The sequence below is a fragment of the Lepidochelys olivacea genome, assembly GCF_965140295.1.
Source record: "Lepidochelys olivacea isolate rLepOli2 genome assembly, chromosome: 19".
NCBI lineage: Eukaryota > Metazoa > Chordata > Testudines > Cheloniidae > Lepidochelys > Lepidochelys olivacea.
In genome coordinates this window covers 817,732-887,657 of record NC_140429.1, presented here as the reverse complement: position 1 = coordinate 887,657, position 69,926 = coordinate 817,732, and the positions used below count along the sequence as shown (strand labels likewise).

Here is a 69,926-nt window from a genome sequence, read left to right as displayed (position 1 = left end):
CAGACCAATTAACGTGAAGTCACACTGACAAATCTGCACTTTCCATAATGAACCTATTACAGAAGTATTCCCACTGCCAAATCAAAGCTCAACATTACTGTGTGTGTTATTCAGTTCCTCTTTGACGGCATGTAACCAGTATATACACAAAGTACTCTACATGGAGAACAGTAGATTCCCTGGCCACAGAGTGTGGAAAAGCCAAGGCACTAGGATCTTTGCCGTTCAGTTCAGAGGCTGCAGGGACAGATATGCAGTCAACTCTATCAAGCAATTGCCTTGAAATTCCCCTGCATCAACTGGCACTCTGCTGTTTTGAATTCCAGAGGTTCTCTCCTTTCATTGATGCAGAAACAAATCATGTAGACAACCCCTAAAAATGCCTTCTTCACAGAGGGGAGGAGGACCCCACACCCCCAAAAAAACACTCTGGCCAGCACATGGAAGGCAATGCTGAATGCCTCCCCCAACAGCAGAGGAGAACACAGCTCCTAAAATGAAAGCACACCATTCATGGGACATGATTAGCATTTTGCACATTTTCTCATTCTTGGGCTGCTCTCTCTCTTTAATGCTCTCTCTTCTATCACAGGAACTTGAACATGGCCCCTGGTTTAAAACCACCTCTTTTCATTCGCCACATTTTAATATTTTGGAATTTGTCATAAATGAAATAGGTTGAGAAGAACCGAACTGATAACACAAAGCATCCAAGAGCACTCAATGTATAGATATACTCCTTGTCACTGTCCTGTGGGTCCACATACCCATGGCATACAGAGGCACTTACCTCATTTGGGTGCTTCCGGTGAAATTCCTTGATCTGTTTTAGTCTATTATAGAATTCTGCAAACTCATTTGGCCCTGAAATGGCACTGAGCTCCTCTTTCCGTAACCTGAGGGTCAAGGAGAAACAATTAAAGTCAGATTTTGAGGGTAATAGAGGGCAGGATTAGGACTGTTTATGGCAAACAGATATTGAAACTGATGTAATTGGAGAGTTTCATTAATGATTCTCTTCATGTCTAGTTCTGGCATTCTGATTACACAAGGGTTCCCAAAAATATGGAAAAGTCGTCACCCACCCTGCAATACCAATCTCTCAACCAAAATTACATAGAGATCTCAAACTCAGACAGAGTTATGATTTTGGGGCTCTGCTCTCCTTCCGACATTCAGGTGCATCGTCCCCAATTACTGCCCTTCAAGTCTCTCAGAGTCTCCCACTCAAATGAGGGACTCAAGCCAAAAGAGACAACAACCCCTCCCCCACACCCTGTTACAGTCGACACAGGATTAAATTCAATAGCAAATCTGGAGAGTTGCTTTGACAGTATCAAGCACTGAAATATGATTTCGCTGGTGCCTTTGCTACCATCACCACACACCCTCCTTTTCAACTGTTACATGGGCTAGGTTTACACTACAGACCTTACACTGGTGCAGGTACAATGTCTCCCGTGTAGCCACTCTATGCCGAGGGGAGAGAGCTCTCCTGTCAGCATAATTAAACCACCCCCAACGACAACGGTGTGTCTGTCAGTAAAACTTATGTCGGTCAGGGTGTGTTTTTTTCACACCCCTGACTGACAAAAGTTTTTACCAACAAAAGCGCCAGTGTAGACATAGCCATGGAAGAATTTACTGCTGACGTGTGCTGAACCAGTAATACCCTTTCTTGTCCCTTATTCTACCGAAGAAGCAACACATAGCAAGTTAAATGTGATTTTTAGGAATCTTTAACTATGTTCAGGTCTTGGTATGAACTAGGAGTGAAACTCTGCGATCAGTATATTCAGTAGTTTTTGTTGGTCCCCTCTCTTAAAGTTCATTAAACCCACAAATGGGAGTGCAGATAACTCAGCCCTAACTGCATCTTATTTAATGGACCACTTCAGTGGCAATTTCTTCTCTAACATGATGCTTTGGAAAGCCTACATTTATGGCACAATTATTCTTTCCCTCCCCTTCCCACCCCCACACACTTGGGATCAAACGGTATTTCGCAGCCAAATCTTAAGCCAGCAATGGCTTTGTAACGACATGTTGCTCTACGGTACTGATAAGGTTATGTCTGGACACTCATCAGAAATGTCTCATCAAGGATTTATTTCCACCACTAGGCTTTCCTCCCAAGTTAAAATCTGGCAAGTGCAATAAAACTCCTGGAAGAAAACTTAAGTTTACCTTTGGGGGGGGCGGGGGGGGGAGAGAATCTCTACTTTGACAAGTGCCATAGCTCTAAATGCTTCACTCTCCTTATACATGGCCTTAAGAAGTGCCATTAAGTCCCTTCCATGGCTTTGTAAAGCACTGTGGGTAAGTCTATGCTGCAATTAAAAACCTGCGACTGGCCTGTGCCAGCTGACTCAGGTTTGCAGGGCTTGGGCTAAGGGGCTGTTTAATTGCTGTGTGAACATACCCTCTGTGAAGGCATTTAGCTAGCACACCTTTCAGTTTTAAAAAAGGCCAGATCAGGTCTTTTTGCAGACACTTACCCATCCTTATCATCATACAAGTCTCTCAGATTGCCACTCACTTCCATATACCTCTAAAAAACAAAAACATGTTAGTGTTATGCATGTACTTTTGCTGCAATACAGCACAACGTGCAGAGAAGTTAGGAAAAACAAACTGCTTTCTTGGAAGCTTGATAAAGCTTGCTTACATCTGAAAGGATAATCTCACAAACTTGAGTCAAACAGACCAAGAAATGAAAGAAAGCTCACTGAAGAGTAATGAAACATTATAGGGAAATTTAGCAGCTGAAATTGTTTTCAGGGAAATGCAATAACATGTTACCCAAGTCATTTCATGCTCTTCTGTGAAGTTTGCTGTTCAAAAAATTAGCTAAAATGAAAATAATTAATACTGTGATTTAAAATATTCCTAAAGGCTTTTAATGCTAAGACTGATACGTAAATCCATCCAACTCATTCTCCATGTGCCCAAGTTCTGGTAAAAGGTAATGTACATGCACGGTGGAGAATAGCCCCTATAACTTCAATGCCAGGTATCTCTGCAGAATAAATATAGGTACTAATATGAGTACACTTTTTAAATTTGCATACAGAAACAAAACTAGGCAAACTCAGCTCATGAGTTTAACCGTAAGCAATACTCCAGTAAATACTGTTATCCCACCTGTCAATTGGCTATTGCAGTGCACAAAAAAGCCATTTTCCTTTGACCTTGTACCCTGCAATCTTCATGTGCTACACACATCCAGAAATACAGTTTGTGATGTATTGCTTAAGTAATCCACAACACCACACCATCCTGGGATCCAGCCCATAAACTTTGCGGTACACAGCTGTAAGGTAAAGCGGAGGAATGATACTCACGTCCTGCATGGCTCGGGTGCGGTGATCAGAGTTAATCTGGTCACGTAACTACAAGACAGGGCAGGAAAAAGGATTAGCCGGACTTTAACTAATGCCCGATTTATTGCCTGAAGTTCAGCTGAGAACAGCCTCTGCTTCGCGGGCAGGGGTTCTCAAACGGGGGGTCGCGAGGTTATTACATGGGGGTCGTGAGCTGTCACCCTCCACCCCAAACCCGGCTTGCCTCCCGCATTTGTAATGGCGTTAAACGCACGGACAAGCGCGTTTAACGTATTGGGGGCCGCACGCAGAGGCTTGCCGAGCGCAAGGGCCGCCAGTAAAACAGTTGGAGACCCTGGGTCAGCGGGAACGACGCGGCCCCTTCGGCCAGCCTCACCCCGCACCGCGCTCGGACCGGGACGCGGCTTCCCGTGGAGCACGCCGCGCTACGGGGCCCGAGGGCCGGGGCCACGAGCCCGGAAGCCGCGCCGCGGGGGGGCCACGCCCGGTGCCCGGCAGGGGCGTCCCGTCGCTCCAGGCTCGGGCCCAGGAGAGTCACGGCCCCGCCCGCCCCGGCCCCCAACGGGCGCGCCGGGCCCTCGCCCGCCCGCCCGCGCCGCACCGTGGATTTCTTAATCAGCATCTCCTTGGCCATCACGTCCATGAGCCGCTCCCGCTCCTCGTGGTAGCGCCGCTGCTGCTCCAGGATCGTCTCCATCTTCCCCGCGCGCCCGCCTGCCGGAACCCTCCCTCCCGGGGCTCGGCCCGACCGGAAACCCGCTCTCTCGGTGCCCCCCTCACCGGAAACCCTCCCTCCCAGTGCTCCCCCCACGGCCCGACCGGAAACCCGCTCTCTCGGTGCTCCCCCTCACCGGAAACCCTCCCTCCCAGTGCTCCCCCCACGGCCCGACCGGAAACCCGCTCTCTCGGTGCCCCCCCTCACCGGAAACCCTCCCTCCCAGTGCTCCCCCTCACCGGCCCGACTGGAAACCCTCCCCACCGACCCGACCGGAAACCCTCCCTCTCGGTGCTCCCCCTCACCGGCCCGACTGGAAACCCTCCCCCACCGGAAACCCTCCGTCTCGGTGCTCCCCCTCACCGGAAACCCTCCCTCCCAGTGCTCCCCCCACGGCCCGACCGGAAACCCGCCCTCTCGGTGCCCCCCCTCACCGGAAACCCTCCCTCCCAGTGCTCCCCCTCACCGGCCCGACTGGAAACCCTCCCCACCGACCCGACCGGAAACCCTCCCTCTCGGTGCTCCCCCTCACCGGCCCGACTGGAAACCCTCCCCCACCGGAAACCCTCCGTCTCGGTGCTCCCCCTCACCGGAAACCCTCCCTCCCAGTGCTCCCCCCACGGCCCGACCGGAAACCCGGTCTCTCGGTGCTCCCCCCACCGGAAACCCTCCCCCCTCAGTGCTCCCCCCTCACGGGCCCGACCGGAAATCTCCGCTGGCACCCTGATTCCGGCGTGAGGTGGGGGGCTGGAGCCCAGGCAAGCGCCCTGTGGGCTCCCGGCGCCTGGGTGCTCGGCCCCTCCCGGGCTGACGGGTGCGGGCCGGCGCCGGGGAAGCCCATGTCAGAGCCCAACGAGAGCGGGTCCCGTCGGGGGTGAGGGGCCCGGGGCCACCTGCCGGCGCCCGGGGGCGGCGAGCGCTGCCTCGGGAGGGGCCGCGCCCCGGTTTGCGGGTCAGCCGGGGGCAGCTGCCCGGCAGCGGGTCTGTGACCGAGGCCGGCGCCGCTTCCGGGCATGCCTGTGGGCGGCTGCGCCCTCCCGCCCCGGTCCCCCGCCCCGGGGCCGCGCGGGCGCGGCGGGAGTCGGGTCACGGCGGGGGCGGGGGGCGGCCCGGGAGCCAGAGCACCGGGCGGCGGGAGTCGGGTCACGGCGGGGGGCGGCCCGGGAGCCAGAGCACCGGGCGGCGGGGGGGCGGCGGGAGTCGGGTCACGGCGGGGGCGGGCGGGGGGCGGCCCGGGAGCCAGAACACCGGGCGGCGGGGGGGCGGCGGGAGTCGGGTCACGGCGGGCGGGGGGCGGCCCGGGAGCCAGAGCGGCGGGGGGCGGCCCCGTGGGCAGGAACCGGCGCGGCGGGGCGGGGCGGGGCGGAGCAGGCGGGACGAGGCAGCTCGGGGGAGGCGGGGCCCGGGGAACCCGCGGGGCGGCCGCGTTTTGGAGGGAGGCTGGAAGGCGGGCGACGTGGCTGCGGGGCGGGTGAGGACGCTCCCAGCTGGGACCCGGCGCCCCAAGCTGCCGCTCAGCCCGGGGGCGTCGCCGCAGGCCAGGCCCGTGCTCGGGGCTTTCTCGGGCCGCCCGCTGGGGCGCCTCAGCCGGCGGGGCGCCGGGCGGGGCGCGGGGCAAGGTCCGGTCGCCCCGGCAGGTGGCAGGCGGGAGCTGGCCTGGAGAACAGCTGGGATGCATCCGATGAAGTGGGCTGCGGCTCAGGCAGGCTGATGCTCAGATAAAAGGGGTCAGTCGCTAGGGTGCCAGAAGTCCTCCTTTCGCGGATACAGACTAACACGGTGCTCCTCTGAAGCTTGTTCAGGGTCTCGCTCTCTCTCCCCCAAAGGTGGGACTAGCTGCTGCGCTCATCAGATAAGTCACTGGTTCTCAAACTTTCCACAGACCACTTGAAAAATCGCTGAGGGTCTCGGCCGACCATAATGATCTTTCCACTGTTCGCTAGCTATTGTAAAGCGCTTTGGATAACAGCACTATATCAAAAAAACCTTAGTAATAATTAATATTTTTTTGTTCTACAGGTAAAAGCACACAACTCACATTTTAATATCAGTAGTCTTACCTTTCTAATGCGATGGACGTGGCCTCTCTCCCCCCACCTTGGCAGCCCCCAAGCTGGGGCTGGGAAGGAGGGGGGAGTCTCTCCCCAGAAGCCACAGCCCTGGAGCTGGGGAAAGTCGCCTCTTTCTCTGGCCGCTGCAGCCCTGCACATCCCAAATTCCCTCCCCCCCTTCTCACCGCACTGGTCCCTTCTACCTACCCCTTATTCCCACCAAGGCCACCACCTCGCCTTACGTGTGCATCTTCTCCAGGGTCCAGGCACCTAATTAGAGGAACCATGCCTGCGCAGCTCCACTAATTGGGGTGGGGGGTGGCCCTTTGTTCTGTTGTGTGCGGCCACCCAGGCGCGCACCTTAGAGGGAACAATCCGCGGACCACCTGAATGGAGCTCATGGACCACAGTTTGAGAACCTCTGAGATAAGTTTTGATTCTCCTAGTATGATGGCAGCATTGGCTCTTCTGTCTGATTCAGACCTAGTGCCTAAACAAAACCATGAATGGATTTAGTCTCATCCGTTTCCTGTGTGGGATCATTATCTATCTTACACACTGGGGAAGCAAAGGCCCAAGCGGGGCAGTGACTTTCCCTAGGGTCACACAGGGAGTCTGTGGCAGAACTGGGAGTTGAGCCCATGTCCCAGGCCAGTGCCTCATTCCCAACACTAGGCCCTGCCTCACAGAGGTCACAGGTTTGATTCTTTTCCATAGCAGTGACCACTGGATACGTGCTGTTCTGGGACACCAGACCATGGAATGGGGATCCCAGATCTCTCACAGGAGTCCTCTTCTGCATGGTGGTGCCCCAGGTGGAGGCTTTTGTACCCATAAATTGTACTACCCGTGCCCCAGCTAGCCAGCTTGAAACCCTCGATCCCATCTGGTTATTGCCCTGGTGCATGCAGCCTCTACCCACCTCCCAGGAGGCTTAGCTGAATGAGCTCATCCTACTGCACAGGGTAGAGGTCCAGCAGCAGGGGGGCCTGATCTGCCAATTGTCCCCTTGGATAGAAAACCATGAATTTCTGCCAGGAAAAGCCTTGAGTCCCAGAGCAACTTCTCTTTGCTTTGGCTGCTTAGAGCAGCTGCCCTCAAACCTTCAATTTGTTGTTCCCCTTCATTTATTTCTAGGGGACTGGCCAGGCTTTCCCCTTTGACCATTTCCCATGGTGCAGCAGGGAGCTAACCACCAGGGCATAGTGACTAATCTGCTGTGCTCAGAATTACTGAGCCCCAAAGGTACCCCACAGCTGGGTGGGCCTTGGCCTGGATACTGAGCAGGCAGGTGTGTGTCAGAGCTGGCCTGGCACTCAGTGCATGGCCCTCTGCTGCTGTCTCAGACATGGAAAAGTTAGCTTGTGACAAACACTTAAAAATACATGTTAGAGCCTCCTAAAGTGCAGGGATGGGGAGCCCCCATATCAATTTTATGGGGCCATTTGCCTGGGTGCCTTACCTTAAATTGTGCTCAAATCTTTATAGTCACTTGTAAGCTCTATTTAAGGAGAAATAGCCAGGCTCAGCTTGATATGTGCCCTTGGATCGGGGAGAGGGAGGGAGGGAGAGGAGGTGGGGACAGCTCTGCATGCATGGATTTGCCCGGGCCTCCATGCTGGGGGAGGCAGGGTGTTGAAGGATGTGGAGGCTTGTGGTTTTTCAGAGTTACGTTTGTATGGGGCCCTGGCATGTCACTCTGGCCCTTGGGCCCCATCCTTCTCCCCAGGCCGAGGGGTGCTTGCTTCCTCTGTTGCGCTTTGGACAGTTCAGTACCAAGGCTGCTGAGCTCCAGAGTGTGGCGCTCACACTTGCAGCCACACGGAGGGGTTTCAGCAATGCAGCGGAGTCGAAGCCCTCCTGATGGCTGCCGTCCAAGCCACCTCCAGCCCCGTTCTACTGGTTCTCTCCCCATGATTGACCATATATGGTGGCGCAGGCTGCAGGGAGATGCTGCCAGCTGGATTTAGGATCAGGGCTGACCCCAGCTTCGAGGCACAATGACCTTTCTCAAGAAACAAAGGCGAAGAGGAAAAGGGCAAAGTTAAGGGAAGGGAGACTCATCAAATCCTGCATGTGCCCGAGCTTGAGAGCGGCCTCAGGAGGGTCCAGCGAGCTGGGGGGAGGGTGGTGTTTTTGTGTTGGGGAGGAAGGAAGGTGGGGGGAGAAGAGAATGGAGGAGGGAAAAACAAAAATAATCCTATTCCTAACCCAGACAAATCAGCTAGGCTGCTGCTTCTGCTAGTAGAATGTGCCTGGCCCATGCATAGAAGCGACGTACGGTCTGAAATACCCCTGGGATCTCACAGACAATTCCCCCTGCCCTCTGCTCCCCACACACACGTACCCCAGTTCTCCTCCCACGTGCACAGTTCTGCCATCCTCCAACCCAACCCAGCTATGGGGCTCCCAATGACTCACACCAATTCCACCAATACCCAGCCCTCTCCCCCAGACACCCACTCTGTCTGCAGCATGGGATTGCTGAGTGCTAGCAGTAAGAGGAGGGAATACATGGAGTGGTAATTAGGAAATACACCAGGGTTTTTAATTACTCAAATCAATTTTATTCTAAACTAATTGAAAGTGAGGTAAACATCCCGCGTGCTTCAGGGCCCGTTGGGAAAGCAGGGGCTGTGCACCCAGCATCCGTGCCAGGGATGGTGCAGCTTTGCCTCCCGGTGCTGTGCAGCGTTTCTAGAGGCTTTGCCTGTGGCTGGGGTGGCACTGTGAGCCCCAGGCCTATGGATCAGTGGCAGTGGATGTGGGCAGCCCGGGCAGGATCATGTAGCAGTTGGGGATTAGCAGTAACAGGCTGCTCTCATCATATGTTGCTTGTAAGAATTCTGGGCACTACAGAGCAGTGGTAACAGACATGCCCCAGGCACCGGGCCAGGCTTAGGGCCCAGCTGCAGTTGGTATCTATGACAGTCCGGGGTGCAGACCAGTGAGGGGCTGTCACCACCTGCCCTGCCTCACAATGCTTTACTGCTGTGCTCCCAACCTGGGCTGCTCTCAGACAGCAGGCAGGGCCCACCCTGAGTGTCTGTGGATAGCCACAGCCCTAGTCAAGCACCTCTAACCCCAGCAGCCTGTCAGCAACCAGCCACACTCCAGCTTCCAGCAGCCTTGATTACCGCTTGCAGGGTGATCCCAACACACTCCTGGTCCTGGATTTTTCTCCCAAAAGGTGTGTTCTGCACAGTCCAGCCAAGTCAGTTGACCCTTTAAGGGGATCACGATACAACAACGTGCCACATTAAACAGCGTTACTCACACAGTTCACAACACTGGATTAGATTTAAAACAAGTTTATTTAACTACAAAGAGAGGTTTTCAGTGAGTGCAAGTAGTAAGGAATTAAAGTCAGCAATGATTACAAAATAATGATACAATGCTTCCTAGTACTAAACTTAACTTCAACTTGGGTCAAGGTAAAATTCTTACCACAGGGTTTCATTGTTGACCAAGTTTCAGGTCAGGTTCTGCTCCCAAGGTTCAACAATAGTTCTCTTTTGTTCTCTTAGGTGAAAGACAGAGATGGACAGGGAGAGAGAACTTAGGGTGGTTTTGACTCTTGCTTTTATAGTTCAGTCACCCTTTGAAAAGCATTTTCCTGAGCGTGACCCCTAGTTAACGTTCTTTCCAGCTGAGAGTAAGGGAGAATGGAGTGTGGTGGAGGAAGGGGGCTTCATATTTCTTTTCACCTGTGTATGCAGAAATGCAGATTTTCTTTGTTGTCTTCTTCCCCCCTCTTGCTGTCCGAGGACTCTGTATATACCTTATATGCAAATGGAGGTAAACACATCCCATTGTTTAAGACAGGCCTGCTTGACCAGTTCTACCTAATTGGGGCTATGTGAGTTGAACACATGCCTTTAACATCATAAGGTATGTGTATATCATAACTTTACACATAATGTTGCTACATACATGTCACCATATTACTGACCAGTGAGGAGTTAGTTCTCAAATGATTCTACAAAAGACAGATTTTGTACAAAGATTATTACAATAATGGGTAGGGTGTGAATATAGGGCTGCATTCGGTCACAGGATCAATGCTGTGTAGCTTGTAAAATCAGCTCCTGCTCTTGGATGTACTTGAAAGGCAAGTGCTGGGGCCAGAGAGGGGATGAAATGTCCAGGCCTTGCACTTTGTGTTGTCATTTACAGCTGTGTTGAGAGATTACAATGCAGGGTCAGGTATGTCCCTTCCAGGGCTAATCTACAAATCCATGGACTGTGTGCACCGCAAAGACTCTGTTACATGTATTTATATAAATGTATCATATGACATTGCAACCACACTGTTCTTTTAAAGTCAAGCACTCAGACTTTCAGAAATGCTAGCGTTAAGATTGGCTGTATACTTAATTTGGCCTCCTGGTGCATGTGCACCATGATATAGACTAACTATGGAATCATACACTACTTTTTCCACAGGACCCCTGCTTCATTCAGTGAATGGGTGGTTATTCAATATTTCTTTCCTCATTCAGATTTTGGTCCCTCATGGTATTTAATGCAGGCAACCAAACCCTGTGCTAAATACAAAATGATTTATTTCTTCCTGCACTTAGGATGGAAGAATCCAATGCACTGCTACAGACTAGGGACCGAATGGCTCGGCAGCAGTTCTGCAGAAAAGGTCCTAGGGGTTACAGTGGACGAGAAGCTGGATATGAGTCAGCAGTGTGCCCTTGTTGCCAAGAAGGCCAATGGCATTTTGGGATGTATAAGTAGGGGCATTGCCAGCAGATCGAGGGACGTGATCGTTCCCCTCTATTCAACATTGGTGAGGCCTCATCTGGAGTACTGTGTCCAGTTTTGGGCCCCACACTACAAGAAGGATGTGGAAAAATTGGAAAGAGTCCAGCAGAGGGCAACAAAAATGATTAGGGGACTGGAACACATGAGTTATGAGGAGAGGCTGAGGGAACTGGGGATGTTTAGTCTATGGGAGAGAAGAATGAGGGGGGATTTGATAGCTGCTTTCAACTACCTCAAAGGGGGTTCCAAAGAGGATGGATCTAGACTGTTCTCAGTGGTAGCAGATGACAGAACGAGGAGTAATGGTCTCAAGTTGCAGCGGGGGAGGTTTAGGTTGGATATTAGGAAAAACTTTTTCACTAGGAGGGTGGTGAAACACTGGAATGCGTTGCCTAGGGAGGTGGTGGAATCTCCTTCCTTAGAGGTTTTTAAGGTCAGGCTTGACAAAGCCCTGGCTGGGATGATTTAGTTGGGGAATGGTCCTGCTTTGAGCAGGGGGTTGGACTAGATGACCTCCTGAGGTCCCTTCCAGCCCTGATATTCTATGATTCTATGATTCTTGGCCATTGCTGACTGCTTCATAAACTTTAATGAATTTCTCTTTACGTACCCTCTGAGCTGCTGACGGTATGTTAATATCGCCATTTTACAGCTCAGAGATTTGCAACCAAATTGTCCGAAGCCGTCACTACGTTTGCGTGCCTAACTTGACACCACTAGGGCCTGACTTTTCAGAGTACTGAGCATTATCTAGCACTTTACAGCGCCAGTGCACCACGGTTTCCATTGACTTCAGTTACAGCTGTGAGTGCTCAGCACTTCTGCAAATCTGGCCCCACATGTCTTGCACTGGGCGCCCAGAAAATGGGGAACGCACAAAGTGACCATCTGTGAAAAATTTGATTTAAGAGACTTGCCCAGCACCACACAGGAACTCTGCAGCAGAGACAAAGATGGGATCCATTTCTCCAGGGCAGCATTCAACTGCCTTTCTTTTCTTGCAGTCCCCTACTTCATTCACTACATCCCTTCCAACTTCTGCCACAAACGTCCTACAGACAACAGCCTCCTTTACCACACAGCCCTGATTTGCTCCCAGTGCATGGGCTGTCTAGTGCACTGACTGTGTCTGGGGTCCTGTGGAAAAAATCGTGCACAGAACCTGCCATCGGGCTGTGCTGCTCAGAACACATTCTGCTTGGGTTTAACTAGGGCTAGCCCCGGAAAACACTGAACAATGATTCCAGCTGCGTGTAAACCCTCAAGAGAAGCTCAGCGAAGGGCAGCAAATACTGTAACAAGGAGTTCTCACAAAAATGCCCTACCCCTTGATGCACAGATGTGGGAGGGGGCAGTTATGGGAAATTGGTTTCCCCAGATAAACAAAATCATTTTCTCATAGCCAGAACCAAGGAGGGTGGCAAAGAAGCTCGCTCTTATGCCTTTTGGACACGCTTTTACACTGTTCCTGTAAAACAGACAGAGGAAACCAACAGCCGAACCCATTGCTCAGCTTGTGTGAGGGGGAAATGGGGCGGGGCCACCTGAGGCACTTGCATTGGGGTGGAGCCTCCCCCTCCTCCAACACCATGGGATTTTTTACCTCCCAAACAATTGCTGTAGCAAAGACCAACATAAATGCCCAGTGTCGCCTCTGGTAGGGCAGGGGTGAGGCCGCGGCAAGGCAGGGCTTCCACTCCTTGTACAGTGTGGGAAACCTGGGAGTCCCTGAGAGCCCTCTCTGGCTCAGCACTGAGCTCAGACTCTCGCCCTGCTGTGTAGAGGGTTGGGCTCAGGCTGGAGCCCGGGCTTTAGGAGCCTGCAAGTTAGGAGTGTCCCAGAACTTGGGCTGCAACATCTACACTGCAGTTAAACAGCCCCTGCTCTCAGCTGGCACAGGCCAGCCCTGGGGTTTTAATTGCAGTGTAGAGACACCTTTCCCTAGATGCTGTGGCTGGCAGCTGGCATGGTCCACTTTCACTTAGAGTTTAATTACCTTCCTCCAATCCAGCACTATGGCTTTGCCCAAAAGCCAAGCAAGGAGCGGGCCAGGACTTCCCTCAGAGAAAGCAAATCCATTATTAAACTTAACTCGCTAATAAATGATTCATTTGTGCTACCATGTATATTATATGACTGAGCTAAATGGAAGTTTATAAAAGCAACAACCACCAAAAATCAAGGATAATTACAGCAATCAAAATGTGCTCCTATCTTGAGACTAACCAATTCACCTGAGAGGGAACAATATGGAAAGGAAGAAGATTGTCCAATTACCTCCAAGCTGGCTCGTGTGCCCTCTGAGTACGGCAGTTCTTCCATCCAAGTGCCTACCTAAAAATAAACACAGAGACAAGATCCTGCACTTACTGTTTCTCCACTTCCCTCCAGCATGACGCTGCACTCCAGAAAAGGGGAAGCGCTGGAATTTGGGGACCTCCCGTCCACCTGTTTGCCCCTTTTATTTCAGTCTTTTGGCATGAGAGGGGGCACGGTTTCAGCATTGAACATGATGGAATGTGTCAACGGACCATAACCAAGCCCCTGCTTGTCACCCTGACCCATAAGGTGGGAGCGAGTCTCACCCACCGGCCCGAGCATGGAAACAGGCTTTGGGCCAGTACATGAGTAGCGTATGGAATTCCCTGCACACAGAGATCACGCCAATACAGCAGCTGGGGGTTCACAAGGGTTGACTTTGATGGCCAAAAACATTTGTGGCTATGCATTACAAGAAGGGCAAACCAGTCTCCGGTGTCAGGACCCAGGCCTGCACGCGTCCAAGGGAATAGAGCTCGAGGGGGTGCTTGTCCTCTGAAATGCCCCAGAACAGCACTGCCCACTCCATCCCCACAAACCCTGGCCAGAGAGTCCCCGAGAACTTGGCTGTATGGACAGCGCACAGCCAGCTGGTGTGTAAGTCTTCAGCGCACTAACTGGCCTCGTGGCCCTGGCTGCTGTGCTGTGAGGGTAGCTGATCAGTTCCTTCCTGCCAGAGCCACCAAGGTAGCTGCAAGCTGGCATGACTGTTGCTTGTCAGCGGATTCCTTGAGGAGATGGCTTGGGTATACGATGATGTGGCCTATCAGCCCCTCTCTCAAGTGCCAGCTTGTGCTCCAGAATCTCAGCTTGCCTTAAGAAATTCTGAGACAACCTGAGAAACATGAACCAAGCGTGAGCGATGCCTTCCTGAGTCTGCACGGAACCTGAAACAAGTGCTCTGCTGTGCGAATTGCCCCACTCATCTCAGGCAGAAGTTAACTCAGATGCCCAGAGCCGATGGTTTCCCTGTCCATGTTAACAGCGATTTAACTGCTTGTGTAAGAAGGGCGCAAGAGGTCACAGAGCTGCACAGATCACTGAGCGGCTCAGCACATTTTGGTGCTGCAAGTCACTGACATAAGGCAGCTTCAGACCAATGTGAAAGCATCAACTCGTCCCAGCACTAGGTCCCTGGCGCTGCACAGGGCCAGCTGTGGGCTGCAGTCCTAGCAGCAGAGGGGCCTTTGGAGGGGCACGTGCCCTGCTCCAGAGAGTCACCCCACAGCAGGGGCTGAGGATGAGCTTTGACTCGGTCTCCGGTGCCAAAGGGCCTGTCTGGTCTTGTCTAATTTGGAAGGAGAGTTCACAAATCCAACAATGAATCATTTCAGACTCTGTTCTCCTCTCTCACGCCGGGCAGAGTGCTAGGGAGTGGATGGAGCAGTGCTGTGGTTCTAGGCAGTGGGTCAGCCTGACCACTCGGCCCCCGACACTGTGCAGAGCATGGGCTGGGTGAAACTAAGCATCTTGCCGGGGGTTCACTCGGACTGCAATGCCACAGCTGGGAATTGGTAGGGTGTGGGGGTGGGTGTGTGTTCCTCCCCCTTCTCTCTCCTACAAACATTTCCACAATCAGCACCAGACCCCGAACCACAGCAAACAGCAGCAGTTTGACAGCTTTCAATGCGTTAAACACCAAGGTCCCTCCAGTCCAAGAGAGGCAAAACCCCAAGCCACCCACCCAGGCCCCACATGGCCAAAGTGACCTGCCAGGGACCTCCTCCTTACCCAGGGGCCTGCAGCAGGGCCGTGTGGCATGGCAGGGCCCCCACCCCAGAGGAATGGCTGCAGGACACGGCAGCCAAGGTGGCAGTACAACCCACGGACCATTTGGGACATTGGCCTTCCGAGCCAGACAGACTAGGGCCAGCCCTCTGAGCCAGCTCCTGGCCGCGCCTCACCAGGGCTGGACGCTGACAATCAATTCACTGGGACCCCAGCGCTTTTGACACAGGCCAGCAGAGGAAGCCAGTTCTGGAGTGTGGCCTGTTGCCTACGTTTTGTCCCCGGGGAGCATCGAACCCCAACTGCTGGGGCTGTCCAGGTCTCGCGGCCTGGCCGGGGCGCTGAGCACCCACAGCTCCCATGTCGGCTGGAGCTCATGCCAGCACACCCTGGCCGCGAGATGCGAACACTTAAGGGCATGAACACAGCTGAAACAAACCCATGTGACATCAGGACAGGCGAGGTGTGAGCAGTGTTTGCCCAGGAGGCAGCCGGGAAGGGGCTGAGCAGTCGTCGACTGAGTAACCCGCTGCAAAGCGAGCAGCCCCTCTGCTGCCCCAGGAGCTGGCTAACAGTCGGGGTTTGAGCCGGAAGGGGCTCCTGTATAACGCAGGCCTCCAGCGCCACCCAGCCCCTGCACCCTGAACCAACCACCGAGACGAGCCCGAGAAGACTGAACGCTCGTGCCACAGGCAGGAGAGGGGGAACCGCGGGCACCAGAGCCCGATGCCCCTGCAAGGGCAGGGGCCTGATGAAGTGAGCTATGCCCAGCTGAGCTGCAGGGGACCCACAGCACATGCTACAGAGGACGCTTTGCTGTGAGGGCTGCTCGCTGAACGTACCCTCCCCACACAGCAGTTACCCAGCGGCTGCCAAGCCCCCTGGCGGGGTGAAGCACCTTGCTAGTGGTAGCAAGGTTTCTGCATGCCCCTCCTTGAACTTCCCACCCCCAGCCCTGACGAGCGTGACACCAGCTCTCCCAGCCCGTGGATGCTGCTTGTGCTCCAACAGGGAGCGTCTGTTTGCCCGGACGGCAACTGCAGCTGTTTTCGCCCAGTGCGTGAGCTGCCTCAGCCTGGCCCTCACCTCAGGGCTGCGTGCTCGGGGGGGGGGTGTCTCGCGCAGCCTGGGTGCAGAGGACCTTTACAACTGCTGCCGCGTCTCGGTGCTTCACAGACACAGGGCTGCCTGCCCCGGCTGAGCATTCGGCGCTCCTGCTCCTCTCCATCGCAGACGGCTGTCTCAAACCCTGTCCTGGAGACGTTCACAGGGAGCTGGTGCTGCGGGGTCCCTGCTCCACACCAGCACTGCGCACAAAGCCCTTGGTCTCTGCACACGGCCTCTCCACAGAAACGCTCCTGCCCGCCCGCCGCAGCGTTGGGGCTTTTCAGCTCCTTTATTTCTCCTTCATGGCAGATGCGCTCTTTGGGCTGAACCCGATGCGGGCCCCAAGTCAGCGTCCTTCCACTGCCCTGCCAGGGCCTGGGGTTAGTTTCCCCAGAGAACAGCTGCAGAGAGGGGCACGTGAAGTGCTGGAGCTTCCCTGGGCCACTTTTTCACCCCAGACTGAGAGACTCTTCCAGGCTCCCGCAGGATCACTGTTACCGGGCCGTTCTCAAGAGCCTTCCAGCCGAGGGTCTGCACTCTGCCCCATGGCCTGCTCCTGCCAGAGACCCAGCTCTCCCCCATCCCGACTCTGCAGCTTGGCTCTTCAGCCAGTGAGTGCTTCATCTCCTCACCCCCCACTTGCACACTGGGGAGCCCCAGGCTCTGCCCCCTTTCCCTCCCCTAGCTGTCCCCCCATTGTTAGCCTGCACATTAATGATATTTTCATGACTGTTTTAGACCCTCTCTGGGAGCCGTGAGGGACGAAAGTGCATTACATCATCCCCCTTGCCTCCCAGTAAATCAGGCACTGGGCTGTGCGTATCCATGACCCATTCATGACAGGGATAAAATCCAGATGTTCCAGCCCTACGTGCAGCTGGGTCATTTCCTTTTTTGGCTAAGAACGGGAGGCTCTTAAACCCGACTGAAAGAGGAGCCTGGGGGCCCGTTTGTAAAGAAATGGTTTGCGGTTAATCGCTGGAAACGGCTCTTCAGAAACCATGGGCTTGCAGAGCTCCTGTCAGAGGACAGGCTCCCTCAGGAAACCTCTACAGCCAGAGGCGCCTGCTCATTGTTTGAGGCCTAGCAGAAAAACCAGAGCTCAGGTCCCGACACAACGACAGCAACAGAATCAGAATGGAAAGAATAGTTTTGCCGACTGCCAGAGCTAATGTTTGTAGGATCCTCCAAGCGAGGCAGGCCTGCGAGTGCACAGAGCCAGCACTGAGGTCACAGACAGACTTGGGGGCTGTGTCTTTTAGCCCTGGCTCCCCCTCGCGTAGCAATCTGGAGAGCTGGTAGCAGGCTCCCGGGGGAAGTGGAGGGGATGCTGGAGCGGCCGGGGGCCAGGCAAAGGCCCAGAGGAAGTCGCAATGGCTGTTAGTAAATGTAAAGGAATCTGTGGAAAAGAGTTTCAGATGTTAGGGGAATAAATGATTCCACAGCAGATAAAAGTGAGTAATGAGCGTACAAGGCGGATGGGAAGGCTGCCAGGAAGGAGACCAAAGTTACTCCAGCTGGGGACTGCAGCAACATCCCCACACAGGCTCTTTCCAAGAGACCTCAAGAGCTGAAGCTGAGGTCAAATGGAGCGAACACAGGGAAGCACAAGGGGCTTTTCTGTAATGAGGAAACACTTAATTCGGTGTCATAAGAGTCACATGCCAGTGACTCAAATGCCAGTTCCTGCCAGCCCGGGATCCACTGGACTGCTGGGTCCAGAGGAGCTGAACCAGTCCAGGATCTACTAAAGTAACCAGCCCACAGAAGACCTTCCTGGGGTGAGAGTGGTGACCACTAAACTCCTGCCCCCTGGCTTGAAGCCTTCACTTTGCCCCATGTACCCAGGAAGGGTCCAAGCACTTTGTCTGGGTAGTTGAACAACATGCAAAGACTGAAGTCAGAGATGATGGATCTAGGGAGAGGGTCTCCACTGCATCCCCGAAAAGCCGGGAGTGGGGGAAATTGAAACTGGTCTAGGCAGGGATTGTGGTATCATCCTAGAGTTAAAGGCTGGGCAGGCTGCTGTGGGAGGGGGAACCATGGGGCTGCCCCCAGTTCAGGGCTTTGGGAGCAACCCTAGGGAGAGTAAAGAGCTATTTTACCTTTTGAAGACAAGCCTGACCCCACAGCAATGACATTAATTCAACCCCACCCTACTCCCACCCCTGCTTGGAGAAAATACAGCCAGAGAGAGGTGTCATTACAATGGTTTATTATATAAAGCCTTACAGAAACATACAAGAGACTGGAGGGTAGGACACTTACATAGGAAGCTTCCTTTCTAAAAACTGCTCCAAGCTCTTCAGAAAAGCGCACACACCCAAACTCTGACTTACCCGCATCAAAGCTTTCAAACGAGGGTTTCAGTAAGGATTTGAATACACAGCTAATAACGATTCAACATGCATAACATTCTCTTGGTAAATGAACCCTGCTTGGGGACGGGGCTAGCCCGTTCCTCTAGCGGGTTTGGTTACTGAGTGACAGATAAAGTACAAAAAGGAAAACACAAGGAAGTCATATTCAGAAAAGCATCCCATTACCTGGGCGGAGGGGGGCAGGGCGTGAGCACCCCAAGTGAGACAGGGCTCCAGGGGAACTCGAGGCAGCTCCGCAGTTTTGCATAGCCAGGTCTTCAGAGAAGCAAAGCTCTTCCAGCTGGGACACCAGCCTCCCTCTGGGGAGCCAATGTCACACCCCTTTTCAGTTCCTCTCTGTAGGGCCTTACCAGATTAGTGGCCGTGAAAAACGTGTCATGGACCATGAGATGTGGTCTCTTGCGTGTGCGCTTTTACCCGGTACTATACAGCTTTCACAGGGGAGACCAGGGTTTCTCAAGTGGGGGGTCCTGGCCCGAAAGGGAGCTGCAGGGCGGTCGCAAGGTTATTTTATGGGGGTCGCGGTATTGCCACCCTTATGTCTGCGCTGCTGCCTTCGGAGCTGGGCAGCGGGAGAGCGGCGGCTGTTGGCCGGGAGCCCAGCTCCGAAGGCAGAGCCCCCTCCTGCAGCAGCATGGAAGTAGGGGTGGCAATACTGCAATCCCCACTACTGTAACCTTGAGACCACCCCCCACGACTTCTTTTCGGATCAAGACCCCTACAATTACAGCACCCGGAAATTTCAGATTTAAATGGCTGAAACATGAAATTTACAATTTTTAAAATCCTATGACCATGAAATTGACAAAAATGGACTGTGAATTTGGTAGGGCCCTACCTCTCTGGGCATGAGAAGCCCAGACTGGGGGTGAGGGTCAGCAGGCTGAGCCAGGGCCCAACCAGCACCTGACCTGCAAGGTGCTGAGCAACCACGGCTCCCCCTGCAGCCAATGAGCATGACGAGAGCTCAGCACCTGGCGGGAGGGGGGCAAAGGAGGGGCAGAGCCTTTGGCTGCTGTCTGGGGGGCTGGTTCAATTTATCTGCAGCCTTGCCTGTTGTTAATACAAACACAGCCCCCATTCGTCCCCCACTCCCATCCATCTCTCCCTGCAGCACCCAGGGCTGAATTCGGAGCACAGCCTGCAGCCGAGACAACTGTGCACAAACTTCCAGAGGATGAACAACCATATTTGGGGTCAATATATATAGCGTGCGGCCGTGCTCAGCAAGAGACAACAAGCGGCCCTGGTTCTGCAGCAGCCAGTAAGGGGGAAAGTGCAGACAACACCGTCAGCTCTAATAGCTCCCGCTGCCTCTGAAATGCCCTTTTCAACTGCTCTGCTAAGCGGCTCTCAGGCAGAAGGAAGAGCGTTTGGCTACCAGCCGGGCAGCACTTGCGCACAGAGCACAAAACTAGCTCCGAAAGCACCTGAGCCGCTTCACAACACTCTTGGAGTCGGTGTTAAATAAACTAATTCGTGCCGCTCTTGGAAGCTGATGGGGACCCTTCTGCTAGGGGGCAGAGCAGGGGGAGGGGAGATGCTGCAGGGAGGTGAGGGGGGCAGAACCCTCAGCACCTCCTGGTGATTCAGGTTCCTCTGCCATATTTGTGACATCTCCCTGAAGAGTGAGGAGCAAGGGGGGAGAGAGACGTCAGGAAAAGCCATTCCCCGAAGTGGGCCGTGTGCTCACTCCAGCACGCTCTGCTCACAGCCAGCCAGGTCCCTGGCCACCCAGAAACACCCCAGGCTGCCACGAGCAGCACAGAGAGCGTTGCAGACTCGCTCAGTGAGACGCCATGTTACCCTCACGCTAGGGGAGCAGGCGGTGCTGCAAACCCACGCTGGGGAGGCAGGAGCCTCAGGAAAGCCTGGCTCACAGGACAGGAGCTGCTGCCCATCACTCAGAGCAGAGGGAGCACATGGGGGAAGGGAAGAAAACCAGTAACAAGTAGGAAGGACAAAGCTGTGCGGTCAGCACATGGAGCCAAAGACCCACTGCCCAGTCCCTTTGCTCAGACAGGGGCTCCCGGCTCAGCCAGCGCCCAAGCGCATAGGAAGCAAAGGAAAGAGCAAATAATGAGGGACTTGGAAGCTCCTTTTGTTCGGCTTTTATTTAGCTTCACTCTGCAGAAAGCCTAGGGTGGCTTATTCTAGCCTTCAGGGGAAGGGCACAGGCACCCCGAGCATACGCTGTGGTGAGGGGATCAGCCCTCTCCAGGGCAACAAAAGGCACATCTCCCACCTGCCCAGCACCGACAGCTGCCAGGGTGTCTCGTACGAAGCCCCTGAAGAGCAGATAAAGCCCCTGATCCACGTCCTCTTGCCAGGCTTATAGGTCACTGCTGCATTCGCGGCAGAGGATCTCGTCGTGGTGCGGGATGAAGCCTTTCCCCACCAGCGAGCTGGCGCAGCGGGCGCAGTTGAAGCAGTTATGGTGCCAGTGACGATCCTCAAAGGAGATATATTTACCCCCTCCGAAGCCTAGAGAAGGGGGACAGAGCATAGAGTTACCTGGAGCACTCAAGGCAGATTCCTGAAGGGCCTAGGGTCGGCAGACAGCCAGTTAGGGGTCTGTGCACAACACTGAATGACTAAACCTCTTTGGGAAGGACCTGACTGGAGCCAGCCGGCTGAGAGAAGCTGCGTTCTGCCCCTTGTCCAGAAGGCAGGATGACGTGCAGGTTTTGTAGGTGCTATTGCAGAGACAGTAATAAGGATAAACACTGGTGACCTGGGGCGGGGCAGCAAACCAGCATCGTCTCTAACCACGGAACCAGCGTTCTGACTCACCGAGTGACTCAGTGGCCGCGTTGGCCTTTCCAGGAGCAGTAAACCCAAGCCACGGAGGGAGGGTCAGTGAAGGAGACCAGGCAGCCTCCTGGTGCAGGTGTATGAAGGGAGAGACCCACTCGCCTCACTTTGGTAAGTGTAAAAGGTCCAGTTTCTGGAGCCTCCCAGCCCAGCCCTGGGCTGCAAAACCTCCTCACTTTAGAGCGGTGGAGAACCCTTCCAGGATCCCAAAGAGAGAGGCCAGTCACAGCCATCAGATCCCACCACATGGAGCATGTCCTGGGAGTTCTGGCAAGTTCTGCAGGAAGGCTGCAGGGTACCAAAACACAGACAGTCCTCCCTGGGTGTGCACAGTACATTCACTGCTCTGACAAGAGCAGGGGACACACCCAACACTTGAGCTTTGCAAGAACGAAGTGAGAGCAAGAGTACGAGCCACACACACTCCTCACTGCAGTGTAACTCCTTCCCCATTGCGTGGCCTCTCTCTGTGAGCAGCTGAAACGGGCTGCTGAGGAACAAGTCCAGGAGCAGCCCGTCACGTGCCCCAGGGCAACCTTGGCAATAACATTCTCCCATCCTGGGAGGCCTGAAGTTCTGAACAGCCCCTCAAGTGAGCCCTGGAGGGCGGCAGTGGGATGCAAGAGCGGCGTGGGTCTTACGCTGGCCTGCTGCAGAGGGGAATTCACCACCACCACGGTCTGCGTTGTGCTCACGGGCCGAGGCACCGTGCCCGCTCACGAGGGACCATGTGCTGCGCTCCAGGCTCCATGGTTACCTGTGATGGGCTTCGCACAGGCGCTGCACTTCTTGGCATAGAGGTTCCCAAAGCACTTGACACAGTAGGGGTTGTCCTCCTGGGAGGTGAACTGCTGGCCTGCCAGAGGAACCTTGCAGCCAGTGCAGACAAAGCACTCCTTGTGCCAGGGCTCGTCACGGTAAGTCACTCCTCCCTTGGTCAGCGACTGGGGAAGGGAGAGCACCAGTTACACCCGTATCTCCCCGAGAGCTGCTGCAGGCAGCCCCAGGAGCCCAGAGGGCCTGGCGGTTATAAAGATCTCAGCCTCCGGAGCCCTTGCCATCGGGAGACTGACGGGCTGGAGGCAAGGCTCGCATGCATCCCATGAGCACACTGCAGTTATAACAGGAGACCCCTTCTCAAGCCAGCCAAGGGAACTCAGCTGGACCCTCGGCAACCCCGGAGCCGCCCAGAGCCACGGCGGGCCTGGCGCTAAGGGGAGCCCTCTGCTGCCTCCAGAGCAGGGTGTGAGGCCAACACATCAGGCAGCAGCCAGTCTCCAGACCAGGCACAGAGACATGCCTCAGCTTGGAGATCTCGACAGCACGCAGCAAAGCCTTTTGGAGAGGCCTGGAGAGCAGCATCCCCCGTGATGCGAGCAGGCCACACCCACCCTTTCCTTATTACTGGGTGGGTACTGGCCGCGCGCTGGGTGCCGTCCTGCTGGCCCAGATCCAGGGGAACACTGACACGACCCTTAGGAAGCTGGGTTACACCCCCGGGATCATGGAACAGCACCCCACCTCCTATGCCTGGGACTGCTTTCCGCGGAGACCACTGGCTGCCCCAGGAGAATCTCATCTAACAGAAGCCCAGCCCCTGCGGGGTCACCGAAGGAAGCACTCGGCTGGCAGGCCAGCATTACCTTTTTGCAACGAGTGCAGCGGGGGGCAAACTTGCTCTCGTAACAGGGGACGCAATAATAATCCTTCTTGTCCGGGATAAAGGACCGCGACCCAATGGGCTGCTGGCAGCTGCTGCAGATGAAGCAATGCTCATGCCAGGTTTGTCCGCTGTATTCCAGTTTCCGGGACCCTGGAAGTGAAGCAGAGCTGGGCTCAGGGCACCGCTGGGAGGCAGCAGCTGCACCTTCAGACAGGCTCAGCAAGTGACAAACCAACAATGCTCTACGGAGACGGAGCCCTGTGTCCTGAACTCGGCTTGAGCCTGAGAAGCGGGGCCTGGCGCTAGCATTTCGTACCCGTGGACAGATCGCAGGAAAGCTAGCGCCCGGAGGCCCCTTCCTTCCCCACGTCCTAGTACAGTCATGCCACATGGGGCAGTTCTCCCTTCGTACCGAGAGTCACCAGTCGAGCCTCTCAGCACAGGAGAGCTCGAGACGCCAGAGGCCTGGGGGTAACACAGGCAGGCAATGCCCAAGGGGCCTGGCACAGCCCCAGCCCCCCCAAAGGCTGGGTCTCCATCAGCCTTTAGCCAGTGACTTCCTGGACCCCCAGAGACAGGGCAGAGGATGCTCCAGAGCCTCTGGAGCTGCCTCCCCACATTCTCCTCCTCCTCCTCCATGGCCCTTCCCCAACACAGAGGCCACAGACAAGGGCTGCAGGGGAGACCACAGTTCTGGGTCCCCGATAAGGGCCTCATGTCTGCTCAGCCGAGGGGAGCTGGCACCAGGCCTCTCTGTACAGGTACGGCATGTCCCTGGGCCCTTGCCCGGCACCCCCAGGGCACTGCCCTCGGCTGGGATGACAGGAGGGCAGCTGCTGGCCCAGCAGAGCCTGCCAAGGCCCAGGGGAGGCTCCGTCTCCTGCCAACAACCCCCGGCCCAGAGCCTGTACCTGGCATGACGGTCTTCTCACATGCGACGCACTTGGAGGAGAACTCGCTGCAGTAGCAGTCGTTGCACAGCAGCTCCTCGTCCTGGCAGGTGAAAGGCTCGTCGGCCAGAGAGCGGTCGCAGCGGAAGCACCGGAAACAGTGCTCGTGGTAATGGCGATCCTCGTAGTACAGCTCCTGGGAGAGAGAGCGGGGGTGTCACTCGCCCACGGCAGGTGGGGGGCAGACCCCACTTGGGTGCAGCCCCCAGCCCCTCACTTGCTCACGGGGGGGGGGGGTATGGGGCAGGCCCCACTTGGGCGCAGCCCCCAGCCCCTCACTCACCCTGCAGTCGTGGCCAATCAGCTCCTTGCACTCCTCGCAGGTGTTAGCGAAATGGGCATCGTAGCAGGGGATGCAGTAGGGACCCATGTCCATCTGGATGTACTTCCGTCCATACAGGGACTCCTTGCAGTTATCGCAGTCGAAACCTTCCGTCATGGTGCCAACTCGAGAGCCTCCCACACCTGTCCGGGGAAACCCCATAGGTTAGGATCTGCTCAGAACCGCAGCGGTGCAAAGGGCTGAGCCTCCCTGTAACTCCCCCGCCACCTCCAGAGGCGAGGGGCAGACACGGGCCACATGCCCAGGCTGCTACCTGTGTCAGGCAGCCTTGCACAGAACGAAGCCTGGCCGTACACAGCCAGCATGGGGCACGAACACTGCTCCTGCTCATGGACAACACGATCTGTGTTTCCAGAAATGGTCTGGTATGGTGTCGAGCGCACCTTCTGCTTGCACGTAAAGCAGAGCCAGCCATCAGAACATGCATACACCAGTCACCAGGCCCCGCATGGAGAGAGCCTGACAGGGAACGAGTGACTGAGCCGGTCGCTGGATGACGCAGGGTCGCGGGCTCCTGGCTGCAATCCTCAGTACACCATGCAACACCCGAGAAGATTAACAAAAAACGGAAACGATTTTGTGTGTAAAAATGTTTTTGGACTGAAGTGCGTGACCAGTTGGGTGGGTGCGTGCATGAGCCCAACAGAGGGAGAAACAGGCATCCCTCTCACAGACCCAAACACAGCGATTGGCCTCCCGCCCAAAGCCTAGGATGGGGCTGGTTCCTGCACCACATCTTCGAGTGCTTTGCCTGAGCTAGTTTCTAACATCCCAAGCTTTGAAGCTTCCAAATGCTCTAAAGCAGACGAACAGGGGAGCATCGAGCATGAGTCAGGTGCCCAGTCATTTGGCCAGTACAAAGACATTTCTAATCAAAGCCACATCCCCAGGATCCTCCCTGGGAGCGTATTTCCAAAGTACAAGCCTTTTGGTGCATGTGCATGTTTTCACAAGTGAAAGCACGAAACACATTCTCTGGCTTTGCTTCAGGAGAAGCTGGTTTACGAGAACTGTTACTGGCCCTATTTCTCTCCAAGGTATAGGGTTTGTCTACACCTGGAGTTATTCCAGAATAGCTACAAACTTACACCCAGCCTTAATCCGAATTAATTTTCAAGTGTAGACAAGCCTCATATGGTGTTTATACCAGAGACATTTAGCTGCAGAGAGCCAGGCTTTGCAATCCTCTTTACGAACCCAGGGGATCAGAAGAGTTATTACAGGCATTGAGGGATAAATCCCAGAACAGGACAGGGGAACAGTCGCAAGTTCCTCTGCATCTCTCGGTGTTGTCTGCCTAAGCTGTGGGCAGTTGCCTTCCTGATGCTGGGCTGAAGCCCTGCAGGGCTGGGGAAGGTCTGCTCTGGCTTGCACAGCATGAGTCATCAGGGCTATTCATGGGCCTGGGATTAGGCTTCCCAGCTGTTGTCCTGCATGCAGAGAGAGCGCTGCTGCCTGCCTAGCTACGTGACAGACAGATGGGAACAAAGTCCCTTCTCAGACCCGCTCATTAACCAGCTGCATCCCCCCAGCTCCTGCTTGTTCTTCTGACCCCCTTCCTACCACAGCAGCAGTGGGGTCTCCCGCACATGGCTGAGGGGTGTGGGGAGATTTACACATGGAGCCCTCGCTGAATGCCAGCCTTGCCAGCTTGGGCTGAGTGGCAGCCAGCAGCAGAGCTACTAAGGGACCTGCTCTGCCCATCGCCCGTCCACACCCCACACACCCCGCCCCCCTGCAGCTGCATCCTGCGGCAAGTGAGTTTATGGCAGCAGGAATGACTAGCTCCAAGACATCGGCTGTGCAACTCCCCATTAGTCTCCAATACCTGCTAAAAATACCCGGGCGGCCAGGCCAGGCCCTCAGGTTCACAGTGAGCATCATCAGTGTGCGTCTGGGAGAATGAAACATTTCCTGAGCTGCTCTGACGGGGGCCACCTGGGGAGAACGGCCCCTGCCCCCAAAGGTTTGCTCCACGTGAGGACTCTGAGCCAGGAAGGTTCATGTTTAGAAGTGCTGCAGCCCAGGGACTGCAGAAGATGAAGGAAGCAGCCTGGGCCCCCGGCCTTTGGAGAGGGCCCTGCCACTTGTTTCCCAACATACAACGCGAGTCACGCCTGTGCGCTGGGCAACACGTCCAGCCCCCCTCGAGGCGCACAGCACGGACTCATGCTGCCTTGCTGGACTTTGCTTCCCAGGGTGAATTCATCCCTTCACCTGAGAGAAGGGTCTGTTGCTCCCCCCCATACACCTCAGAGAGAGGGACTCAAAGGGGTGACAATAGGGAACCCCCCCCATACAATACTGTAAAGTCCTCAGAGATGACAGGAGAAACCAGACTGGTAGGATCTCAGCTCCAGGACAATGTGTTTCTGTGTTGAAGTGTGATTTGCCAAATCAAACTCCGTCTCTCCGCTGCAGCTGAGCCAACATTGTGATCAAAACCAAGAACAGGTCTCTCAAAAAAAAAAAAATAGTTCCAGGACAGGGACATTTCAGTCTCAAATACTGTCTCTCATTTGGCAGCCTCTCAACTCAGGCTGTTTCCTGCCCAATCCCCTTCTCCCTGAACCACACTGGAGACGGTTGCCAGCGGAGAATGCCACTAAGGGCCTGCCTGCATTACCGATTTTGCACAGGAATAGGTACACCAGTGCAAACCCCTGGGTAAATGCACTGCACTGGTATAAGGGAGGGCTCAGACAGTGCCACTTGACCCAGTTCAGACCACAGTGCATCTCCACTGGGGGCTGGCATGCACCAGCAAAGCTACACCAGTGCAAAAATCCTTAATGTAGACAAAGCCCCCAGGTGGGACCCGACACCACATTCTTTGCAGGCGCATAGGAAGAGTGCTGGGGAGAGGGAGAGATACAAACTGCACAAGCCCTTTGAAAATGGTACTTGAACAACCAGCTCAAAGCGCTGTCCCGATCTGTAATATACACGTCACCCACTGGCAGAGCATGTCACATCCACCTCCAGCAGCTAGTTTACTAGAGGGTAACAGCCTACTACCGGTACCTGTGCTGCAATATTGAAGGCCCCGGGTGCAGATCTTGCTGACTCCCTATGAGGGAGGTTGTTATAAGCATCCCTCTGAACTGCATCCAGTGGCAAGACCCTCGTCCCCATCCATGTCATTGCTGGCTAGCCAATTGCTGTTGCATTTCCTACACGACTCCCCCCCCCCCCCCATGGCGGTTACTGCTTCCCAGAATCCATCCGTCCGTCCACCTATGTCTGCCGCACAGCTGTCTTGCAAGGCAGAGTGTGCTGCTAAAAGGGTGTCAGCTTGGAGCTAAACTCGCTTATTCTCCAGGTTGAACAGACCACAGAGTTCAGAGGAACAGCCGTGTTAGTCTGTATTCGCAAAAAGAAAAGGAGGACTTGTGGCACCTTAGAGACTAACCAATTTATTAGAGCATAAGCTTTCGTGAGCTACAGCTCACTTCCTCAGATGCATATCGTGGAAACTGCAGCAGGCTTTATATATACACAGAGAATATGAAACAATACCTCCTCCCACCCCACTGTCCTGCTGGTAATAGCTTATCTAAAGTGATCATCAGGTGGGCCATTTCCAGCACAAATCCAGGTTTGCATGGCAGCAGGACAGTGAGCCCAGGGCTGTCTGCAGGCACAGACCACGGCCTGGCTGTGTAGGGACACATGCTGCCCGTTCCAGGGAGGGGAGAGCAGCAGATAATGAGCCTGGGAAGTTTGCTCAGGGGTGTGTGTGTGTTAGATAAGCTGTTTTCTCCCTTTGTTCTGGGTCTCACACACAGAGTAGGACAGAGGTGTTAAACACATGAGGATGCCAAAGCAAACACTGGGGCTGCACTAGCCAGGAGAGCCCAAGAGCATGGAGAACAGAAGGATGAAACAAAGAAAAAGGAGCAGGAAGCAGCTCAGCATAAAAAACATAAGATAAAAAAATTTAAAATCATCACTGATCAAGTTTGCAAATGACAAAAAAATTGGGGGAGTGGTAAATAACGAAGAGGGCAGGTCACTGATCCAGAGTGAGCTGGATCGCTTGGTGAGCAGGGCACAAACACTGCTTTAATTTGGCTAAATGTAAATGTGTATGTCTATGAACAGAGAACGTCGGCCATTCTTACACTATGCGGGACTCTGTCCTGGGAGCAGGGACTCCGGAAAAGATCCGGGGTGGGGGTGGATAGGCAGCTGCACAAACTCCCAGTGTGACGCTGTGGCCTAAAGGGCTAATGTGAACCTGGGATGCATAAAGAGGGGAGTCTCAGGTCGGAGCAGAGCCGTTATTTGGCACTGGTGCGATGGCTGCTGGAATCCTGTGTCAGTTCTGGTGTCCACAATTCACGAAGGATGTTGATAAACTGGAAAGGATTCAGGATTAGAAAACCTGCCTTATAGTGACAGACACAAGGCGCTCAATCCATTTAGCTTAAGAGAAGGGCAAGGGATGACTTGATCCCAGTCTCTAAGTATCTACACGGGGAACAAATTTTTGATAACGGGCTATTCAGTCTAGCAGCAGCAGGTCTACCACCATCCAATGCTGGGAGTTGAAGCTAGACAACTTCAGACTGGAAGTCAGGGTACATTTTAAAGTGAGGGTAATTAACCACTGGAACAATTTGCCAAGGGTCACGGTGGATTCTCCGTCACTAACAATTTTAAAATCAAGACTGGGTACTTTTCTAAAAGCTCTGCTCTGGGAATGATTTAGGGAAGTTCTCAGGCCTGTGCTATGCAGGTCAGACGAGATTGTCCCTTCTGGCCTTGGACTCTACGAATACGTGAGCACAGGCAAGAAACACTCACTGCAATGGGGGGAGGAACTCAGCGCTTTCCAGGCTAGGAGAAAAGATGGATTTGTAAAAACATTTTTAAAGGGGTTGGTCTAGAGTAGGATTTAGAAGTGTGCTGTAGGCGTGTGCTAAGTAACAGGTTCTGAAAGCCAAGTGTAGCCAGGACAGACTTTAAACATGCGCTCAGCTGGTTAAGGGGAGAGCCTAGTCAAGACAAAGCCACCGAATGTAGCAGAGAACAGGAGCTATGCTCTACGGAGCCAGGGGCTGGGTTAACCCTTCTGTAGGGAGCCCACCTGCATGCATGTTGCAGAGTGGCCGTGTAGAGTCATTTTCATTGCTTTCAGCCCTATTACATTCCAGAAGGAGAGACTCCCTCTGCCCTCATTAACAGGTTACCAGTGCTGCTCAGACTCAGGGGCAATGTGGTGACAGGATGTGGTCAGTGATAAGTTACCCTCCCCACCCCATCCCATCCCATCCCTGCTGCCTGTCATGTATGCACAGCACCTCCACCTCCCACGACTCCAGCCCTCTCCACCGGGGCAACACCAGCTAGTGCCAAGATGGTGGTTATAAATGCATCTGTTGCTATGCTACCGAGAGGCACCCTGCGGGCTGACCACTCCCGTCAGTTGCAGACTGGGACATGCCTCACTACCTTGGATGCTGGCCTCCTGGTTTGGATTTACACCTTTCCTGGGTGTACCGTCACCCCACTACACCCGGCTACAGCCAGAGAACTGCAGCTGCGGCCTCTGCTTGGCAGGAATCTCTAGTACAGCTGACACACACATTGAATCTTTTACTACATTAAAAGTAAACAAAAAAAGGAACCTACAGGCTGGTGGCTGCTTCCTGCACCAGTGCCCCAGGCTCCAGGATTAGCAGAGTCTGCAAACACTGTGGCCCCAAGTGAGACCCATGCAATACACCTGCCACTGAACTAGGAGAACCCAGCTCTCTACAGGTCACACCTGAAATGCACTAGACAAAAGCTAACCACTCAGCACACAGAGACAGCCAAATCAGTCAGGGTTTTAGTCACTTGTGACAATAAAAGTTTATTTTTATTATGAGCTGTGCCTTTCCACCTGGCAAACATTGTCCTCCTCATGGGGACAGCTGGCTTTCCTCCCTCCCTTGCACACCAGTACCATGGAGTGCCAGACCAAACACCTTTGGGAACACAGACTCTTGAGTGGCCCCCAGCCTCGCCTTGCAAATAACCTTCCGAAAAACATGGGCCACAAGCATGGCCAGCTTGGAACAGAGCTTGGAACAGGATAGTGTACCAGAAAGGTCAGCAAGCCGCAGATGATGCACAGTAGAGACCACTTTCTAATTAGAGTAACACCCATGTAACACCACCCCAGTGTCACTGTCTGTTGTGACCTGCAGGTGGCTTAGCAACAGTCCCAGAAGATTGCTATGTTCATGCCAGGGTCTATACAGAGGCAAACGGGTGAGCTCACAGGAGAAGGTACAGCCACTGTGTGGCTTTCTGCAATGTGTAACCAGCCATATTTTAATCAAACTGTTGAGAACACAATGAACTCCTGCAGCCAGAGATTTCACTTACAAAAGAAAGCCAATAACCTTGTGAAACTCCCCACCGTAGACTGTTATCAGGTCCAGAACCAGCTGCCGTACAGAAGCCATCCTGTAGCAGCCCACGCAGCTATTCCTAGGAACATGTTCCTCTTTCCGGGATACAGGAATAGACCTGCCTTTGCTCATGTTTCAGGTTCCATCTATTCTAATCTGCCCCGAGTTACCTGAACCGGGTTTGCGTAATTTACTTCTAAACAAATGAGCAGGAGAGGAAATGCAGCCAGGCAGGGAGGGCGAGCAATTTCCCAAATAAGGATGAGTCTGTGTAGGTGAGACAGGGCCCAGGGACGCCAGACCAGCACGGGGAAGAGAAAATAGTTTCCCCCAGTTAGCTTTGCAGAAGCACCACAACCGCTGGGTCTGCGTGCAACTGTCCCTGCCAGCAGATTTCCGCCTCCAGGACGAAGAGCAGCTGCTGCTTGGGGTAAGGAGCAGCTTTGACCCCTCATGGTGAGGCTGGGAAGATTTTAAATCAATATCACGGTTTCTGCAGCTCCCTTGTGCTAATGCTGCAGCCCACCAAGAGCCCTGACAAAGGCCAAGCAGGATCTCAGGCCAAGGTCGCAGTTCCCAAGAGCACTGTGTTTGGTTCCCTACGAGGCTCATTTGTGCCTCTGCCTCTATCTTCAGAGCCTTCGTTTGGCTTCTAACTTCACCGGCACTTGTTCTGGACACTGTTCCACCGCCCCAGCGCCCTTCAGCTTCTGACTAGGGCCCTGAGGTGGGGTGCTTGCCAGGAGCCAGCCCTGCAGGCTGAGCAGGCCTGGAGCAGCGTGCGGGCAGGCTGGGAAATGAGTGGGTTCTTGCCCCATTCCCGAGTCCCCAGGAACAGGGGTGGGCTTGGTGCTGCGGTGGGAACACCCTCCCCAGCCTGGGCTCACCAAGCCCTGCTTTCAGGAGAGCGGAGGGGCAGTCAGCCAGAAAGGCACAGGTAAGGGAATTTCATCAGGATGACTGAGCCAGCCCTGGCTCTCACACAGCGCTGTCAGGGAGCTGCATTACATCAAGACTTTACCCTCCTGCTCCTGGAGCCGCTGAGTCACTTCCTGCCTTTAGATTTCACCTTCAAACCTCCTTGCCAGCCTGTGCCTGACACGCTGAGGAGCGCTTTGCAATTCCGAGCATGAAGGGCAAGTCATGGGGTGGGGGGAAACCTCAGTGCATCATTCCCAGGCATGCACTTCCAGGGGTACTTTGTCCCCACAGGCCCTGGGACTCGCTCTCCCAGCCCCATCCGTGCACACAGCTGCAGTTAGTCCCGCAAAGACATGGGGAGGACCTGAGTTTTATTTTGCGTCTTTTGCATTCCCTCAAAGCAGTGGCCAGGTGGCGGCCCGCTGACAGGAGGGAACTGAAGGAGCAGAGTCAGGAAGCTGGCAGCCTGCGTACCCCTCTCCTCTCTCACCTGTGGGGATGCACCAAAGCTGGCAGCAGTGGGAAAGTGCCAGAACATGTTCACCTTACACAAGTGCCATGTGTGCTGGAGCCCACCCAGAGTCCTATAATGCAGCAGCTGTTCCCACTGAACCTCGCGTGAGTTCAGAGCAGCCTTGCCCAGCGCTGGGCACAGCCGATTTCGATAAGGAAATGCTGTGCCGTTTGAGAACTCTGCGCTGAAAAAGCGGCACTCTCGCAGCCCTGGACTTGCTTGGCCTAGCACACATGGAGATGACCACGGCTGCAAGCACAGGAAATAGCAGAGATTGTTTGAATTGTTCACTAAGTCACAGGGGAGCACCCGATTGTCACCAGATTTTAAGGCACACTCGGCAGGTGAACAGAGAATTTCCTCACATTCAGAGTAAGTCTCGGCAAGTGAAAGATACACCTTGCTGTACTAGAGAGACCGTGAAGGGACCAGTGATTTCTGACCCTATATCCCTTAAGCTCCCAGGTTCCTGTACCAACGTATATGCCTGGAAATGTCCTAAAAATGGCTCTCAATTCTGAATCCCTTAAAAACTTCAACAGAAAGACACTGCACTGTCCCAAGACTGCAACACTGCTGGGGCTGAACCAACCCTAGGAAAGGGGCAGGCAGCTCTGAGGTCAGCATCTGCACGAACGTCACCGAGCCTGATCATGCTGCACACGCGCTGCTGGCCTCAGGTAGCCCAGGTGTCACCCCAAGCCATGTGATGGTGCATACGGGTTTATACAGCACATCTCTCCATGTACAGCATCAGCTGGTTACAGCAGAAGAGCGCAGGAAGGACACCAGCTAAAGACAGGTGCGTTGAACTCGACAGGATCTCGGTGCAACTTCCTAGACAGGGTGGGGGCAAAGGGCGAGATTGTTATTTGTATTACAAGAGCGCCGAGGGCCAGCCAGAGACCGGGGCTCCATTGTGCTCAGCGCTCTACACAGACCACGTCTTACAAGGCCTCAAACCAGGCACAGTCGGAATAGACGAGGCAGATGGGGGAAGGATACCATCCCCCTTTGACGGACAGGGAGCTGACGTGTGGAGAGCTGAAGACACTTTCTCAAGGTCACACAAGGAGTCTGTGGCAAAACCAAGAACAGAAGCCAGATCTCCCAAGTCCCAACCCAGTGCTCTAGCTCCAAGGCCAGCCGGCCTGCCCCTCTTTAGAGAGTCTTGCACCTTACTGCAAGCGGAAGTTTAGTTTTCTTTTCACACGCCAGATACAAAGTGTGTTTCCCAAAAAACAGGTCACGTTTTTGAAAAATTGAAAAATACCATTTCTTTTGTTTATCATTTTTACAGTGCAAATATTTGTAATCAAAAATAATATACACTTTGATTTCAATTACAACACAGAATACAATATATATGAAAATGTAGAAAACATCCAAAATATGTAATACATTTCAATTGGTATTCTATTGTTTAACAGTGTGATCAAAACTGCTATTAATCACAATTAATTTTTTTTAGTTAATCACATGAGTTAACTGTGATTAATCAACAGCCCTAACATCAATAAATCCATATGGACTTACACATCTTCGTGCAAACACCATCAGGATCTGAACAAAGCCATCCCTTCCTGAGGAGAAGGCTGGACTCAAGGCGTAGTTAATAAATGCCCAGTTATTAACATGCATTCAGAACTACAAACTACCTTCCTGTGTTGGTGCACTGACGTGAAAACCACGCACAACCAGAGCTTTGCTCAAGAGATTGGCCATTAATCTTGCTTAAAAACAAATACAAAGTTGAGTCAGTTGGGGTAATAAATAAGCACATTTTGTGCATTCAAAGGAAGCTGAGGATTGGAAGTGTTTGAGAAGCTTGGATCTGTCACGAGTCAAATGGACCATTTCACTGAAGGAGGAGATCCAGGAGCACAGGAGTGAGATCGACACATTAGAACTCTCCTCCTAACAAAATAACATCCACCTTACCAGACTGCTAAGAAATCCATGGCCCCAGAATTCACCAGAGGAGATTCTGCCTCAAACTCCTCCTTAGATTATTATTTAGAGCAGAGAAGGGCTGGGAGGAGATGAGAGAACCAGAGTCGAGCTGCAGAGCTGCATTTCCTTTACCCGCAATACTGGTCTGCAAGAGAGGTGTCTTGCCTAATGACAGGCTGCACTGAGCAAATTTACTACAAAGGAACGTGTAGGTTACTGAAGAGGCAGCATCTGCAATCGTTGCTGTGGGGGGCCCGAGAGCAGACTACGAAAGAGAGGTGCTACAGCCAAGTTTTAGGGACAGCAACTGGGACCCTGGTTTGATTGTTTTATCAGAGAGAGGGGTTGGGGTCGCAGTTCAGGGAAAAGCCTGTTCGTGTCAATGCTCTAAAGTAGGAAGGCAAGCACCCAAGCACACGATTGCTCTCTGAGCTCCAGCTCCTTTTTCCCATGCACACTAGTCACCCATCTAACAGACGGCACTGAGCTTCGGTTTCATTATGGTAACAAGGACGTCAAAAATTCCAGTCTTCGGGGTACTTCCCCTCTGGCTAGAGGATTGCACATGCTTCTAGAAAAGGTGAGCTCTGCCTTGCTTTCTCTTCCAAGAAACCCATGGTGAAACTTTGCCTAACTGTCTGAAGTGCCTAAATGATGGGGTAAGCGTCAAAGATCCACCCAGGCCAAGTCAGACAACCTTAGGTTCCCTTCCAGAACAGCTGTCTCCATCCGCAGCTAACCGGCTCCCTCACAGCTACTGCACAGAGCCCTGCCTGGAGGACTTCCGCCCCCCCCCCCCCAAATAAATGTTAGTACCATTCATTAAGCCAACCAGGAAAGAAGTTTCTTCATTTCAGAGCCAGATTTCAAGACGATGGAAGAGAACCAGCATAGAATAGGACAAGAAAGGAACAGGGGCCTAAGACTACCAGTTAGATAGTTTGCTGTTAGCTTCTGCAAGGAGCAGTCAAAATGTGACCAGCTTTCATACAACTCCTCCATCAGCTGATTCTAAACATTTCTGCGCCTTACAAACTGTCCCAGGTCCAGCCCTGGCTCTTGAAGCATCTCTGCTGCAATACCAGGAGCAAAATTAAACCCCCACCCACCCCCCCTCTCCAGCGGGGCACACACACTGCTGAGGGCAGGATCCAGGTGGCTTTGGTAACTACGGACGTAACTCACTGCAGCACGGCTGTGAGAAACAGCTGATTTGCACCATGACATTCACCACATCACATTCCCAAGGTCTGCAAGAAGCTTCCAGAGAGACCAAGGTCTCTTCTGTCATGAGAGCTTGGGCATCCTTAACACATCTGGTTCCTGACTGGTCACCTGCTCTAATGCTTATGTAGCGTGTGCCTGGCTGTGTTGGACTGCACTTTAAAATTGGGCGCACACAGCCTCGGGGCTTCCCTCAGCTGGAGAACACAAATGTTCATTTTTACCATAACCCCCCTGTACACAGAGCGAGGAGAACACTTTTCAAGGCACTTGCTCCCATCCCAGGACCCACTGGTGCTGTCCCATGCACATTGCTGGGTATAGCACAATCTTGGCAGCAACACGGTCAGTAGCTAGTTTTCCAAGATACAGTCTCTAAGGAGAGAGGTCAGAGGACGCTTGTGTTCAAGCACACCAGCCTTCCATCCAAACTTTAACCCACCGGCAGGTCTCTGCTGCCATTTGGCTGGTAACTGCAGGTCTCTGGCTCTGTACTAGCTCTTTTCATTGAGGCCCCCTTAAAGAGTAAAGGAGGTCTCTGCTGAAAGCATGTATTCCAGCTGCTAGCGTCCCTCACAAGCAAAGGAAATTACAGCTCTGTAACCCCAGTATGCCTGCAGCTTCTAATTCTGGTGAAGTATCAAGTCCTGGGAAGGGAAGTAGGCTCAGGTTACCATCCCAATAAATGGCTTCTTGTGGTCTGAACCAAAATTTAGACCATCTGTTGCCTGAGAGTCACAGCACGTGCCAGCTGCAGAGTTTCTGGCTGCTGCCCTCCTGCAAAAAGGTAACACGCTCCAAGGGCAGGATTGCTCAGCTTTGCAGCAGGTCAGGAAACTACTGAGTGGAGACAGCCAGGGGAGCACGGGAAGCAGGGAGATAATTTCTTTACTTCACTTGTACACTGCCAAAGCAGAGCTGAAATGAGTTTACATCTGCAAGGCTGACACTATCCAGACAGGGAGAGCTGGATGCAGAGTCGTCCGGCATCAATTATGCTTACAGGACAGACCTGAGCTGCTTGAAAAATCAGTCCCCTTTGTGGCAACACTTCTCCTTTGTGCTATTTTTTTAAAATTTAGTCTCAAATACTGAGCATTTTAAACGAGAAATCATCCATGACTCAAGGCAAAAGAGCTTTTGCTATCGAGATTTCTTTTGGAGAAACGCTGCTCAGAGCTATTTCTGAGAAGGAGAAGTGGAAAGCACGTCACTTCTTGCACAACTGCTTTGACGCTGCTGCGGCACCTCTCCAGAGCTGGAGACTTCGGCATCTGTAGCCAGGGGGGTAAAAAAGCTTTTTGCCAACTCGAGAGGCAAAACTACACAAACAGCCACTATGGACACAAATATCCAGGTGCCCGCACTTAACAGTAAGGAGTTGGAATTCAAATCTCCGCAGTCCAAATGCTGCATGGCCTCACAGAACGAGAGCTACCTGCCACCACAGCCACGGAAAGCGTTTGTGTCTGGGCAACAAGCAGCATCTAGCACTGACTCTTCATCTCTTTCCGAGATTTTTGGTGCAGGGGCCAAGTTCTCATCTCTCTTTAAAGTGCCCTGCAGAGCTATGAAAACAGAAAAACAGACCCACGTCTGCTGCCTGTTTCCTGCACTACATTCTCACCAACGGTACAGACCTGGTGTTTACTGAGCCGTAAAGGGGTAGCTGTAAAAAGCAGCAAGGGAATTCTGCATGAAACAGATTTACTTTCCAGGACAATGGGATATGTGTAGGGCAGCATTTTAACTAGGAGACAGCCAGCTCGCTATGTCCTCAAGGTAAAGGCCAGGAAGGGTTCACACCCTGTGCGGTGAAGAAATGATCTTTTTCTTATTTGTAAAGAAGATGTGCCATGCTCACTCACTGAAAATGACAACAACCTCCTCTGTTCATGGCAAGGCACATGGTGCAACAGCCAGGGGAGAACAGCCACAGAGCAAGGCACTTTGGTTACAGTTAAAAAGTTTCCAAGTTTATTTGTTTGCTCGCATGTTTGTAGGATCAGGGCCTCCAGTTCAACAACAAGGGGAGTAATGGAGATCCCAGCATGCTAATAACCAGCCCTCTGCTCTCCCCATCAAACAGAGAACACGCTAGCTGAATAGGGTATTTGTGGCAAGCCATCCACAATAACAATAACTCAGCCAGGCCAATACTCTAACTGTAGCAGAAAGTTACGTCGGCTTGTTGAATGCAATGGATCAGATTAAAACTCAACACAATCCCAACAGCCACAATGACCTAAGGAGCAACGGACAGACTGACTCTCCCAGTGACTCATACTGGAATCTGTTACAGCAGGTGCTGTGAGCAAAACCGCTCACCAGTAAATCTCCACTTCACTAGCAAAACATTTAAGTGCTTGCCCAGAAACAAAGCAGCCCCATCAGAAACCAGAGGGTGACATCAACACAGCGTTTCCTACCCCGGTTCAGGTTTCATTACATGGGGCTGAAGATAGGACTCTTGTTAAAGTTCCTCTAAAAGTCTCCACATTAGACAAAGTCCCTGGCTCTGGTTTTGTTGGCGATACTTAAATTTCTGAACCCCTTTCTTCTCTCACTAGCACACGGAGACAAGAGGGAGAGAGCAAACAGGAAGGGTTCCCTAATCTAAAAGGAATTGCTAACAAAAATCATCATGCTAACCTAATGAGCCTCATCCTATTGAGGTCAATGGCAAAACTCCCACTAACATCAATGGGTCCGGATCAGGCCCTATATTACTTAAACAGAAGGCACTACCTGGGGCCTGGTTCTTAAGAGGGGTATGCAGAGCCAGAGACTCTTGTCCAGAACCAGAGCTCTGCATCCCCTTCCAAAACTCACTTTCACATGTTGAAGATCTGAAGCCACAATGGTCCTGTTCACTTTAGTTGCATCACTGCCGGCGGCAGCATGGTCAAGTCAAGTCTATTCTCTTCAATAGATTGAACCACATTTGGGATTTCCCACATGTGGTCCAGGGCCTCTCAGCTGCTCAGAGTGATGTGCATGATGTGTCCATCCAAGCTCAGTGCTCACCTCTCAGTGGCTTACAGGACAGGTTTGTGTAGGGCTGGAAAATACACACACAGCGTAGCTTCTCTTGGTCAGAGTTCCTTGCAATGTACTGTATACCCAAGACTAATTACACCTCTTGAGTGAGTGCACAGTTATTCTGCATACTCCAGAACTCTCTGAATTGGGGACCAAGGCATACATTGAGTTAATGTCAGCCACTGAACTATACCCAGGTTAAATTGATGGACTTTAGAAAAAGTATACTACAAATGTGAAGATCTTCGAAGCCCTTGGTGCACTGTAGTTCTATAAAACTGAATAATCTGCTATTGTGGCATGCAGGAATGTAACAGTGCTGCTCTCTACTCCTCCAGGACCAAGCATCAGGCCATAGGTGAGTGTCCAAAACCTGAGGCCACCTCCAGAGAAGGCTGAGTTGAGGAGCGTTTCCTCTACTAGAAAAGTACATACCTCCCTGCTGATACAGACACAGGGCACTTCAAGAATGTAAGTGCAAGGGGGCTCAGCTTCCACATGTAACCAGACCTTAAATCTCTCCACCCTTTATAATATTACTGTTTGCACCGCGGTGCTATCCGAGTGTTTCACAAACACGGACACACTTATCCTCACTGCACTCCTGTGAGGTCAGGGAGCATTTTGTCTCCATTTCACAGACTGTGAAACAGAAGTATGGAGGGATTTAGTAACCTAGCGAGTCAGTGACAAAGCTAGGAATTGAACCCAGATCTGAGTCCCAGTCCAATGCTGTAACGATAAGGCCATCATCCTTCCTGTTCCAGAAATACACTATATAGTCAGGCCTGCTGGAATTATGTAAGCATAGATCACAAGAAATGCTTATAAGACTATTTTCTCCTTTGCTAAAGCCCCCTATGTATATATGCTACAGATCTAAACCCAGAGTCTCTCTACTACAGGCAACCCTTGTCACAAAGAGAAATAGAATATAAAAGAGAGAGGAACGTACATGTATAGAACTAAGTTACTGTGGGCCACAGGTCTTTCATATGTGACCACATGTGACCATGTCTTCTCCAGCTTCTTCTGTTAAAGTTAGGGCTTTGAAAGCAGGCTAAGCCAAACAGAAACAAGGTTCTCTTGTTCTTGAATAACAAATGTCCACACATGTAGTTATTCAGGAACAGCTATTGCACTATAAATTCACACCCTACCTTAACTGATGTTAACTTTCACGTGTAGACAAGCTTTTAGTTTCAGCACCATGCCACTCCCCTACCTCTTACTCTACCAAGGGACTGCAGAACATGTGTAAAGAACAGCACAATGGGTTATGGGAGAACTGCAAACCTGAGAGGGGGATTTCTTGGCTTTAGTGAGTTGAAGTTTGCCTAACTCAGGAGTCTTTCTGCACTTCAGTGTAACTTCTTTTGTTTCATTAGAATAGCATGAAACTCTCTCTAACTCGGAAGTTAACACTCCTCCCTCACTGCTGCCCGTGCAGAATGTATGGAAAGGGCATGCTCCACGGCCAGTGGCTGCACCGCAGCAGAAGCCACTTCACTTGCAATGTACCCAGGAGAGGGAAATCCACATTGCGAGCGTGGGTCCTGCAGAACTGAGGCTGCTTTAAAGTTATCGGAATATCACTCACTCTCACCCACCCACCCGTACCCACCCCACATGGGTAAAATACTTTTATGTGAATAAACTGCCAATTGTTTTTACCATTTGCATTTTGTATTTAAAACATCTCCCAGAGACCTCAGGAGCCAGTGCTGAGCCTGGAAGGTATTTTTATGGCCACATTTTAAACCCACAGAAAGTAGGGGTCTAGAATGGAAACAGTTCTTTACAGCTAAAACACTGATCCTGGGCTCTGCCCTGAACAGCTGGGCCTAGTTCACAAGTTAAGTAAATTACTATTCCTAAAACCCACTCTGAGTTTCAAAGGGGCTCACAGGAGATGCTGACTAGTCACTGTTCTCCCCAGATGACAAGCTATGAGCCATTTTAGTTACGGGATTTCCTAGGGAACACTGGAAGCTTGGGTAAATAAACTCAAAATACCAAAGCCATATTTACATTTCACTGTCAAATGATAAATATCTAATCACGGGTGCAATATTTTAGGGATATTTGTTTTTCTATGCACTCAACTATTTGGTCACATCTGTAGCAGCTGGAAGAATTCGTTTGGCCTGCTAGGAAACCCAGATCACGTGTTCAATTTGCATCCAAAGAACTAATGCTGCTTTGTCCAGTCCTACGAGGGTATCAAGTGAAGAATGCTTATGCAACTTTCTCAACAGGAGCTGTAAGCTACCAATATAACTGTATGTAAATAGAACTATGATCTGTTAGCAAGGAGAGTTCTGTATTTAGAAAAATGCTGCTTCTGCAAACCAGTATTGACCAAAATGTCATTTCATATCCTTTACAGAAACATGGGGGGAAATCCGCTTGCAGATAAGGAAAGCAATTCATACTGAATTTTTCTTCTCTCTCTTTTCCCCTCAGAACTCCCTGTCCAGAGAACACTCCTGAGACCGACCCTAAAAGGTCACTAAAACAGCAAAGCTCCTCCTTCAGAACTGGGGATTCGATCTGGGTGCTAAAGCATTACAACATGGAAGGCTCCACATACTTCCACAGCTCCTGTCCCTGAGGCTGAAAGGCTGCTTACATATCCTTTACCCACCTTTTTAACAAAGGCAGAGTGACCAACTTTCCGGGAAGCGAATGCCAGCAAGTGGGGCAGTCTGGGTTATAGATCAGAGATGAACCTGGCATAGTTTCCACAGGACACTCTTCTTCTGGGCTTCAGGTTTCAAAGGGTTACCTGGTGGCATGGCTGTCTTTGCTGAGAAAGCCTGAGATTTCAGTGAGGCTTCAGCAGAGTGCATAACAGTCTCCAATGTTTGCTCAGCTAACCAGTGAAACCCCTGCAGCTCTCCAATGTCTTGAAGATTATGGTTTAGAAGAGAGAATGCTCAGCTAGGGGAATGTTCTGCAGCCATGACCAAGCTGTGGTTAAAACTGATCCCAATGATTTCTATTCAGCCCAGAAACCTCAGACAGTTTCCATTTTCTCAATAACAAAGCATTTTTGTGGGGTGAGGTAACAGGCCTGCAGCTGCCAGGTCTAATTCTCCACTAGGATTTCTTAAGAGTGTGGCCGAATGAGCACTGGCCAGCTGAGCCAGAGGCAGTACAAAAAGCAGCCAGCCTTTACGGCTGAGAAATGAAGGGACAAAGCTGTTGCAGGAGAGATTTGGAGAGAAGCCTTTTTGGGAGGATCATGCAGATTCTCTGTGGAGCTTGTTTTAAGCCACTTTTACAAAGAGCTCCTAGCAGCGTGTAGGACAGAGGTGGGGAAACTACGGCCCACGGACCACATCCGGCCCACGGGACCCTCCTGCCCAGCCCCTGAGCCCCTGGTCCGGGAGGCTCGCCTCCGGCCCCCTCCCCTGCTGTTCCCCCTCCCCCACAGCCTCAGCTCTCTGTGCCACCAGCCAATGCTTTGGGCAGCTGCAGAGCCGCGGCCTGTCCTGGTGCAGCCGCACCGCCAGCCACAGGTGCTCCAGGCAGCGCGGTAAGGAGGCAGGGAGCGGGGGTGGGGTGGGGTGGGGTGGGGGAGTTGGATAGAGGGGCAGGGGAGTTCGGGGTGGTGATCAGGGGGCGGGGGTGTGGATAGGGGTTGGGGCAGTCAAAGGGTGGGGAACAGGGGGGTTGAATGGGGGCAGGGGTCCCAGAGGGGCAGTCAGGAAGGAGAGGAGGGGTTGGATGGGGCGGCGAGGGGCAGTTAGGGGCGGGGGATCCAGGGGCGGTCAAGGGGTGGATGAGGCAGGGGTCCCGGGGGGGGAGGTCTGATATGGGGCGGGGGCCGGGCCATGCCTGGCTGTTTGGGGAGGCATAGCCTCCCCTAACCGGCCCTCCATACAATTTCAGAAACCCGATGCAGCCCTCAGGCCAAAAAGTTTGCCCACCCCTGGTGTAGGAGGAGAGTTCTCCAGCCGAGGAAAGACTGGGACTCCAGGATACAAAGGGACAGAACATGAGAGACAGAGTTGGGGGAAGAGAAATACACCAGCAGATTCTGTACATTCAGTAATTCAGAATCCAGCATGAGAGGCAGTTCAGTGCCCTGTCCACTGGAGCACAGAACTGCACGTACACAAGCGTGAGCAGAAGAGAACGTCGCTACTCAGGACGAAGAGCACCATCGCTTGGAGAGCGCTCTGGAATTGTGACGCCTCATCGCAACATTCATGCTGCAGACCCAACCCATCCAACCACCTCCGAAGCCTCGAAAGCTTTGCCTTTAAAAAGCCTTCTTAAGCCTTGCCCATGAGGCCTGCTGTGCACACACCGGGACCACGTGGCCAGAAAGCCCTGCACACAAAGGATGAACATCTCAGGGACTGACAGCTCTAGCTAGATTTCCCCCTGCTCCAAGGCACCCTTCAGACAGACTAACAGGAGAGTTCAGATAAACAAGCTGAGGCCTAGTCCCCAGTCCAGGTCTTTGTGGAAGTGAAGGAAGTTCCACACAGACAGAAGCAATGAGACTATTTGTATCTAGATCCCAAATCACATTCCTTGGGGGCTGTAATGCGGAAAACACCCATGTGGGGAGGGGAAGTAAGAATCACAGGCAGAAGCCAGGGAGCCACCTATGAAGCTCTCTGCTCTTTGGAGCTGCCCTTTATCCTAAGGGTGTCCAACTCAGAGAGAGCTTTGGTCTACTCCAGAGGTTCATCAGCCACTGGGAACTTGGAGGGACCTGCAGCTCAGGGGATCTGCACTGCTCAGCTTGCGGTGTCCTGGGCCCATGCTCACCAACGTAGTTCCAAAGAGCTAGATTGTTGGGTGCAGTAGTGGTTTGGTCCCTATTTTCATGGGGATCGTCTCATGGATGCTACGCGTAGGGTGACCAGTTGTCCCGATTTTATAGGGACAGTCCCAATATTTGGGGCTTTTTCTTACATAGGTGCCAATTACGCCCCACCCCTGTCCCGATTTTTCACACTTGCTATCTGGTCACTCCAACTCCACTCCCCCAGCTACACACTCAGCAGCAACTGTTCAGATTATTACAGGGGGTCCCCAGGCCCAAACACACCAAACAAACACTCATTCCAAACCTATCACTGCACATTTTGCCTAATCTAGACCCAGGTGCCTGGAAGAGGCTCTCAGGAGTTTCAACAAGGTGAAAGCAGCCGCTGTTCATTTCTCTGGAAAGCGGGTAAAGCAGACTCTCCCTAGTTTCAGGCTGGAGGGCACCCTCAGAGGAGTCTGAAATTCTCTGGCCTAACACATTATGTTCAACGTTAATTTAATCACGTGCCTGGGTGAGTCCAAGTCTCCTCTTGCCGTGAGGTCAGCCTTTACCTGCCACATCACAAGTTCCATTAGCCTGCATGACTTAAGAGATAATATTGCAATACAAACACAAGTAAGCAAACCAGCTGGATGGTCCTCAGTTAGTAACACCGGAGACTGGGGATTTCTCCTCTGGCTGCCTGGAGTACTGACCTGAGAAGGTCAAAGGAAAGGTGTTGTGCTCAAGCTTTGTTCTAAGGGAACTACTACTTCCTGTCCCCAGAGAGAGTGGTATAGATACAACGGGGGCAAGGTGGTGCTGGCTTGGAGCGGGTGTGGGAGATGCAGGAGGGGTGGCCCGGGGAGGGAGGGGTCATCACATGCCCCCCAGAACCTTTAAATTGTGCCCCTGCACTATTAAAAGTTACATGTCACCTCTGATTTAGGTGGAAATATTTTCAGTCTAACACATGAGGTTTCTGCATCTAAGGGGCAACAGCAAAGGTTTCTAACCAAACCCTCGTGCCAGAGCCATTCAGCATGACTGAAGTGCAATTGCTGCCCCCAAACCGGGTCCCCACAACACCCCATACTCTCACATACGAGAAGGAAACTCAAGTGCATATGGGTTTCTCCAGTAAGCACTATAATGTCTACACTACTCTCATCTGCTCCCCCACCACAGGGCCTTGCAGCCAGCAGCTCAACAACAGCAAAGCATTTTAACCAAAGAGTTACTGGGACTATTAACTAGACCCGAGGGAAGCACTCAACTTGAGGCCCTCAAACTATGGATAAACAGAACAAAGCAGCAGCAATTGGAACTACATCAGCATGTCTTGATTCATCTAAAACCCTTCAGGGGCAATGCTCTCCAATAATCAGGAGCTGGGGAAGACATTTCACTCTAGGAACAGTGAAGTCAATTTGCTAATATTCAGTCTCTGTCCCTACAGAACAAAAACAGATCTCCACCAGGCATAGGGAGCTATGGCCTAACGCAGAGGTTCTCAGTGTGGCACACACGACGACTCTGATCTTGCCATGTTGCTAGGTTGGAGGCGAGTCCCAGTCTGGAAAAGGCGGAGATCTACTGGCATAACAGATCAAGGGTCAGAAGATCTGGATTATATTCCCAGCTCTGTCACCAATTTGCTGCATAATCTTGAGCAAGTCCCTTCCAATCTCTGTACTTCAGTTTCCTCATTGTGAAGCAGGGATAATAATTCTTAAATTGCCGTTGTGAAGGGCTGTGCTTTCCTGGAGCACTTTTCTCCTATAGTTCTGAAAGCACTAATGTTGATGTCCTCCACAGCTGGTAACAGACAAGATACCATTCAAGGGGTCGCTACTGAACCCTGATGCCTTTTCCAGGCATAGACAAAAAGAAGCGATGAAGCCATCTGCGAGACCCTTCCTATGAGGAACATGGCTGTCAATGCTCAAAAACCCACTCCGTCTAGAAGTGAGCTAACCCAGACATGAGGGCAGAGCAGGGAGGCTTCCACCACAGGCAATCTCAGCAAGGAGGGGCTCCCTGGTGAGGCTGCTGCAGATCAGCAAGATATAAACCAAATGGCCGTAATGTGCAGAGCATGTTCACAGCAAGCCCAGTCACCAGACAGAGGGCTTCACAAGCTGACTAAAATCCACGCAAACATCTTCCATCTGCTAGCCAGACACCAGTGTCTGAACTGAGGCCTTTGGGAAAGGTCAAGACAGTCCTCCAGGCTCCAAGATATTGCCGTTGCTTTCACTCTTAGTATCTTAATTCCTTTGTTAAGAGATACTAATCTTTCCCTCCAGCAGTTCTCGGGAGCCAAGGAGTTTGTGTATTATTGCAAAACATATGCTCAGAAGAGACTGGAAATGCCGTTGGCAGTGGTACAGAAGGAGCAGTGTGCAGCTTTGGGTCAAAGCAAAAAATCCCTGCTAGTCAGCAATTCCCACGTGACAGTCTGGAAGAGCTAGCGAAAGCATCTTCGAGAAACTAAACAATGGTGTGAGAACGAAGCTAACAAGGGCTGGCTCCAGGAAAAATGAAAAGGCCAATGATATGCCACAACATCCCCAACAGCACAGATCCAAGAGGAGCCTTTCTGGGAAACCAGCTCAAGTCCTTATGCTGGGAAACCTTCTGGGTCAGGGGACCTCGAGGCTAAATGCTGGCAAACTGCGTCGTCAGTTAAGGCGAGTCCAAGTGTTTTCTATTGCATTTGAATGATTTGTTTCAGCCCTACAACTCTCCAGAGAGCAGTGTGTAAGCACAGGCTACTTCTTCTGGGAAGGGGAATTCAGCACGGTCAGCCCCTGCCTACACTAGGACAGTTTTAGCACATTTCCCACCCACTGCTGACATCCAGATGGAGTCCTAGCATGGAAGGGCTGGTGATGCTACTTTTACCGCCCTGCTGATTCAACCTACAACCCCTGGGCACGGTGACACGCGCTCCGACTGCTGCAGCTACACCATACTCAGAGCACATCTGCCTAGCTTGCGTGCGCCACCTAGACTTGCACTCCCACCAGTGGGCCATCTCCACAAAGGCAAGGCTCTTGGGGACCTGTTTCAGCCAAAATGGAGGTTGTCAGGAGCACAGCTTTGATTAGCATTTTTCTCCAGGATGTAGGTGTGGATACAAAGGGGACTTCTTCCAACCTCCACATTTCAGAGAGAAGTCAGGGTGGGTGTGGAAAGAGGGTGGTGTGAGGCCGAAAGCTGTCATTTGTTAGCCTTCTCCATAACCAGTCCAATTGGCCTTACATGCAGGCATGCACAAAACGCAGAAGAAAAACGAGCGTCAGTTTCAGTCTGCTCCAGCCATGCTGCCAGATGAGAGCTAGCTCATGGGGGAGTCTCAAAGGACTCCCCCGCTTGGATGAGTGCCAACATCCAGGATCCTGCATTGGACTGAACAGCCTTCGCCACCCACCAAATGTAATCCCAACGGCTGTGCTGTATCCACACCCCTCCATACACTCCTTGTTAGCTTACATGCATTGGAAGTCACTTCAAAACAGCAAAGTCCAAGAGCAGTCAAGTGCAAAGCACCAAAGTAAATTGTAAGGGATGGGCTGGATGTTACCTAATGAGCCTTTTCCAGCTCTAACTGCTGCAATCCCACACACGTTCCCCTCCAATCCACGTTACCATCATCCCTAGCAACCCAAATAAAATAGCAGATTTGAACAGCTCTGGAAACATCTCCTAACTGTATTTCAAACGGCAGCAAAACCTCCACATCTGCAAAGGAAATTTCTGAGGAAAGCCACACCGCAGCTGCTTCAGAGTCTCTTACTCACGCTGAGAAGAGCAGTGTTCTGTCTTGCCTCATTTCAGTGAAAAGACTTTCTGGCTGCAGAGGAACAAACGTTGCCCAGGAACACAGAACGCACATGCTATGTCTGTGCCCAAACCCAGCAAAATCTGAACAGTGTGGGCAGAGTATTCAATTACTTCATTTCCAGGTGTGCTGTCTGCATGAGTCCTGGCTGGCTTGAGATAAAAGTGGGAACAGTGTTCCCAGTCCTGAAGGCGTCCGCATAATTAATAGTAATTACTACCCAGAGCTTTTGAATCCTCTAAAGTTACATCACTTTTCTCAGCTGCTTTTCATCTGCTGCTTTGGGTCTATGGGAGAATGGCAAAATGTTCAAGATCGGATTCACAAAGGGGGCACCTGGGCCCTGCCCGCACAACCCACAGAAGCAGGAATGCAAAGGAGTCCAATGTAAAAGGGCCTATCCAGCTCAGCTGTCTTCAGGTAGATACAAAGCACCAGAGATGGACAGATACCCAAACACTGTACAGTCTACCTGGATGCTCACTTCATTACCTTGAAGACCCTACAGCACAGATTCCTTTTACACTGGCTGCAAGTAGCACAAGAAACCCAGGAATCTCCACACTGGATCACACCAGTGGTCCATGTAGTCCAGTATCCAGTCACTGAGAGTGGCCACTACCAGCAGCTTCAGAGGAAGGTACAAGAAATCCTGCAGCAGGGAGATATGGAATAACCTACCCCCAAGGAAAGTTTTCCTTCTAATCCCCAATAGTTAGAGGTTGGCTCATGCCCTAAAGAAGAGGAGTTTAATATCCCTTCCCAAACCCTTGTGTTTTCTCTAATTTATTACAATCCTAGGTATTTGTCACACATATAAGTGCCTAATTTCTTTCTGAATCCTGCTAACCTCTTTGTTTCATCGATATGTCCATGCATTCCATGGGCAAACTCGTATTGTGTGAAAAAGCATTTCCTTTTAGCAAGCAAGGGACCCATCTGAGAGGGTCGCGAGATACTCCAGAATGATTATGTTGCTTCAGCAGCCTTCCCAGCCCCGGGAATGGGGCAGTACAAGCTCAGGACCTGAACACAGCTCTCAGCATGGCATCATGCAATAGACTCCGAGGTTACCTTAGAGGTCACTTCTCCCCTTAATGCACACCGATAACTCCCATTAATAGCAACAGATGGAAGGCTATCCCCACACTTCCCTCCTTTCTTCTACTGATCTCCTAGTAGCAAAAATCTCCATCTCTATTCTGTAATGGGAGTGGTCAGCCCTTAGGAGCTGTTTATCATTGGTTAGCTCCACATCTTTATTAGCTCATGTTTGCTTTGGCTGCACATCCAAGCACTTGCTTAAAGCGAGAAAAAACGGAAAATCTTGGACCCTTAACAATGGCCATGAAGTTTAATCTGTCACTGGAGACAATTACTTGACTCCTATTGGTGGCTGGTACTGGCAGGGTCAAGCGTAACATGTGGCAAAGGAAGCACTAGGGAAGCCAGGCTGCAGCAGCTCCAACACTAGGCATTTCCTTGCCTTATTCAGAGTTCCCTTTCCCCTCTCGTGTGTGGAGAGAACAACTCCAGTTGTCCAGCCACCTGCACACACGATTTATGGGTCGTTGGTGCTGATAACAGCTCCAGGTCGGCTCTGGCTGGCTGCTTAGACATTCAAAGCTAGGTTAGGAAATTTGAAACAGTTCAGATTTTGTTCTTGGCTCTGGCCCCCAGCTTTGGGCCTGAAAGTTGATCTGAATTCCTGAATAGAACTGGCATTGGGTAGCTTGAGCACGAACACTTACATAAAGTTTTCTCCCGACATGACTCAAGTCAGCCTTCTTTTGAAAACAAAAGGGTCTGGGGTTTCTGGGTGTTTATTCAACGCACTGATTTAAGAAGAATTCTTTGGTTTTCTACCTGAGAAGCTCAGCACACTTTATCAGAGGAAGATGCAGCCATTTCCCGCAAGGGGGAAAGATACAGGGTGCTATATACACAGCTAGCTTAGAAATAGTGTAAGTGAGCTTTAAATCTCCAGGAACATAATGGTAACATGAGCACAGGACCAATTAAAGGCTTATAGTGAGATTGCACCAAGAACAAAAGCAGGGACTACCGCTCCTTTGTTTCACTGCTATTTGGATTCTATGGCTAAGATGCTATATTAATGCATTTAAACTAATGCTATTTAGATCCAGTTTTAATGCATCATTTAAAAAGTAACTTGGTTTGATTTTAAATGGCGTGAAGTGTAACTCAGGAACTGCTACTAACAGTTGCCCTTTGCCAGCCATCCCTGGGATGCCATCTCAGTGGGCTCCTGCTTGAATAAAGGAAAAAATAATCAATTAAATTGCCTTCCAAATTAGCAAACACAGTGACATGGTGAGTCACGAGCAAAGGCGATTCCTTTAGGATGAGATACAGGAAGATGGGAGACGTGACATTCTTCAGTTCCCCCTTTCCTTTCACAACCCGACCCTTGACATTTTTCTCAACAGGAAACCTTGTTCTCTCCCTCCTTGTAAACTGCTGACAACTGTATTTTACACCTTACAAAGTCAACAGAAGTCAGAAGGGGAAGAAGGAACAAAGACCTGCTCACAGCAAGTACATCTTCCCAATGTGGAGCATTTTTCCGTGGAACTGTAGCCAAGACACGGCTTGCTTGGGAAGGCAAAGTCTAGCAGCTATGTATCACAGAAGCAAAGGGCCTTCGGGTGACCATCTGGGGTCCTATCACTGCACTATCTAAGCACTGAGGTTGTGGCATCAGCTCCAATGCAGCATTATGGCTGCTTCACTAAGAATATTCAGTGGGGAAAGATTTTCAACATCAGCTAAAGGTTTTAGCCACGCAACCCCCACTAAAATTAATAGGGCTCATGTGGCCAAACTTCCTAGTCAGCTTCCAAAATCTCACCACTCATATTTAAAAGATTCTGGTTTTTAAGGAAGGGATTCTGACACTGAATAATTGGGCTTTAAAAGTAATTCCAAACTGCCACAAACCTGGGTACTAATTTCTCTATTTCCCCTGCCCACAGCTCCACCCCCTTTCCAGCTGCAGTTCGGGATTGCTGCTGTAGATTTCTCTGTTCCTTTCACCCCAGTAAGACTCTAGACTCAGCCAACCTCTCCTTTCTCTCTGCGCCACCCCAGACACCCCCTTTTAGATGTTTTCCAAAATTCATGAAAATTGATGTGAAGTTTCCAGTTTAAAAGGTTTTCTGATGGACGTTGCTGGGATAAAACATGTTTAGTTTCACTGCAGTGTCTCCCATAGGCAGAATTAGCTAAACACAGGAAACAACAGGGAGACATTCCAGTAGGTAAAGGAACCGTGACTTTCACCAGTACGTCCCTCTTTCCAGCCCAAGCTGGCACTCTACGGGGGGAGCTCTGGCAAGTTCAGAATGGCAGACATGCCAAAGTAGCCCAATCCCAGTGCAGGATTGATGGCCTCCTTACTGGAGCAATCGGCAAGAGTCACTAGGACAGCTGCCGAATCAGGCGTCTCCAGCAGAAGGCTGGCATCTATTCAAAGCCATTAGTCAGTCCCCAGTTGTCTGTAAATAACCCCTTTGTCTGAGGAATCCTTGACATGGAAGGCCAGGCAGAGGCCAAACAATTCACAGGCTTGCCGTCCTTCTGCCCAAAGCTTCTGCAAGCATGGGCCCTGCAAGCATGGCTTTGTGCAAGCCAAGGACAGCAGGAACCCCATGAGCACGAACAGAAAGTCAGCTGGCCCCACACACATTTTCCACACCACTGCTGTGGCTGCCACAAATACATCTTCCCTAGAAGAGGAAGAGTTAAGTTTGAGCCCTGAGGAATCACTTTATTAGTTTCCCCTCTTAGGCTTGCAGGAAGTGGAAGGCCATACAATGGTGTGGACGGAGCTGGAATTAGGAACATGCTGTAGGAAGTGCCTTATTGGGTGAGCCAGGTGGGCAAGGAGGCCTGTCTTATTTTGACCAGTATTAAATGCTTCTGAGGAAGGTGCAAGGAACACTGCAGTGGCCACTTCAGCAGTAACTTCTCTGTAGGGAAAAAGAAAAGGAGGACTTGTGGCACCTTAGAGACTAACCAATTTATTTGAGCATGAGCTTTCGTGAGCTACAGCTCACTTCATCGGATGCATCACGAAAGCTCATGCTCAAATAAATTGGTTAGTCTCTAAGGTGCCACAACTCCTCCTTTTCTTTTTGCGAATACAGACTAACACGGCTGTTACTCTGAAACCTGTTCTCTGTAGGGAAGTTTCTTCCTGACACCAGCAATTTGGAGTTGGCTTGTATATTGAAGCTGGCAGATTTATAGCCCTTACGAGTGGTTATCTGAGTAACGGTGGATGTTTTTCTTATTGACCTTGTAAATGTCGAAACCCGTTCTGAAATGAAATCTATCATCAGGGAACACCACTAGAGCTGTACAAGGCTAATGTTCTGAGTCAACATAAAGGCAAGAGGAGAGAAACTACAATAATACAGACTGGGAAGAAGACTGCTGCCTGTTGTGACTCCAGAGAACTGAGCCACTCCAGCTGCCTGCTGCATCCTCTGCCAGCTGGGCTACCCCGATGTCTCTTCTGAAATGGGCTGCAGTGTAAACAGGAAGCGGAGCTCTGACAGCAGGCATGCTGCAGACGGCTGCAAACCCTGCAGGGGGCCAATCACCAGTCTGGTGGAGGGAAGGAGGGTGACCTAGCATGCTGCCAAGGGTCAGACCTGACCTTTAGCCTACCCGTCAGCACTCAGCTCCTGGGGTGTCATTCTGAAGGACACGTAGATACAACATCCAGTGCCACCAAGATACCTTGGTGACAGGTGCCTTAGAAACATTCAAGATGGAGAGAATGTGGTGGTTCAGCAACTGAGAGCAGGATGCTCACAGCAAGGAGCTTAAGGCCCCAACAGCTCCAGTCAGTCTTTATAGCATGGTCCCAGCATTACCCACCCTGGAGAGCAGAGTCCATCCCACCCGTTTGTGCTTTTTGCCATGTATTCCCAAAGCTCCAGCAGCCACTTCTGCACACAGAAGAGCTATTCATTGTATTCTCTGCAGTCCTACACTCAAAGTGGACCAAAACCCAAATCCCCCTGCATCCTCAGGCAGAGCAAGTTTCAAAGAGTCACTAATGCTCACAGAAGCCTCCTTCCACCACTCCTGCAATTCTAGGTGACTTTTTTGTTCCGCGTGATTCCTAAACAAGAAAAAGTTAAACCAAAGTCAGCAGCTAGGACTATCAGGAGCTCTGTGGAAGCAACCAGCCAGCGTGAGCAAGGAGCAGGCAACCATGTGGTACCCATCCCAAAGTGGAGGAAATTGCACAGAGGAAGAACAGGATGGCAGAAATGGCAACTCCCTCTTTCCTGCCATGTGCCTGCTGGACTGGTCCACCAAGAAGCTATATTGTCCCTTGATAAAGCAAGTCATGGAAGGGCTGTGAGTTCAACACATAACTTAGCTTTTCATGTAGAAGGCAGGTTTTTAACATTAAAGACTCCTCATGCAGTAGTCAATCAAATGCTTTTCCCAAAATGAACAGATGGGGGTAGTTGAATTTTTTTTTTTTTAATTTAGCAGCTTTGGCTTACTGTTTTAAAAGCAGGTTTCAGAGGAGCAGCCGTGTTAGTCTGTATTAGCAAAAAGAAAAGGAGGACTTGTGGCACCTTAGAGACTAACCAATTTAAAAATTTAAAAGCATTAAAATGATAAACAGAGCAAATAAAAACCTAAACAACCAGACCTCAGTCTAGAGGCCTACAAGTCAGAGATGGGAAAACATCACGTCACATCTAGTCCAGCCTCGGGTCGGGACAGACCCTGTTCCTCACAACCTGCTGTCTGCTGCTTTGTCCAGGCTGGTTTTAAAGTGTCTCTGGTAATGGGATTTCTGCCACTGCCCTTGGAAGAGGGATCGTAACATGTGTAAGTTCAAATGGGTGACAAACCCAAGTCAAAAGCATTCCCTGAAGAGCTAAGAATACAGCAGTAGGTGAGGTTAAGTGGTTTTTAATAAAAACGTTTTAAATAGATACTGACCTGTTGCTTAAAGCAGCAAACTCTCTGTTGTCTTTGTTTAAAAGAAACAGCAAGGTGAATTTTAGAAAACCAAATAACTGAGGGCTGAAAATAACCAGTCATAGGAAGGCCAAAGCCTCTTGATTTCACTGTGCCATCCGGATGTGTGCAAAACGCACCCCCCCCCCCCCACTACTAACACCTTCTCAGAGCAGCTCAGTGCAAGCATTTGATTTAGGTTTCGCTTCTGTGTCTGTTGCTCGGCTTCAGGACTCCTACATTAAGGATGAAGTTTAAGGCTCAGGACTTCAACAATCGCACTAGAGCAAGCACAGGTACTCCTGGGAGAAACCGTGGCTGGATACTTCCCTTTCTCACATCCCTTTCAGAAAATGCCACAAAGCTTATTGGACATTCCAAACAATAAATCCAGATTTCCAGTGGAATCATCTTCCTTTTATTACAAAATTAAAGCATAATGATCCCCTTGACCCTTAATTCCCACTTTCTCTTTAAGAAAATTACACTAAGAACTCACCTTAAAAAGATTTTCCTTTCCAATCTTTCCCTACAAGGGCTGGGCAGTGCCAAAGTCACAATTCATAAAAAGTGAATAATTAACTGAGAATTTACCCTGGAGTAGAAACACAGATTGTAAAGAAAGAATTAGACATTTGGCGCCAATTCATCCCTGGTTACATTTCTCTGAGTTCATTCAAACTCCAAGGAAGGAGAATGTCAGAGGTAGTCACTGGTTTTGCAAAAATGTGAAAGAATAAAAATCAAAACTTTAAAATCAAGTGAAAGCCCTTTGAAAAAGCAAACTCAGAGTCAGTTGCATTAGAAATGTGCCTAACAGGAAATAAACATACACTCTCTTCTCCAGTGTCGATGCGCATGAAAATCAGCAACTGTTAAAATTACCCACTGAGCTCTCTTGTGAAATATGCTGCAAACACAGAGCTTGAAGTTTTTAAGTAGACACTTACTAACAAGAAGCTATATGAAAACACAGGGAAGAGGCGAGCACCATCAATGTTCACTGGCTACTTGCTGGGGAGAGTAAATCCACCAGCAAAGTTCCCTTTACCAACTGCTGGGAAAGAAAAGGGTGCAAAGATCCCCACCAAGGTGCTTTCATATTACGGTTTGGCTATTATGTATTTGATACATTTGAAGCCAAGTCCCCATCTTTCCCTGTTCACTTCTGGTGCTGGTAGTTGAGAAGAGGTGCTCTGACATTCTGCCTCTGGTTTTTGTGATCCGCCTCCCCAGTGCCTCAGCTGCTTCCCCAAGTTAAATTGCCACAAATTCTTGTCAAGTTCACTGTTGACCACAGTTCTAAAGAGCAGCAGAGAACCTGTCTAAAGGCTTGTTAATTTCCCTCAAAGCTCAGTCAAAGGTAGCAGCAGCTGAGGCACTGTAGTGTCTGTAGACTCAGGAAGGCAACGCTGACTCTGGTCACATTTACAGAGTTTTCTTCACCACTAGAAGGGCAAGGAACTTCTTTAATTCAATAAAATCTTAGATTCTGCAGAAGCTGATGGCTTAGCCCCCCTCGCCCCACTCATATATTGGGCAGGTAAAGTTTCCTACTTTCAACTAGGGAATATATTTTTCGAAGTCCTACCATCATTGACCTGAAATTTGAACTACACGAGGCAAAGGCTAAAAGGATAGACTCTGAACAAAGAAAAAATACCCATCCCTGTTCCCAGCATCCCAAAACAAAGAGGCAGCCCACAGCCAGGACTCAGGATTTCTGTAAATCAGAAAGGACTCAGACCAGCCTCATTGGGAAGGCAGGCATACCGTACCTAGATACGGTTCACATTTGTGTTGCCCACGCCCCAGTTTACAGAGCGGGAAGGAGGGCACCAGCCCACCAGCCCCCGGCTCCTGCCCCGTGCCCAAGGATCTGGCAAGGAAGCGACTGTCTCTGTCCGCAGTGAGTTGATGGCGTGCGCCGCACTAGACAACACACAAAGGAGGCTCAGCTCTGCCCCGGGGCGCTGCAGGAGGGTGGCGTGGAGATGCAGAAGAGGGGCTGGAGTTTTCCAGGCGTTGCCCTGCCCCGGTGCAAGGGGGGTCCCGGTCTGCCCGCGCCAGGACGGGAATATCCGAGTCCCAACCCGCGGCGGCGCGGTGCCTGCCCCGGGCGTGCCGAGCCGGCAGGGGCTGCCCGAGGATGCAGCAGCCCCGTCGGGCCGGGGGCACCGGGCAGGGCAGGGCTGCCCCGAACCCACGCCCAGAGAGCGGGTCGGGGCGGCCGGGACTGCCGGGGGGCAGCCGGATCCCGTGGGGTGCCCGAGCCCGGGGACACCGCTCGCCCGCCAGGTCCCCAGGCGGGGGCAAGGGGTGAGGAGGCGACCCCCCGGGGACCCCCACCCCCCCGGGGAGCCCCCCATCGCCAGGAGCGCCCCAGGATGCCCCCCATCCCCACGGGGAACCCCCCCCGGGGAGCCCCCCATCGCCAGGAGCGCCCCATCCCCAGGAGCGCCCCCATCCCCACGGGGAACCCCCCCCGGGGAGCCCCCCATCGCCAGGAGCGCCCCATCCCCAGGAGCGCCCCCACGGGGAACCCCCCCGCTCAAGGGGCGCTCCTCGCACCTCCGGGGAGCCCCAGCCGCCCCCCGTGCCCACCTGGTCCGCACGCTCCGGGCCGAGCCGGGCTCGCTGGCTGCTCCTGGCCGCCGCGGCGCTGCACGGGCTCAGGCAGCGGAAGCGGCCGCCCCGTCCCCGCCGGGGGAAGCCGGAGCCCGGCCCCCGGCCCCGGCCCCGCCCGCTGGGCGGTGCAGGACATTGGGAGGGAGGGTACTGGGGGGAACGGGGGGGGGGTAGGAGGCAGGGCACTGGGGGGGGGAGGGAGGGTACTGGGGGAACGGGGGGGGTAGGAGGCAGGGCACTGGGGGGGGGGGAGGGAGGGTACTGGGGGAACGGGGGGGGTAGGAGGCAGGGCACTGGGGGGGGGGAGGGAGGGAGGGTACTGGGGGAACGGGGGGGGTAGGAGGCAGGGCACTGGGGGGGGGAGGGAGGGTACTGGGGGAACGGGGGGGGTAGGAGGCAGGGCACTGGGGGGGAGGGAGGGTACTGGGGGAACTGGGGGGGGTAGGAGGCAGGGCACTGGGGGGGAGGGAGGGTACTGGGGGAACGGGGGGGAGGAGGCAGGGAACTGGAGGGTACTGGGGGAACGGGGGGGGAGGAGGCAGGGCACTGGGGGGGAGGGAGGGTACTGGGGGAACGGGGGGGGTAGGAGGCAGGGCACTGGGGGGGAGGGAGGGTACTGGGGGAACGGGGGGGAGGAGGCAGGGCACTGGGGGGGAGGGAGGGTACAGGGGGAACGGGGGGGGAGGAGGCAGGGCACTGGGGGGGAGGGAGGGTACTGGGGGAACGGGGGGGAGGAGGCAGGGCACTGGGGGGGAGGGGGTACTGGGGGAACGGGGGGGAGGAGGCAGGGCACTGGGGGAACGGGGGAGGGCACTGGGGGGGAGGAGGCAGGGCAGCAGGACATTGGGGGGAGGCAGGGCACTGGGGGAACGGGGGAGGGCACTGGGGGGGGAGGCAGGACATTGGGGGAAGGGTACTGGGGGAACGGGGGGGAGGAGGCAGGGCACTGGGGGAACGGGGGAGGGCACTGGGGGGGAGGAGGCAGGGCGGCAGGACATTGGGGGGAGGCAGAGCACTGGGGGGGAGGAGGCAGGGCACTGGGGGGAAGGGTGGGGGAGGGAGGGTACTAGGGGAACGGGGGGGAGGAGGCAGGGCACTGGGGGGGAGGGGGGTACTGGGGGAACGGGGGGGAGGAGGCAGGGCACTGGGAGGGAGGGTACTGGGGGAACGAGGCAGGGCACGGGGGGAAGGAGGCAGGACATTGGGGGGAGGGCACGGGGGGGAGGCAGGGCACTGGGGGGAGGGTACTGGGGGAAGGAGGCAGGGCACTGGGGGGAAGGGGGGGAGGGCACGGGGGGGAAGGAGGCAGGACATTGGGGGGAGGGCACTGGGGGGGAGGATGCAGGGCACTGGGGGGAAGGGCCTGGGGAGGCAGGGCATTAGAGAGAAGGGCCGGAGCGGGGATGCTGGGGGTGCAAGGGCCCTGGGGGAAGGGCATTAATTTGCACAAGTACGTGCCTAACCCTAGAGACTCCCTCCTGAAATCCTGTGATTGGTCTCTGCAAACCAGGGCTTTGGGCGCCCACTGGCAGTCAGGAGGAAGGCCACTGAAGAGCTGCCAACAGGACGGGCCCAGCCTAGCCCTGACCCAAATCTTCTTGACTCTCTCACAGCTTGCCTCCCCTTCAGCATGAGGCCAGCAGACAGGCCTTGGTGGTGCAGAGGACTGGGGATGAAGAGCATCTCTTGTCACCTCTAGGCCCTGGGTTTGAATCTGCCCAAGGTCAGGAGGGAGTGAAGGTTGTTACCCTCTGATTGTGCTCAGTCTGTTCCTCCGCTTAGTAAATTGATGTTTCCGTCTCAGCCCATTCCTAGTGTATGGGTATCTACCTTACCAGCAGAATGCCCCTGCAATGAGAAGTCACACTAGTGATACTGAATGGGCCAGTCAGCCTCTAATTTCTTGAGGGGGCCCTTCTAAGCAGAGTTTAGATACAATCCCTCAGATTCCATTACAATGGTTGACAATGTAAAAGGCTAGAGATAGATAGACTGGCAGAGAGCAATGTGTGTGGGAAGCTTGCCCTGCCATTGCCTGTGAAGCACTCAAAACTGCTACCTTTTGATTTCATAGTGTCCCCCACATCTATGGTTTATGTGTGGTGCTAATAATGTTGTGTTCCTTCACAGCCTTTTATGATGTTCCCCAAAAGTAGTCCCTGCTCCAAGCCAAGTAGATAGGCTTACCACACTGCATAAATAGCCCTGAGTGAGGGACAGCAGAGGCTCAGTTTGCATTATTTGCAAAGCATGGACATAAACAGTTATGAAAATATTCCAACTATCTTCCAAAGAAATTCAGTTCAGCAGAAGGCCAAAACCAGCTCTCCCTAAAATCCTAGGAGGAATTCAGGTTACATTAGGGTCCTTCAAACTCCCTTAATGATGAGTTCATTTATTCTCAATCTTTTTAAATCCAGTTTTTGTCATTATACTTTTTCTCCAACATGCCTTACAAAGCATGTCAATGTCATTTACAGCTATAGAAAAGCATGTACGTAGTGTACCTGCTGCAGAGCAGGACTCTCCTCCTAAGGGTCAGGGAATGGACAAGATCTCCGTTTATCCTTTAAGTTCCGTTTGGACATACGGGCAGTGATTAAGGAGCCAAACTACCACAGTGGGCCTGTAGAATCAGTTCAGTTTTTGGTTTAAATAAGAAGAAAGTTCAACCCAGAGTTGTGTAAGGGAGGAGGACAGATATAAAAATTGTAGATGAACCAAGGAATTAATTTAATTCAGTTCAGTTTAATTAAACTTTATTGGCAGGAAAATATGTATTGAAGAGCTCTGTGTCGCTTGAAAGTTTGTTTCTTTCACCAACAGAAGTTGGTCCAATAAAAGATATTACCTCACCCAGCTTGTCTCTCTAATTTCCTGGGACCAACATGGCGACAACAAGCCTGCAAACAACATATAATAAGGCTTCACGGTAGCCACAGTCTTCAGTCAGAGCTGCTCTTCCCACTGTTCTTTCTCTGAGGTCACCAGAGAGATGTACTAGCTGCTGTACTTTGGGAAAGTCCTGGCAGCAGCCAGTGGCTGCTGGAAAGGGAATGAGCCTTGTGAAACTGCTCAAATAAATTGGTTAGTCTCTAAGGTGCCACAAGTACTCTTTTTCTTTTTCCTGCATTGAATCCTTTCTCTTAAAGGTACTTTGAAAATGTCTGCACCAACCTCCTCCATCTCTTGCCCTGGAGCACCACCTCCTGGGAGCTGTTGTGCTCATCAAGCCAGGAATCACAGTGTTCTCTTGCTCTGCAACCCTGGATTTTGTAGGGAGTGCCACAGCAGAAAATGAGAATTTTCGTAAATCATTTAAACATATTAAATATAAGAAGTGTCTGGCCACTTGCTTTCTCCTTGGTTCCTCCCTTCATTATGGACAAAGGTGCAGTTCCTCAGTTATCTTTGACAGGTTTCAGAGTAGCAGCCGTGTTAGTCTGTATTCGCAAAAAGAAAAGGAGGACTTGTGGCACCTTAGAGACTAACCAATTTATTAGAGCATAAGCTTTCGTGAGCTACAGCTCACTTCCTCAGATGCATATCGTGGAAACTGCAGCAGGCTTTATATATACACAGAGAATATGAAACAATACCTATTCCCACCCCACTGTCCTGCTGGTAATAGCTTATCTAAAGTGATTTCCAGCACAAATCCAGGTTTTCTCACCCTCCACCCCCCCACACAAATTCACTCTCCTGCTGGTGATAGCCCATCCAAAGTGACAACTCTTTACACAATGTGAAGCAAAATGTGCGTTGTAAATGGCTTGTCTAGTTTTAGTAAAATCCAGCCACGAGGAAGTTTGTGTGGAAGGTTGGTTTTTTATGAGAGTATCCATTTTTGAGAGCTCATTCTTAATCTTTCCCTGTTTGCTGTAGAGGATGTTGATCAGGTGATTCCGCAGTTTCTTTGAGAGCGTGTGGCACAAGCTGTCAGCATAGTCTGTGTGGTATGTAGATTGTAATGGATTTTTTACCTTCAGTCCTTTTGGTACGATGTCCATCTGTTTGCATTTGGAAAGGAAGATGATGTCTGTCTGTATCTGTACAAGTTTTTTCATGCAGTTGATAGATTTCCACTCCATACGGCTAAATGCAGTGCCTTGCATAATGACAGGTTTCAGAGTAGCAGCCGTGTTAGTCTGTATTCGCAAAAAGAAAAGGAGGACTTGTGGCACCTTAGAGACTTTGTTTCTCTTTGTTTTGCTGAATTGCTGTTTGTGTTGGGTGCCTTTTATTGTTTCATCAATTGCTTTACTTTACAGTGAACAGGAGCATCTGAGAACAAATAGGACAGAATATCTAATAGACCTGGATGGACTGTGTGATTTTGCTTTGGAAGGATCATTCATCTGCCTATTATTTCTTGCCCTTAGCAGACCACATAGCCAGTCAGTTCACAAAGACCCACAGCTCCTACAACAGAGTCTTCTTTTGCTGCTAACTGAACTGTAAAATTCTAATTAAATTAGATACAATTTAAAAAACCTAATTTTCTCACTTTTTTCTAAATTAATTAGGTCTCTCACGTATTAGTTCATGTTTCAAGAGTTTTGTCTATTACCCATTTCTGACATTTAAAGGCAGATGAAATAAATAATGTGTGCATTTTGTTCATCTCAAACATGACACAAACCAGGACATTATCCACAGGCCAGGCTGCAGAGGTAAATTTTGCTTGAGTTTGGGATTTTTCTTCTCTTTTTAAAACATAAATGGACAGATCGTCAGCTGCTGTGAACTGACATAGCTCCATTGACTTAAATAAAGCTATTGTGATTTACATCAGCGGAAGATGTGGCCACAAAAGCATTTGTAATGTTAGGGGCTTACCAGCCACTTTTGCCCCCTCATCTTCTATTCATTGGGGCCTGTCCTAGCTAGCCAATAGAGCTGGGATCCCTGCCCAAAATCCAGACCAGTCTGAAGCAGATTCCTGCTGGCAGAAAATCTCTCACACGGAACTTCAAAAGAACAAAACGCACCATAAAATTTCTAAAATCTAAAAGGGTCTTATAAGAGAAAAGCAAAATCTTTAAATGGACTTAAATTCTCAGTAGTTAGAGATGAAGAGACCTGTTAAATCCTTGAGTCTGTGTTTTGCAAAGGCATGGTAGAATTCTCTGAGAAAGGACATATCAGATATTAAGCTGATATTATAGTCAGTGAGGTGCTTAGGAAGTGTAGAAACCTTCAAATGTGAATAGTGGAGTTAAGTAAATCAAACCAGGAATCCGTCTAGCAGTGCCATTTTGTGCTAAATGAAGATTTAGATATAAAGAATAGAAAACAACTTTATTGTGGTTCCATGAGGAGAAGAGGGAACCCGCAGATGAATTTCAAGATCATAAAAAGGTATAAATCCAAGAAAGGAATGTTGCAGAAAGGCCAATGAATAATAAGAAGAAATGGAATGCAGCAAGCAAGTCATATATGACACCCACCCACTCCCAGGTCAGCACTCAGATTGGAAGTTTTCATTAAGATCAGAGGATTAACAGATTCACACAATTCTAGCTGGATGCCATCTCTAAAATTAAGGTATCTTTTTGGTGCATCTGTGAAACAAACCTCCAATTTGTGTGTGGTTTGTGCACTACTGGTTTTCAATTTCTCCTCATAGCATGAGTAAAGATAACATTGTAAAAGTGGATGGAGTGTACCAAGGAAGGAAAATCTTTGCCACATTTCACTTTTTTCTAGTACATGTCTAATTTTGGTATATAGGATACACTGGGAACATGACGTACAATAGATCGATCATGCAGCCAAATTGTCTGGAACTAGAATACTGGAGGCAAATAGCCATTTCAAGAGAGGTGTCCATTGCACAGCTCAAAGTTTATGGTTTAGTTCAGTTTGGATTATAGCCTCCCGTTTTCTCTTTTGTCAGAATCTTCTGTCTGCCAGTTGAGTCACTAGGAGCTGTACTGAGTAGATCTCAGCTTTAAGTCACTCTCTGCAGATGCTACACCCAGGGTCACTCCTTCCTTGGTGACTCACTCTTTGTTTAGACTAGCGAGGTCACTTGGATCATAGTAAAGGTTTGTTTTTCCATCATTAAGTCATTGAATAGATCTTTCCTCAGTGTGCTAAAAGTCTGTTGTAATTTTGAAGGGAACTACAGCTCAAGTTAAGGTTAAGTGGTAATTTGGGGATTCTGCTCCATCTGGGTACTTATCTGGACTTCATCACCTGAAGTATCTGAGCACCTCACTATCATTAATGGGTTTTATCATCATAATGGCCTTGTGAGGTAGGGAAGTACTATCCACATTTCACAGATAGGGACCTGAGGCGCAGGATATAGAAAGTGATTCACATGGTCACCAACTGCACAGATTTCTTACATTTCATTATACAATGTATTTGTTAAATGCTATCTTCCCCACCCTGTTCAAGACAGAAAAATAAAGACAATCCCTGCCCAAGAAGCTTATAGCCTTAAAGTCAAATCTAAACTATTTGGTGCACAGTCTAGCCAAAATGATTGTACTTGTGTCTGAGCTCAGATTGCCAACCAGAAGACCAAATAGTGCCAATTGTGATGATGAGGAGGACTTGTGGCACCTTAGAGACTAACCAATTTATTTGAGCATAAGCTTTCGTGAGCTGAAACAGCTCACTTCATTGGATGCATTCAGTGGAAAATACAGTGGGGAGATTTATATACACAGAGAACATTAAACAATGGGTGTTACCCTACACACTGCAAGGAGAGTGATCACTTAAGATGAGCTAATACCAGCAGGAGAGCGGGGCGGGGAAGAAAACCATTTGTAGTGATAATCAAGGTGGGCCATTTCCAGCAGTTGACAAGGATGTCTGAGGAAGGGGGGCGGGGGGGGGAATAAACATGGGGAAATAGTTTTACTTTGTGTAATGACACATCCACTCTCAGTCTCTATTCAAGCCTAAGTTAATTGTATCCAGTTTGCAAATTAATTCCAGTTCAGCAGTCTCTCTTTGGAGTCTGTTTTTGAAGATTTTTTGTTGAAGAATTGTCACTTTTAGGTCTCTAATTGAGTGACCAGAGAGATTGAAGTGTTCTCCGACTGGTTTTTGAATGTTATAATTCTTGACGTCTGATTTGTGTCCATTTATTCTTTTACGTAGAGACTTGTTAGTCTCTAAGATGCCACAAGTACTCCTTTTCTTTTTGTGAATACAGACTAACACGGCTGCTACTCTGAATTGTGACGATTAATTTTATGACAAGCGGTTACGCCCATTTGGAACTAGGTTGAATCCACTTTCTCATAGGTCACTGAACAGCCAAAAAATGGTAACAATATTCACTCACTTTGATCTAGGTCAGAATCAAGCTTAAAACCTAAAAATTGAAGTCTCCATAACCCATTTCTTTGAGCCACCCAGCCCCCATACAGTCAATAAGGTTTTTTGTTTGTTTTTTAAACAGAGGCATCTCTTCTAATGTTATAAAGAGATTGTGCTGTTGGTGTGAAAACAAAACCTCTATCTTTTCATCAGCAAGAGAGAGCTCAACAGTCTTCATAGGAAAGAGACAAACTTCCCTACAAGAAAACAGGACATTCACAACTGCTGCCACATCAATCCTGGAATTCACCAACACGCATGATGTCAAGAGAACAGATGATGCTTCCAACCAGTGGAAGAGAGGAAAGGCAGGAGAGAGCAAAGGTCTGAGCCACAATAAGCCATGGCAGAAAATATATGTATTTTAGGACTCTAATCTTGCACATACTGAAGTCAATAAGAGTTTTACAATTGACCTCAATGGAAGCAGGATTAAACCCATGGTATCTATGTCAATGGGCAACACTTTTATTGTATATAGAGAAACAGAAACTCAAGGGTCTATTTTCACCTGTGGCTTGCTTCTCCATCTCCCAGTCTCGTAGTGATCAGGTACGAAGACAGGAACCTGCAGAGATGTGACAAATCTGTTACCAGTCAAAATGCAGGTTTTCAGTGACTTTCAATTATGTTGTCGTAACACTCACAGCCAATATCAGACTCTTGATTGATACATATCTCAGTATAGCAAGTAACAGAATCAATAAAAGAATGTTGTTTAACAGTGCAAGAACTTATTTCTAGTATTTTTGACTTTGCCACAGCTTGGCAAGGAATAGACAACTATCTGCAGAAGTTTTAGTCAAGTATTCTAGGTTTTATTTTCATAAATAAATCTTAGTGGTTCAGCCAAATGAGGGTTTCTGGTAAAATTTCCAAGGTCCCAGGGTGCTGTAATTGGATTAAGACACAAGGCTGTTTGTAAATGTGGCAATGCCAGCCAAAGAAGTTGCAATGGGGAAACACGCATACTATCCACATTACAGAGAACTGTGGGGAGGGAAATAGAGAAGGGGAGTGTTCAGCGGGAGGCTCCACCCTTTCATTTGAAGACAGACTGCTGCCACCATGAACAAGAAAGGCACTTCCAAGGTGTCTGAAGACAGATGCAAATGTGGAGATCCCAAATGTGATCCCTTCTCCCCCTCAATGTCTGTCTAAACCCTTAAATCCTAGACACTGCCTTTAGCTCTGTAGACAAGTCTGGGTTCTAGTGAAGTATCTGAATTAAACTGGCCCCAGGAGACTTTTTGAGCCAAAACTCTCTCCTGTAGGATGTTGAGAAAACAGCACACCAAATCACAGTTGTTTTAAGCTATTAAATTCTCTCAACAGCTGTGTAACACAGTTTCAAAGTCAAATATTTTCAATAGAATAAAATGATTTTATCACAGATTAACATAATTAATAGTATTAATTTAGAGAGGCATTGTCACTGTAACAAAACAAAAATCCATTTGTTTGATTTTTTTCAGATGACAAATACCCTAACATGCTGCAAAATCTTCTGTATTCCCTACCTCCATTTCACTGTGAAGGGGCTTGCATCAGGCTGTTGTGTCATTATGTTGAACTGAGGATTGGGGAGTTTGCAAGCCTCCCAGACAATGTGAAATTTAAGGTGCATTGCAGCCGGTATGTCTACACTCTGGCCATCACAGACGAGGAAAAGGCTGAGAAATTGAAGCAGTCCCTGCCACCAGGTTTGGCTGTGAAGGAGCTGAAATGAACCAGTCGTGCCCAGAGCTTTTCATATGTGAGATAATAAAAATAACTCCACAATGAACCACAGAAGTTGAAATGAAAAGCCCTATTAGGTCACAGAAACAGTGTTACCCATTCTCACAATGTTATTACAAGTCTCACAATATTTGATATTTTACTTAAAGTCCCAGTTCCTGGAGATAAGTGACTATGTACTTGAGAATCTCAGCTAGGATTAAGAGAAACAATTAAGTTGCCAGCCCTCATGGTTGAGGAGAAGAGCTTGCAAATGTGACTCCCAGTGTGACCTACAGATTAAAAACCAGATGCCAAATAAAAAGATGCCACCTTTAAAAAAACCTAATGACTTTTAAGCCAGTCTTGTGACTTTGGGGACCCTTTCGGCACTGGCAATACTGCAGAAAGCCTATTGACTGAGTGTGACATGCCCCAGAGTATATTTTGGGCTGTGGAATTGCTGTGCCCCCTGAATTCTCCAGTCTGGTGTGCACTATGCCGTTTTGCTGTGTGAGCTGCCACTGCGCCCACTCACCCCAGCCTCCAGCATGCAAGTCACCCCCCAGGACATACACCAGAATGCTATGCCTAGCCACTCTTGAATTACAAATGGGGCAACACCTGCCTACCCGTCGTGCCAGCCTTGCACCCCAAAAATCTGAGTCTTACCTTGCTCAAGACCCCCTTGATCAGAGTAAGCTCATTAATTAGTTTCAGAGTAACAGCCGTGTTAGTCTGTATTCGCAAAAAGAAAAGGAGTACTTGTGGCACCTTAGAGACTAACCAATTTATTAGAGCATAAGCTTTCGTGAGCTACAGCTCACTTCATCAGATGCATATCGTGGAAACTGCAGCAGACTTTATATATACACAGAGAATATGAACCAATACCTCCTCCCACCCCACTGTCCTGCTGGTAATAGCTTATCTAAAGTGATCATCAGGTGGGCCATTTCCAGCACAAATCCTCAAACCTGGATTTGTGCTGGAAATGGCCCACCTGATGATCACTTTAGATAAGCTATTACCAGCAGGACAGTGGGGTGGGAGGAGGTATTGGTTCATATTCTCTGTGTATATATAAAGTCTGCTGCAGTTTCCACGATATGCATCTGATGAAGTGAGCTGTAGCTCACGAAAGCTTATGCTCTAATAAATTGGTTAGTCTCTAAGGTGCCACAAGTACTCCATTTCTTTTTATTAATTAGTTTGTCATTCCATCAAAGAATACGAATATACACCAGCCTTTGTAACCTGAGTAGATTCCCCAAAATTCAGTCAAAAACACACAGGCTTAGCTAAAACATTAAAATAAGTTTATTAATACAGAAAGACAGATTTTAGTGATTATAAGTGGTATAGGCATAGAAAATCAGAACTGATTACAAAAAGAAATAAAAGATACAATTGCAGTCCAATTCCTAAACTTTACCAAGCTAAATCAAATTTGAAGTGATAAGGTTTCTCTTACCCAAAACCCTATAGTAGTCTGTGCCAACTGGAAAGTTTTTCCAGTTAGGACCACTCCCACCCAGTTCAAATGTTTCTACGTCTTCCAAACAATCTTGTTACCTTCAATATGGGGAGGAGGAGAGGTGGCCTGGTGATGTCATTGTCCCTTATTTTATACTCTCCTCCCAGTGCTGGAAAAATCCTTGCTGTGTCATGCCCTGCATTCAGTCCTTCAGATTAATTGCAAATTCTTGCTTACATCCTTTGTTTACGTGAGGCTTGACATCTAAGGGTTGTGTTCCTAATCCCTTATTTCTAAGGAACTAGTCTGTGGATGTTTCCCAGACTTACAGCATGTTTCAGTAACAAATCTATAGCAAAATCTCATCACTTCACACACAATGATGACTCACATTCCTGTTGAAATGCGTGTAACAGATTATGACTTTTCCAGTGATACCTCACAAGACATTGTTCAAGATTCATCATAATTTTGTGAAAGTGGTGGTGGTCCAATCCCCCCGTAACAAACCCCGTTGCCTACTCTGTCCCCATATCTACTCTAGCGACACCATCAGAGGACCCAACCACATGAGCCACACCATCAGGAGCTCATTCACCTGCACATCTACGAATGTGATCCATGCCACCGTGTGTCAGCAATGCCCCTCTGCCATGTACACTGGCCAAACCGAACAGTCTCTACGTAAAAGAATAAATGGACACAAATCAGACATCAGGAATGGTAACATAAAAAAGCCAGTAGGAGAACACTTCAATCTTCATGGACATTCTGTAAAATTTAAAAGTAGCCATACTTCAACAAAAAAACTTCAAAAACAGACTTCAAAGAGAAACTGCAGAGCTACAATTCATTTGCCAATTTAACACCACTAATTTGGGCTTGAATAGTGACTGGGAGTGGCTGGCTCACTGCAAAAGCAATTTTCCCTCTCTTGGAATTGACGCCTTCTCATCAATTATTGGGAATGGATCACATCCACCCTGATTGAACTGGCCCTGTCAACACTGGTTCTCCACTTGTAAGGTATCTCCCTTCTCTTCATGTTTCAGCATAGTTACGCCTGCATCTGTAATTTTCACTCCATGCATCTGAAGAAGTGGGTTTTTTCCCCACAAAATCTTATGCCCAAATAAATCTGTTAGCCTTTAAGGTGCCACCAGACTCCTTGTTGTTTTTGTGGATACAGACAAACATGGCTACCCCTCTCATACTTAACAGTGTAGACAGGGATGGCTCTCCCACTGAACTCTGTGGATCTGCACCCGGCCTGGTTTTAACACCCCTGCCCAGTTTCATAGATTCCAAGGCCTGATGGACCTACTGTGCTTAAATTATTAGGGGGGAGGAGAGGCTGAGGGAACTGGGAGTGTTTAGTCTGCAGAAGAGAAGAATGAGGGGGGATTTGATAGCTGCTTTCAACTACCTGAAAGGGGGTTCCAAAGAGGATGGATCTAGACTGTTCTCAGTGGTAGCAGATGACAGAACGAGGAGTAATGGTCTCAAGTTGCAGCGGGGGAGGTTTAGGTTGGATATTAGGAAAAACTTTTTCACTAGGAGGGTGGTGAAGCACTGGAATGGGTTACCTAGGGAGGTGGTGGAATCTCCTTCCTTAGATATTTTTAAGGTCAGGCTTGACAAAGCCCTGGCTGGGATGATTTAGTTGGGAATTGGTCCTGCTTTGAGCAGGGGGTGGGACTAGATGACCTCCTGAGGTCCCTTCCACCCTTGATATTCTAGGATTCTATGATTGTGATCATCTAGCCTGACGTCCTTTATAGTACAGGCCATGGAACTTCCCCAAAATATTCCTAGGGAAGATATTTTAGGAGAACACCCAATCTTGATTTTAAAATGATCAGTGATGGAGACTCCCCCATGACCCTGGGGAAGTTACTCTCACTGTTACAAATGTACACTTCCTTCCAGTCTGAGTTTGTCTAGCTCCAACTCCCAGCATTTAGATGGCGGTGTACCTTTCTCTGCTAGATGGAGGAGCAGAGCACCCAAGGAGGCTGGATGTGGGGGGAGGGAGCCAAGGCCACCCCAGTCCAGTGATACAGGACAGGAAGGCAAAGGGCATTTGAGCCCTGTGATCCCTTTTACCCCTCTCAACTACGCTGCCCTTGAGCCTCTGACCCCAGCAACCCCCTGACTCCTGGGAGTCTCTGTTCCCTGTGACCCCTGACCCGCAGGTGTCCCTGGAGCCTCTGACCCCCTGATATCCATGCTCCCCGTGACCCCGGACCCCCGGGCACCTCTGCACCCCTGGGCACCTCTGGGCAGCTCTGCACCCCCGGACCCCTCTGCACCCCCGGACCCCGGGCACCTCTGGGCATCTCTGCACCCCCGGGCACCTCTGCACCCCGTGACCCCCGGGCACCTCTGCACCCCCGGGCACCCCCTGACCCCCGCGCCTCAGTTGACGTTTTCCGGGAGCCGCGCCGGGGCTGGGGCCCGGTGGACGCTGCGGGGGCGCAGCGGGCGCCTCCCTTCCCCGGATGCGGAGGGCGCTTCCGGGAGCGGCGCCGGCCCCAGCCCCGGCCCCAGCCCGATCCGGCCGAGCCCCCGCAGCCTGCGCCATGGCGGCCGCCTTCAGGAAAGCGGCCAAGGCCGGGCAGCGGGAGCACCGGGAGCGGGGACAGGTGAGGCCGCGAGACGCCGCGTCGGGCCCTTGTGAGGCCCCCGCGCCCCCCCGCAGACCGCCGCCCCCCCCCCGAGCCCGCCGCGCGCGAGGCCGTGTCCCCCCCGCCAGCCCGCCGCGCGCGAGGCAGGGCCGCCCCCCCCCCGAGGCCGTGTCCCCCCCCCCGCTGCGCGCGAGGCAGGGCCGTGTCCCCCCCCCCCCCGAGCCCGCCGCGCGCGAGGCAGGGCCGTGTCCCCCCCCCCCCCCCGAGCCCGCCGCGCGCGAGGCAGGGCCGTGTCCCCCCCCCCCCCGAGCCCGCCGCGCGCGAGGCAGGGCCGTGTCCCCCCCCCCCCGAGCCCGCCGCGCGCGAGGCAGGGCCGTGTCCCCCCCCCCCCCCCGAGCCCGCCGCGCGCGAGGCAGGGCCGTGTCCCCCCCCCCCCCCCGAGCCCGCCGCGCGCGAGGCAGGGCCGTGTCCCCCCCCCCCCCCGAGCCCGCCGCGCGCGAGGCAGGGCCGTGTCCCCCCCCCCCCCCGAGCCCGCCGCGCGCGAGGCAGGGCCGTGTCCCGTCCCCCCCCCCGAGCCCGCCGCGCGCGAGGCAGGGCCGTGTCCCGTCCCCCCCCCCGAGCCCGCCGCGCGCGAGGCAGGGCCGTGTCCCGTCCCCCCCCCCGAGCCCGCCGCGCGCGAGGCAGGGCCGTGTCCCGTCCCCCCCCCCGAGCCCGCCGCGCGCGAGGCAGGGCCGTGTCCCGTCCCCCCCCCCGAGCCCGCCGCGCGCGAGGCAGGGCCGTGTCCCGTCCCCCCCCCCGAGCCCGCCGCGCGCGAGGCAGGGCCGTGTCCCGTCCCCCCCCCCGAGCCCGCCGCGCGCGAGGCAGGGCCGTGTCCCGTCCCCCCCCCCCGAGCCCGCCGCGCGCGAGGCAGGGCCGTGTCGTCCCCCCCCCCCGAGCCCGCCGCGCGCGAGGCAGGGCCGTGTCGTCCCCCCCCCCCGAGCCCGCCGCGCGCGAGGCAGGGCCGTGTCGTCCCCCCCCCCCGAGCCCGCCGCGCGCGAGGCAGGGCCGTGTCCCCCCCCCCCCCCCCGAGCCCGCCGCGCGCGAGGCAGGCCCCCCCCCCCGCGTCCCTTCTACCCGGGAGCCTCCCCCGGGGCCCCGCCGGCAGCGCCTCGCTCAGCCCCGTGTCTCGCTTTTCCAGCCCCGGTCCCGCAGGCAGCTGGGCCTGCTGGAGAAGAAGGAGGATTACAAGCGCCGCGCCGAGTGAGTCCCGCCG

The 69,926-nt window shown here is 51.5% G+C and overlaps 3 protein-coding genes and 1 long non-coding RNA gene across 4 annotated transcripts in view; 1 reads left to right on the top strand and 3 right to left on the bottom strand.

Moving 5' to 3' along the window:
* SF3A3 (splicing factor 3a subunit 3) overlaps positions 1-4,115 on the bottom strand; it is a 17,387-nt gene extending 13,272 nt beyond the window's left edge. The window contains exons 1-4 of the mRNA XM_084652294.1: positions 3,946-4,115; positions 3,345-3,392; positions 2,499-2,551; positions 791-896 (exon numbers count right to left, since the gene is read on the bottom strand). Of these exons, the coding sequence (XP_084508420.1) occupies positions 791-896; positions 2,499-2,551; positions 3,345-3,392; positions 3,946-4,041 (303 nt within the window). The 5' untranslated portion in view covers positions 4,042-4,115. The remainder of the gene's footprint in view (positions 1-790; positions 897-2,498; positions 2,552-3,344; positions 3,393-3,945) is intronic.
* Positions 4,116-9,352: 5,237 nt separating this feature from the next.
* Positions 9,353-16,647, bottom strand: LOC311533279. Its single transcript, XR_014714542.1, has 3 exons — positions 16,017-16,647; positions 13,161-13,217; positions 9,353-10,286 (listed from the first exon to the last, which is right to left on the bottom strand). It is a non-coding gene; the product is annotated as an uncharacterized lncRNA (long non-coding RNA).
* A 1,588-nt stretch (positions 16,648-18,235) lies between these two features.
* FHL3 (four and a half LIM domains 3) lies at positions 18,236-55,633 on the bottom strand. Its single transcript, XM_084652458.1, has 6 exons — positions 55,484-55,633; positions 24,129-24,310; positions 23,807-23,981; positions 22,876-23,045; positions 21,990-22,176; positions 18,236-20,902 (listed from the first exon to the last, which is right to left on the bottom strand). Exons 2-6 carry the CDS (start codon positions 24,282-24,284, stop codon positions 20,751-20,753), a joined length of 840 nt encoding a protein of 279 aa, XP_084508584.1. The 5' UTR covers positions 24,285-24,310; positions 55,484-55,633; the 3' UTR covers positions 18,236-20,750.
* A 12,899-nt stretch (positions 55,634-68,532) lies between these two features.
* UTP11 (UTP11 small subunit processome component) overlaps positions 68,533-69,926 on the top strand; it is an 8,985-nt gene continuing 7,591 nt past the window's right edge. The window contains exons 1-2 of the mRNA XM_084652457.1: positions 68,533-68,692; positions 69,852-69,913. Coding sequence (XP_084508583.1) covers positions 68,549-68,692; positions 69,852-69,913 — 206 coding nt within the window. The 5' untranslated portion in view covers positions 68,533-68,548. The remainder of the gene's footprint in view (positions 68,693-69,851; positions 69,914-69,926) is intronic.

Excerpts from the sequence above, each read along its gene's own strand:
- FHL3 (XM_084652458.1), bottom strand. The coding sequence starts at position 24,284 with ATGACGGAAGGTTTCGACTGCGATAACTGCAAGGAGTCCCTGTATGGA. Across the intron at positions 23,982-24,128 it reads TGATTGGCCACGACTGCAGG|GAGCTGTACTACGAGGATCG; the intron begins GTGAGTGAGGGG and ends TCTCTCTCCCAG. Across the intron at positions 23,046-23,806 it reads TGAGAAGACCGTCATGCCAG|GGTCCCGGAAACTGGAATAC; the intron begins GTACAGGCTCTG and ends CTTCACTTCCAG.